The sequence below is a fragment of the Gopherus flavomarginatus genome, chromosome 7, assembly GCF_025201925.1.
Source record: "Gopherus flavomarginatus isolate rGopFla2 chromosome 7, rGopFla2.mat.asm, whole genome shotgun sequence".
In the NCBI taxonomy this organism is placed as follows: domain Eukaryota; kingdom Metazoa; phylum Chordata; order Testudines; family Testudinidae; genus Gopherus; species Gopherus flavomarginatus.
Genome location: NC_066623.1, coordinates 35,267,356 through 35,328,303, shown reverse-complemented (window position 1 = coordinate 35,328,303; position 60,948 = coordinate 35,267,356). Strand labels below are relative to the sequence as shown.

Genomic DNA, 60,948 nt, shown 5'->3' with positions numbered 1-60,948 from the left:
TGTATATAGTTGTATTTTACTCTGATTCTCCATTTAACGATCAGCAATTAACTATTAATTAAAAAAGACTGAATGCAAAGCAAAGAATGCAAAGTAAAGAATGTCAGAACAGCTTACTTATGAAAAGGAAATATGGAAAAATGAATGATTTCAAATTAAAATTTAATTTTGTTTTGACAGCATTTTAGGCTGTGCTAATTAATGTAGATTTGTGCACCCAAAGCCAAGGAGCATTTCATCCTCATATCTTGTTGATGTCCAGAAAGCTGCATACAGTATCAATTTAAATTCTCACTTAACCCAAACATAATAATTCTCACAGAAAACAAGTTGCACCCAATGCCAAGGGATGTAAGTCAAAAGTGTGACTCTTTACATTTCAGCCTCTCTTAATGATCTTCATTCAAACTCCTTTAGATTTTCATGAATCTTAGCATTAATGCAAATGTATTACTTCCAAGAGGAATAATAAATTCACTAGCAGAAACGCCTAGAACCATTTCACTAAGAGGCATTTTAATTCATTGTGCTGCAGTGTGCATGTATTAGGAAGGGGAGTAGCAAATGAGCTACTAAATCACACAAACTGTTAAAACAAGCAGAATTAAAAACATTGACTAAATGTTCTGAGAATTAATCAGATACCATGAACACACTAGTCACAACTACAGTAAACACATTGCTTAACATGCCAAACAAAAACAAATTACTGTTGCCTAGGTTTGTTTATTGGTAAATCACTTTAGTAACCTGAATCCACAAATAAGCAGTATATAATCAGAAAGACTACAGATAAACACAGATTATACATGCAAATTCCTGACCACATGTCACATGTGCAGGTACATTAATAGCACAGTTCTAGGAATTTGACCAAACCAGTTTTAAAATGCAGGTATGAAAAATTACATATGAAGAATATAAAGATACTTTTTTTACATTTCAGGACTCAAATGCTGCTTTTGCTTATATCAGAAATGTATGACAGCTACAGGATTCAAGTAGCAAGCAGTAAGAGCTCAAGAAAATAATACTGGTCAGAGAGAAGAATAGGACTTTACATTTCACTACAAAGTACACTGAATAATAGAACAGGGGAAAAAACCTATCAAGAACTTAGAAAAGAATCACAAAATTTTAAAGCTGACTACTTACTAATTTTCTATTATCTAGATAACAGCAATGACATTAAAAGAAACTGCATCCAACATTTTAAAAATGCAACCTTTACATTTAAAGACTTTCCAAAGTGAAATGCAACGACAGTCTCACACTCCAAATTAAATATATGCTAGGCTCAGACTGAAATCTGGAATGTTCTAGATGAAAGTAATAAAAATACAATACCATTTTTTATTTTTTATTGAAGAATGGAATCAAAATTGAAAGCTAACTTTCTGAAGCCTGAAAACAGTAGATATATATAAAGTTTGCTTTTTGTACATGAGCTTTCATAATGGTGCAATAGTTTCTATAGTAGCCTGAAATATCAATTGAAAGAAAAGAAAACAAAAAAAACCACTTTCCTCTGTTGGCATTCCCATATTTTTCATGAACAAAAATTTTCCATTAGCTTCATTTATGTTATAACATTTAACACATGAACAGAGCTATATGCCTACTGTATTTCACTAAAAACAAACAAAAAAAAAAGAGTATAGTATTTTCCATCTACTACTTGTACTACATTTAAAAAAGGTTAACATTAAAAACAAAACCACTTTCCTTGAATCAAGTTTTTTTGCACTTAAGCCTCTTTCTTTTGCCTGTGATCTTCTGCCATTTTATCCAGAATTTTCTGTAACAACAAAAAAGAATCAATCACAACAAAGCCAACTTGATTAGGGAATGAATTAGATGAACTAAATAAGACCATAATTCTAAGTATAAAACTATGTTAAAAGTGGTCAGATTTGTGAACTTAAATGTATGAAATAGTAATATGTCATACAATTTACTAACTATTTGGCTGTCAAATAAGCCTCGGATTGGACAAAATATGCCTGGTGCTTTTCTACTGTACCAGATACATAAATGATCCACTGAAGAGAAAATTACTAGAGCTTCTTTAAAGGCACTGCATTTTCCAGCAGCCTGCAGCTTTGAACAAATAAAGGAGTAAAATTTACTTTCTACCTATGTCATACATCAAAATCAGAGTCAACGAATATTTACTTAGTCCATGTACGACTATCTACTGTACTTGACAGTCAGTCTAACAAAATCTAGTTGCCCTCGTGCTCTCTCTACCACTTCCCCCCTTTCAGATCCTGGGCCAGTTTGAGGTATTCCCACTCCCACTGATGCATCTCTTCCACTGGTAACTCTCAGACATGTGCCTGCTTCCTTCCTATGAAACAGAGGGAACTTATATCCAGCTTGGCAATGAACTGAAGTGAAATCAACTGTCATATATACGCGATCATAAGCCGGTTCGTTTATAAGCTGATCCCCTCAAGATGGGTAAGTAAAAATGGAAAATTTTTACAACCCATTCAAAAGCTGACCATATAATTCAGGAGTCAGCAAACTTTGGCTCCCGAGCCATCAGGATAAGCCGCTGGTGGGCTGAGATGGTTTGTTTACCTCCAGCGTCCACAGGCAAGGATGGGAGAGCAGCGAAGGGGAGAGCAGCCTGGCTAGAAGAGAGACTCTGGCCCCACCCTCTTCCCTTCTGGCTCTGCTGCCTCTCCTTGCTCCCTCTGTTGGCGGGAGGGACTGTGTCTCACCTCTCCCTCTCTATACCCGTTCATAAGCCGACCCCCTTCTTTGGTGCTTCCCTTTTTTACTGAAAAAATTCAGCTTATGATTATATACAGTAAATACAGAAGCATGGAATAATTAATGTGGAGACTTATTGTTTTAATAATGGTGGTAATTACTGCTTACTGTTGTTAGGAATCCCCCCCACACACACACACAGTGTACAATATCAAAGAGCAGCTCATAGTACACAAGCAGCACTGACGACAGCATACACATGTTGTGCTATTGCACAACATTTCACTCAGTCAGAAACTCTAGGGCTTGGAGTACTATTTAAAAAAATTCTAGCTTTGGTCTTGCAGTTTTTGGTCATAAGTCATCCTCAAAGGGACTGTACGGACAAGATTCAGTCACCGTTTATTCCGCCTTCAAAACTATTCTAAAGCTTATCTGTACTGCAATAAACAAGTCCTATATATTTTCAATTCACAGAGAATCACAGGGTCCCATACTTGAATTTTTTGTTATGCATTCAAATTCCAAGAGGCAACCTTGGTGAGGATTAATTTAAAACTAAAATCACAGTGATATGAAGCAGTGTTCTAAGTGGATGGATTTGTTTTTTCCTTTCAATGAAGCCTGAAGAAATCTATTCCTTACTTCTTCCCAAAAAAGAATCACTTCACTTAAAATGGATAGTTTTACCTTACCTTCAACTTCTGATAATGTGGAAGGCTGCTGCAATGGGTCTTTTTTGCAACATCTTCATTTGTGTAAAACAAGGAACACAGTTTGCAATAAAACCCTGTTTTGGGTACCACATAATTCACACCTAGAGAAGCAGACCACAAAGTAATTAATAGAATGAATTAGAATAATTTTTAAAACCTCAAATATATTGCTCACTAAGTGAATCTTACAATAACAACTCAATTTGCATTGAACAGCTGCTTTCTTTTAAATAATCTTGTTTTTATTTGTTCAAACTAGAACCTGTAATTAAATATGTACACACTGGCCTTTAGCATGTTTTTGGATTAAAACATGGCCCTTCTATTGGTTCCCTTTTCAAAAAGGCATGCAATGGTTTTAGTTACAATACATAGCATTAATTTCGACATTAAAGTATCTCTACCCCAAATTACCCATGTCATTATGACAATTACAAGGAGATTTCATATATCAATCTAAACTAACTCATCACTACTGAAATATATTTTATGCTGTTGTATGTCTCCATCATAATTCCAGGCTGGAGAGAAGCCATTGTCAAAGACTGCATGCAAAGGGTAAAAGGGACCAGAGAATATCATAGAAAGAGTGTGAAGTCCTAAAAATTAAATGGCAATCTTTGACCTTACTTCAATGTCTACAGGAAAACCTACACTTAAAATGCAGCTGCACTGCTGTAGCACTTTAATGATGCTTTATGCCGAAAGGAGAGAGTTCTGTTGGTGTAGTTAATCCATCTCCCCAGAAAGGAGGTAGCTATGTTGGTTGGAGAAGCTCACCTGCTGACATAGTGCTGCTACACTCAGGGGTTAGGTGTGTATAACTACACCCCGAGCGATATAGTTCTACAGAAATAGGTCTATATTGCAGATCAGACCTAAGAGCCAGTACACACTGCAAAAAATAAAGTTAATGAAATTAAAATGTTACCATAATGCAAAAAAAGGGCGTTTGAAAAGAGATGGGAAAATTCTTACCAACAGGAACATTTGGCTGATATGGTCCAATTCTATATTCGTCTGGAACAACGGCTTTCTCCTGGATGCTTTTTGTTTCCTGTTCATCCTGTGCATCTGTATTTTCATTTGTATTTTTCTCTGTATCCTGGGTTGCTGTGTTATCAGAAACCTCAACTGTTTCTGTCTTCATATTCTCCTCAGTTTTGGTTCCATTTTCCAAGGTCTCATTTTCCTGCTCTGGTTCCTCAATCTTGTCTACCTTAATTTCAGCCAAACTATCATCATTTTTCCCAGCAGATTTAACTGCCATTCCCGATTTACGCAGTTTCTGATGATCTGAGTCTTCTTCATCACCAACCTCATCTAGAGTGACAAAACCCTCCATGCTCTGAGGGAAGCCACCCACATATCGCTGTTGAGAGACAAAGAGGTTTTTCATGTCTACAACTGTTATTTTACAGGTGTAACAGTACAATTTTTCTAATTTTTTAAGTTAGAAAAGTAGTAAAAAAACTTTTTTGAAAGAACCCTGTATTTCCTCTCCCTGAAGCTACCTATATACTTCCAAAACACTGTTCAAATCACATGAATGGGTATAACAAATTGCTTATTTTTTGCTTGATTTGAAGAATATTTATTTTATTTTTAAGTTTCAAAATATTTTAGCCTCCATTTAAAAAAATATTTTAATTTTGCCAGGTTTCCACCTCGCCTTTGGTTTTCAGCTTTTTGCACTTGCTTCACTAGATTATGTTGGATTCTTTCACTGCAGTAAATTAACAACCATTCAGATTCTAAATAAGATTAAGAACAGTTGCAATTTTAGAAAAGCAATTTAAAAAAAATTTTTATTTTTTGTTTCTCTGCAACAAAGTAATTTAAAGATATTTACAATCTGGAAGACATTCCCACTGGATCCTAAATTTCAGGGTACCTGAAGGTACAAATTTAAAAACCTGAAAAAGACTGAGGGGAGAAATGAATAAAGTGCTGACTAGAAATATAACGCTTACCTTACTATAACTAATCCAAGATGTACCTACCTAGCTTTTTACTGACACTACAAGCTAGCTAGGTTATACATACTATTTCTTCTGTTTATATCCGACACATTCTATTCTTAATAAACCTTATTTTTAGCATGGTCACTAAGATCTGCCCTTCAAGGGCAGATAACCTTCTAACCTCATGAAGCAGCTGGGGAGAAAATCATTCCTATGCTGGAGCACTCAGTGAGGCAATCTCCTAAAATGTACCACTGAGATACTGACTGCAGTCAACAGGGTCACAGAGAAAGCCGTCACACAAATGAGGTAGGGAAACCAAAAGTTATAGCATGTTCCCAGTAAAGGATACACAGTGTTCTTTACATCAAGGTGGATGGTTTTAAATCTAAACAATTTTAATAATGATTTAAACGGGTAAGCAAGAAATCTTGATGCAAATCAATTTTAGTCTTATTTTGTATTTTAGTTATTTTGTGATTCTCACTGGTTGGTATAATTTGGAACTTTCTGCTAACCAGGAGAATACGCTATATTTATAAACATTTACGTAAGCAATTATATAGCTCAACACATTTATTCAGATTTTTTTTTTTGTTGCTGTTAGAAAATGACCAACGCATTTCCTAGATGATTAATATGTGCAGGTGGATTCCCTATCTGTATATCAGAGGTTGGTCCTGCCAGGAGTCACCAGGATCGGAGACCTCCTGGATTACTACCGGGGAGACTGGGTGGATCCCTTTGCACTTGCTCAGTGCATGGGGCTTTCCACCCTTCGAACTCAGAAGTGCGTATTTCAGGAGGTGACAGCAGCCTTGTCACCAGTCTCTCAGGTTTACCTTGAGCAGGTACTGCAGGAGCATGCTCCCCGCCCACCCTACACCCCAGGCCCTCCGGATCTCTTTACAGGGCCCTTAGCCCTTGAGTTCCCTCCAGTCATCCACTCCCCCAACCCCCTCAAGTCAGCTGTGCGACCTGCAGCCGGTTTGCTTTTGAACCGCGCATGGGCACACCTGTACACACTCACGCTCCATACTCTCCATTTCCTCACCCTCGTGCCCCAATGCTAAGTGGCAGAACCTATTGCTACCTATTGAGGATGAGGAACCCCGGTGCGCCAGCCTCTATTCCACCTTAGTCCTACAGCCTGCCAGGTATATTGGTTGGCAGCTCCTTCAGAGAGCCATCAGCACGTGCATGTGCGTGGTGCAGTTCATCCCCATCCCCAATGCCTGGTCCCTTTTGCGGCATGAGGGAGACCCTGGCACAGGTTTACCTTGAGTGTGCCAGGTTGCAGTCCCTTTTCTGGCTCCTCCTAGACTTACTGTTACGTTTTTGGCTTCACTTCTCCCCCCACCTTCTCATATATGCACACCTTATCTGTGGCACCACAAAGTCACGGGACCTCCTTGTCAGCTTCCTCCTAGTATTGGCCAAAGTGGCAATCTAGAACACCAGGGAGAAGATGTTGGCTGAAGGGGTTCTCTGCGACTGTGGGGCCTATTTCTCATCCTCCCTCCGTTTATGCATCTAGCAAAGTTCCTCTGGGCGACGTCCGCTGGCTCCTGTGGCACCTTCGGGGTTCTCTGCTCGGTGTCCCCTTCAGGTTTCCTTTTTCGGTCCTTTAACCTTCACACCTATCAGTTATTTCTTCTGTTGTTCCCCATATCAGTGGATCCACCCCAAAGGCTGTGGGAGGGCCCTTTAGCCGTGGGTGGGTTTCCAATCCAATAGGACTAGATGATTAATTTTACTTGGGATTTTGTCAAGCTATATTTCAATTAAAACTGCACAAAACATTTATTTTTTTGTTTATTAGTTAAATAAACGTACCTTAAATGTACTGGAAACAAGGAAAACATTTATCAAAGCATGTATTTCATTTAAAACTAACTGATCTACTACATAAAGAGTAGTATCTGTAGTTAGTGAGGTGAACTGATTGCTTCTGATCACTATGGCCTGTAAGTTTTTAGGACTAGATCTTATCCTCAGATCTCTTTCTCCATAGATTAGAAATGGGAATAAAAGCTTTCCTGCTTTTTCAACTCTCCGGTCTTGTTTCTCAACCCTGACTGAACTAATCATTTAACTGAAATGAAGAAAATATTCTCTCTGCACCTGCAGAAGAGTCTACTACTTTTAAAAACTGGTTTTAGTGCTTCAAACTCTATTTCCAGGCACTTAGCCAGTGATTCCTACCAGTTCAGTGGTTTGACTTTGAAAATTTGGCAGCGAACATGGCCTGCTTGGAATTGTAAGTAATATTTTAATAGATTATATTTAAGGCTATGATTTTGGCATGGAATCTTTTTTAGTAAAAATCATGGTATAGATGGTGGCGAGGGAAGCGACAAGTCACAGAAAGGTCAAGGGACGCTGAAAGATGAGGTCTGGACAAGTGGGTGGGTTTGGAGAGTGAGCCTGCGTCACGCACACACTGCAGTGGTTGCTCCTGTCCCACATGGCTGTCACAGCTCCAACATGGCACCTATGGTTGCAGCATCACTCAGATTTGGCCTGTCCACTCTTCTGTAAATGGAGATGGAGAGGCAGATGAGCCAAACCAGACTGGAATGGCTACGCTGTGTACCAGGTCACGGTGCTGCTCGGTTTCACAGACCTTTTTCAAATTCACAATTTCTGTAACCCTACCCAGGACAAAATTGTAGTCCTAATTATATTATGTTTACAACTTAATATAGGTTATTTTAAATGGATTTAGAAGAAAAATGTATCCAAATAAGTTTTTTTTTTTAATTTCTGTCCACCCTACTTTGAATACCTAATCTCAAATCAGCATCACATTCTTTGAGGTACTGTATTTTCTTCACAGAAAAGTAACACATATGGTTTCTTTCCATAACACTAGGTGTGGATGTTTGTTTTAAAGTCCTGCACAAAAGAACTGGAACTATGTGGAGGAGCACAAATTATACAGCTAAGGTTGCACCATGCCATCTGATTACCTTTTTAAGTTTTTTCTTTGCTGCTGGGGTAGCACCAACATTTCCTTCAGTTTTTGTGGTAGTGTCATCTGCTGCATCCTTTTTCTCCTCAGCAGCCACATCGCCTAAATTAGCAACATCAGTGTCATCTCCTGCTGAGCTGCCACTTTCTAGCAATGCTGCTGCTTCTTCCTCATCTACTAGCAGCTCATCTTCAGATTCAAGAAGTAAACTAGGTTCCTCTTGGTCTACCTGTTCACTGCCTTTTGCAGCTGATTTCTCAGCATCATCATCCTGTTTCTCCTCTTTATCTTTATCTTCAGCACTACCGCTTTCAGTTTTCTGAGTTCCATCTGTCTTAGATTTTTTATCACTTGGAGAATCTTTACTATCTGGAGAATACGTTCTCTTTCTGTAGGTGAGAAAAATATTTATCTTCATTATCTTTTGGTTTAACTATTTCAATTCAGGGTTTTTAATACATTATATTTAAAGAAGACATTACCTAGCTTTATCTTTTTTCAGTAGTTCAACTCCTTTGTTGGGAATCTAAAAAAAATAAAAAAGCTTTCATAAGGTATGGCAGGTACCCATTATGTATTAACACACACAGTTGTTACAAGATTCATTCAGAGCATGAATTGCACCTTGGCTACTCAATTCCATTGGCCATGTTTGATGTCTTCACCTTTCTTCAAGACATTCTGGAGAAAACTCCAGTGGCGGCTCTTCCCTAACACCAGAGGTAGTCCTATTAGTCCTATTAGTTAGGAACAGATGGCTTAAAAACTCCAACATTAACTTTCCTTTTAGTAGCAACAGCCCCTTCCCCATCTCCACACCTTTGGTCTATTTTCTTCCTCTTCTTTTAAAGGATATGTCTGCACTGCAACAAAACAAAAACGAACAAACCAAAACCAAAACCATAGTAGTGAGTTTCAGAGCCTGGGTCAGATAATTTGTGCTTGTGCTATGGGGCTAAAAATAGCAGTTCCCACTTAGGCTCTGAAATGGTATGGGGGAGGGTCTCAGAGACCAAGCAGGAATATGTACAGCCTTGTAGCATGAGCCCTGCAAGCTCAAATCAGTAGTGCTCAGATTCACTGTTGAGCATGGGTGGTGGTGGTGTTTTTTGCAATGTAGACATACCAAAACTTAGACAATTTTTCAAAACTGTCTTTCTGTGCAATCAAGACTTTCCTTTTAAAACTACAGGTGGAAAGTCCAGAATCACAACTGCCACTTGAATGTGGTATTAACACTGGAAATCTGTTATTGTATTGGTTACCTGTATGAACTTGGCACAACCCATTACACCACAGGAAGTGCATCGCAAGGCAGATAAAGCCACCATCTCTATCAATCAGATTTTACACAAATTATTCATTTTGAATAATGAATTTAGTAATTAATGTGAGTTTCTTTTTAAAATTACACATATTGAAGAAAGTGATCAGTGCAAACAAATGTGTTCTTGAATAGGTACACTTCCAGGACAACAAATATATATTAGTCATGTAAATGATCAGAAATTTGTCAGTGCTTCCTATATAAGAGTTTTGAAAAAATAAGCAAAATCCAAATTTAACAAAAACATTGTTATTGAACACTTGACCCAAAGGTCAGACTGAACTGATGAAGTCTTAATCACTATAATGGCTTTGTCCTTCAATATCTGGCCATGACCCATTAATTTTATATATGGGTCATTTTTGGGTATTGGTGGGACAACTTCACAATTCAAATTTCTTAGATGAATTTGTTGCTGTATGTTTTACAGAATCCTGTGTATTAAAGTTTCTAGTTACAGATAATCCTTGAAAAGCTGACTTTAACCAAACCTACCCACCAGCCCTTTTTTCTGCAAGTCTATACATCTCCTCCCAGGCCCATTACCAATGCTGAAACTACCCACTGCAGAATTTTGCATTTCTGTTTATTCAAATCTTGCACTCTATGGAGTTTCCTTGGATCAGATGTGCCCAAGACTCATGGAGGAGGCTCTTTCAATAGAGACTGCAAGGTCTACTGAGTTTGTACAACAGAATTAGAAAGGCGTCAGGTAGAAGAAGGAAGCCTGCTAAGAGTATGCAAGGTAGTTATTACAAATCAGCCTAAGATTAAAAGGTTCAGATCAAGATTTATGCTAGTTCTTATATTCCTACATTAAGAGTTATAATTGGATGGAGAAAGTCTTAATTTAACAAACAAAACAAAAAAAAAACTAGACACATTTGAATTATATCTAAGCACTCCATTGCCCGAAAAAGCCACTATTTTGTAAGCCAATTAGAGTCCCTCTCTTTTTGGGAATAATATAAGAATTGCTACTGCAAAGTTCATTTACATTACTTAAGAATCTATACAAACACATTCCTTTTATGAACAAAAACTCATGAGAAATTAAGCCACCTGCAGTTAGTACTAATCCCCTTAGTCTTGCATCCATCATAAAATGTAAGTTTCAATACTTGATCTTAAAATGCAAAAAGCCCCCTCAAAATTCTTCTTTATACTAAAGAGATATTTAGAGCGCAACATAACGAATACATGACTGCCAACTGTGGAAATCTAAGGAAGGAAATCAAGAATGAAGTAGAAGAAGAACAGGTGGAAGAGTAGGTAGGTGTAAAATTAGAAGTTGGTGGACCATTTTGAGGCAAAAATAGTTAAGAGGACATTCTGAATAGGATTCTGACATGAACAGGAGTAACAAGGACCATATTCAACTAATTCAAAGTCATCATCTGCTACATTTTTTTTTTTAAACAAAAACATTTAATAATCGGAATCCCTTATTTTTGTATAGCAATTAGTCACTAGGATGCACAGTCCTAGTTCACACAATGCACAGTCCAGCTGTGGAACTCACTGCTAGGGGATGTTGTGAAGGCCAAAAGTATAACTGGGTTAAAAAACGAATTAGGTAAGTTTGTGGAAAATAGCCATTGTGGCTTATAGCCATTGATGGATGTAAACCCCTGACTGTCAGATGCTGGGACTGAATAACGGGGGATGGATCACTTGATAATTGCTCTGTTCATTCCCTCTGAAGCATCTAGCATTGGCCACTGTTGGAAGACAGGCTATATGGACCATTGGTCTGACCCAATATAGCCATTCTTATACAGCAACAATCTACCAGGGAACCAAGTTTCTTGTTTCCGCCACAGTGATGCAAGCACACCATTTTCATGATGTGCTACATCAGAACACTGAATACTGACAGCAACTACACTTAAAGGGAAAGGATTAATGGGAAACATTCAGTTTACAAATGGCTACATTATATAAGCAAACGTGATAGTTGCCCTCTAATTATTGCTACTTACTTTACCCCCCAAAAAACAGAACATCTCAATTTAGAGTTTTCATTTTAAAACAGTACCTACCCTTAATACCAGCTTCTTGTATTTTTCAGACAAGTCCACCTTCACACATCTTCCCTGGAACCAAAGTGCTTTGTTTGAACAATGCTCAACCATAGCCAAAGCATCTTCTCTGGTTTCCATCTCTATGAAAGCCTAAAAATATTAGAATATGTATAAAAAACATAGGAAGTGTATGTACCAATGCTATTACACAAAGTTAAGACCAGAACATGGCTTAAATCCTACAAACTTTGATTTCCCTACTTGATGTTTCAAAATGAGCATCTCCAGTTCCGACACAGTACCAACCCAGTTTTATATTATACTGGTAACACAAACCAGGTGCACTGATGTACTAAGTCTTTGCAGTAAGCAATATTTTCACTGCAAAGAAGTTCTGAAATTGCATGGCAGGAGCCCAGCTGATCTGAAAGTCATCTTAAAGACAGTGTCACATATCCCTTCTTAGAAATCTAGTTAGATGACAGTTTGTGAACCGGAAACACCCGTAAGTCAATAATTGTATTCTGTGCTAAAGCTAAAGGGCTGAAAAGCCTATTCAGGCTAGTTCCATTCACAATTTCTAGAATGGAGTGTTAGACAGTTGCTCACCCACAAGAGCTCTATGATACACGGATCTGTTCTGTTTAACGCGGATAAGTTTGCTGGGGAAGACAGTGAGGCAGTTCTGGCTCAAGTGTCATCAGTATACAAAGAGTATAACTTTTGCATGGAACCCGGAATGAGTAGGGTCGATGCAATTTTTGCATGCAGCTGAGAGCAGGGTAATCTGGTTATGGATCAAACCAGATTCTGGCCAGCTGGGGAAAGCAACTAGAGAATAAAGTAAGTTTGCTACCTGCCCCCTATTAGTGAGGGGTACTCAACTTTGCCCAAAACATTTGCAACATTTTAAGAGGCTTCTGAATCCCTAGAAGAGCACTGAGTGGCCTGTGAGGTTCTGACTTCTCTTGGCTGTGGACCTTCTGACAGGCACCCATTGTTCTTTCACTTCCTCAATGAATTAATGTAATACATGGCACACTGCTACACAGCACACTGCTACACTGGAAGTCGACTCAAACTTATTTCCCTTCACTTAGCAGTATCAGCAGATGGATCGTTATAACACAAAAGTGTTCCAACACAGAGCTCTAACTCTTCCCATCCACTCCAGTTACAACTCAAGGTGCTATTGGAAATATAAAGTTCTCTTTAAGGGAAATATAATGTCCTCTGTGGTTTGGGTACTCATCTGAGAAAACCACCTCTCACCCCACAATCAATCTGCTCAGGCACTCAACATAACAGCTGTTAAATTTAGAAGTTTGAGGGGCTCCTCAGAAGGTGCTTTCAATGGAAACCTCTGAACTCTGGAATTTGATTTACTTTTTTACTCCAGAGTCAATGTGGTGACCATTGTGCAAGGCTGATTTGCTCACAGAGTCTCTTGCTTGTTGACGGGAGTATGTTTTTATGTTATTGAGTTACACTTTTGTTTGTGGATGGTGTTACATAAAATTTTTTGCAGGTTTTTTTTGGGGGGGAATATTTGTGTGTCTTGAGATAGGATACTTTAATAAATTAAAAAACTAAACATTTATTCATTAGGCTACATACTCAGCCAGAAAAGCAGGGACAGAAAAAAGCATATTTGTAAAAAGCAGTTAACATTGCTCTTGGATCTTTAAATTTGTACAGTGAAAATGAAAAGAATTAATGTATCAATGTATTTTGGCATTTAACTGCTTTAAAAAAAGCCTCTAGAGCTATTTAGCTTGTGAAGACAACAAAATTTACCATCAGAGCTCGTAAGTACCTTGAAGTAATTGCTCGCAATTTGCTGTGCATGCACACACATGTTCAAGCTTGCTTCCACCCATTTAATTAAGAAAATGTTCTAATCTACTGTACATGCTCAGTATGCAATTTTCAAAGATTTGTGAACTCAAACCCCAGCAATGCCATCTCTTTGGAAGGAGTGAGGGAGTAAAAAGGGCTTTTTATTGTTGCTATGTAATTATTTGTTAAGGTTTTTATGGACAGTCTATGATTGGCTCTTGATATTGTTTTTAATCAATGCAAAGATCCCACAGATTTTTACCTATATAGGAGCTAATTAAATATTGGGCACAATACTGCATAGTTTCGTAGATCTAGAATGCTTACAAGTTCCTCTCCTTTTACTAGATGCGCCCCACTAGGATATGGCTTAACAGTTTACAGTGAGATGCATGCTGGCATAATGTGAAACTCCTCCTATATTTTGCCATGTTCTCCAGTAGTTTCCATATCCATACTGAATCAGAAAAAAAAAGATGGCAAAATAGAGGTATCAATCTTCAAGATCAAATGTAAACATTTTATTCTGCCTTGAACATTTCTCCCTACTTCAAAAAAACCACACCCCCTCAACTTAGTTTTTCAGATAGTATCCACTTTGGAGCTCTTACAATCCAGTTAATCAAGTTCCCAACTTAAAATCTTGAAAGAATCTGTTTTTTTTGCAGGTAGATCTATTCAACTTTCCACTTAAATATGCATGAATCAACTCAGTTATGTAAGTGTCTACGGTGAATTACCTGGCTTTTCATTCTCATCAGTATGTAATTCTTTATTTTTCCATATGGCTCAGCTAGTTTGATTACGGCATTGTCAGAATATCCTGAATGAGGTAAGTTACTGAGGTGAATCACGCGACCAGGTTCTGGCTTTGGTGGCTCTGTTTTTTGGTCAGGCTTCCCCTCTGGTTTCTAAAATTAAGAGTTTGTAAAACCTTAAAAATAAATACTACATAAAAATCTGACATTTATATAAAACTTAAATCAATAAATGACATTTATATTAAAGATTAAGTTCCTGATTTTACTATATGCATTACAACTGAAACATAAGTAAGGTGCCAATTTTGGCTAGTGACTGGGAGCTGCAAGGTCTTGCCGCCTCCCGCAGTGGGAAGGGAGCTGAGGTACCCCCGCCATGGGATCCTAGCAGCTAACTGGCCGTGGAGGGCATGGGGACCCCAGCAACTCAAGGGCCGCTACCACCATGGGGGCAGGGGGACCCCGAAGCTCCCAGCCACTCCACAGCTGCCTAGTCCCTTCCCATTTTATCATGGATATTTTTAGTAAAAAAGTCAGATAGGTCACTGGCAATAAAGAAAAATTCATGGAAGCCTGTGACCTGTCCCAGACTTACTAAAAATATCCATGACACAATCTTACCCTGAAATATAACAAAACAAATTAATGCAAAAACTAAACATTAAGATAACGTAACACTGAATATATTATACTGATTAAAAATAAGATCTTAAAATGCAAAATTGTATTTACCTTTATTCTTTTATACTTATGGGATAAGTGCACTCTTACAGGTTTGCCAAATACTAGAGCTGGTGTTGTCATATAATATTCCACTGCAGCTTGGGCATCTTCAGTAGTGGACATTTCAATAAATGCCTGAAATTGTATAAGAATTTATTTGAGCATTTACTTCAGTATTACTCTCTGGCAAAATAAGATGCACTTCTTAAAAAATGCAGTCAGGAAATGCAAGAGTCAAAACTTTTTACAGTAGCATTAACTGGCCCCGTAGAGTTAGGTATAAATTGCATATAGCATATTACTTAGGTGTACACCAAAAAAATTAATATATGTTCAGGACAAATTACTGTTAATAACACTTTAAATAAGAGAACTTACAAGTTTAAACAAAAATTAAATGCAATGTTGCAGAATATTATCTCAGTGTATCTAAATTTCTGTGTTCCAAGGGGCAGGGTGAGGGGAGAAAAAGAAAAGACATTAACTCTCCTTCCCCTTAGCATTCCCCTCCTATGATGACAAGATGATACCCAGTATATTCCAGGGAACATGGAGAATTCCAAGGACTCATTTGGTCTGAGAACAAGCAAAAAAATTCAACCTAAATAACGAACAAGGATCTGTAACGTAAGTGGCTTTGTAAACTAAGAGTGCTCGCCTTCACAAATGCTGTAAGGTTGTGTGGTGTTCACTGACGGCAGTGAAATGTTACCCAATACTAATTATGCCACCAAAAGATTTAAATAAACTTACCTCATTAATTTTGTTTAGAATCAGATGATTTGTAATTATTCCAAATGGCTCAACAAGCTGCAGCAATTGGTACCTCAAGTTTTTCCCTCTCTGAAAATCCATAATGTGAACAACTCTGCTTGTTTCCTGATAAAAGCAGAAACAACTAACTAGTAAAGTTTATCAGTAGCATGACATGAAATAGCATGTCAACTAACAGAGACATCATTGAAGGATTTCAGCCCCCACATCTCATCTAAAATTATCTAAGAAAGTAAGACCCATTTTACCAATGTCCTCTCTCCAGGCATAACTAAATGCATCAAGGCAAGGCAGGGAATTCCAAGGGTACATAAGTCAACTCTGTACACCAAAGAAGAAATTTATTCTTACCCAAGATGATGATTGACAAAGTCTGAGGATAAGTCTATATCAATTTATGAATTTCTTTCTGGTTTATGAATTGCATTTAACATTGTAGCCCTTCAGTGTGGATTGGAACCGCCATTTTGCAGTAGGAACAGACTGCCTGGGAAGCTGAAATACAGCTTTCAAAATTGAATAGAACAATAGTGCTGCTACCAACAAACATTTACTTTTAAAGACTCTCTGCCCCAGCAATCTCACCAGAGGTCAGAGCGAGGAAAATCCCCACCAAAAGAACAAAGAGGTGTCACAGACTGCATTAAAGGTGACACGCTCTCTAAGCGAGGGAGTCATTTCATCCCTAGAAATAGAAGACAACTGCAGGACTGGGAGCAGGAGGGATTTTGCCATCCCGCAGGGACTCTCCAGAATGGTGAGGACTCAGAAGGAGATTGTGTTCTGGTATTTTTGTGTTTTTTTGTTTTGCCTTAGATTTATAAGCTCTACTGTGCCAAAAGAGTAAATGGTGAGTATGCTTAAGAATTTCCCTGCAAAGCCTATATTCCTTGCTTTAACTATCACATGTTCCCCAAGGGGTTAAACTGTAAACCAGACAACACCCTGCCGCCTGCTGGGCTGGACTGGGGAGAACATGCAAAGCAGCTGGAGAGGCTTGTGAGCTTCAAGGCCCAGGGGAGTTGGACTGTGACGTCTCTTATCCCAAGGAACGGGACCAGACAGGGAACTTGCATCCTGGAAATGTACTTTAGAAGCCAGCTCTAGAAACAGTGTCTAGACACAGCCCAGACCCACATGGGATAAAAAGTTTAGGTCCATTTAATAGTGTGGTGCCCATTCACTTGGTGGATCATGACAATGACCATAGTAGGTGGTTAAACATAATGACTGATATACTTGGTAATTTTAATCCAAAAGAATATAAATTAAATAGAGTCTTACCTTTTTATAAAAAAAAAGATTTGTATATTAGACTAAGCTGCTGTTTGCTTCAACATCCCATAACAACTCTGAATAAAAAGAAATCTACCCTGATACATTTTAAAGATATTTTTTTTTGTGGAGAGGGTGCAAAATGAGGATAAGTTTGACATTCCTTGAAGCACAGTCAAGATTATCATCCCCTGTGCAAATAAGATTTTAAATTAAAATGAACTTTTGTGAGCATAACAGTAATGACTGTCACTGAAAATTGAGATGTACAGCACCAGGAACACAAACAATTTAAGTTTCTTACATCAGTTTGCATCTGCTTTAATGGCTATTAAAAAAAAATCAGAAAAGTTAGTGCATTTGTGTAAGCACTACATGATGTACAAACAGTAAGACCAAAAACTGCAAACAATGGAGAACACTCTAATGCACGGGTTCTCCAACTGGGGGTAGTGAGGTTATTACATGGCGGGTTGCGAACTGTCAGCTTCCATCCCAAACCCCACTTTGCCTCCAGCATTTATAATGGCGTTAAATAAATTTTAAAAGTGTTTTTAATTTATAAGGGGGGGGGGTGTCACACTCAGAGGCTTGTTATGTGAAAGAGGGTCCCAGTACAAAAGTTTGAGAACCACTGTTCTAATGTATAGATGGCCATGTTCCCTGCTGCATCTTAACCTGAAACTGACTTATGACTGGACTACACCACACAGAAAAGCAATGCTTGAAGCTTCAAGGAACTTGGAAAAAGAAGACTTTTGAATGTTTTGGTCAGGCTTGTCTTATTTCTTCCCTCTTCTGTTTCTCAGGTGCCTCTTACCAAGATATGTAACTACCAAAAGAGCTGAGAAGTGATGGTCAACACTCAAACTCTGTAGTCTGTGTTGTAAAACAGAACAACATAAGGCATCTCCCTTACAAAGGAGTTATAAACCTGTTTTTTCAAGGTTTTATGGTTAGTCATGATCAGGCATAGTATGGCTAAGGGAAATGCAAGGTGTGTCTCAGTATCAACCTTGAGAGATTACCTCAAAAGCCGCGTTTGTCTCCAGGTTTCTTCAATTCTTGACCTCTTCGCTAAGACTAACAAGATTTCCACTTAGTACCAACAGCAATGAGGTCCATACAACTATCTGGTTATGTGGACTGAGTACCAATCCATTTTACAACAGACAGCAAATCACAACTGTAAAGACTGTCACTATCAACTTGTACTATATTCAAGTGAGCTAGATATGAAAGATTCTATAAAGGCTGTTTGGGTCTCATGTCCAAACTGGACTGGGAGTCAGAGATCTGGGCTCTATTTCTGGCTGCGCTACCGATGTGCTTCATGATCTGATGTAGGTAAGTCACCTTTCCGTGCCTCTATTTCCCCTACCATCCATTTTGTCCATTTAGACTGTAAGCTCTTTGGGGTAGGGATTGCCTCTGTGTGTACACAGCACCCAGCACAACAGGACCATCGTATAAGTAAAAATAATTCTACCACCTTCCAAACACATCTAATTTCCTCCTGTAGAATATATTAAAATGAGCAAGCTTCATATCAGTGTAGCTGCATATTACGGTTTTGTAAAGCCAATTGTTAGAATGATAATTTAATACTAACCATTCTGTCTTTCTGCATATGTCGTGGTCCTGGCATGTTTCCATTTCCAGCTCCTTTATATTAGAAATTAAAAGTATATAAAGAACACTTAAATGAGTTATGGTTACAGTTGACATTTCATCTTTTTAAAAGGTAGTAAGTTAAAGATCACTTGTAATGTCATAACTAAGTTATTTTTCAAACATTTAATTCAAGTTACTGTAAATTCATAAGAAATCAAATTCACACATAATATTTTACCAGTAAACTCTGAGAAGCAAAGTCCATGGGTTGTGACCCAAAATTGGGGTCACCAGAATGTGTCAAAGGCCCAGAGGGCTGGTTCAGCTTCCTGCTCTAGATGTTACTACTTGGTGCACAGAGCCACAGTACTATTCAGGTTTGGCTCAGTTGCCTCTCTAGCATGACTGGGGGCTTGCCAGGCCAGGCCAGGCCAAATTTGAGCAAGTGGCACTGCAACCCCATGCATCTGATCACAATGCCACTTGGGCCAAACATGAGTGGCACGGCAACCATGGAAGTCACAATGCCTAGCGCAGGGAGCTGGTCCCAGCGCACTCCGCAAGACAGAAATGGGAAGAAAACAGTTCGTTTCACATTCTCTGTTAAGTACTCCCCACTCCCATATACCTCCTGCCCAGCAGCCAGGGCACATCTCATTTTCCATACCCTGTGTCCCAGTCCCCAGCCCAGCTCTCTCAAAGTACCCCTCCCAAACAGACTTGCCAACTCACCAGTCCTGGTCCCCAGATCTTCCCCACTGCACCCCCAGTTCCTTCCCCAAGCCTCCCCACTTTATCCCCAGGGCCTCCAAATCCTCCCATCCTTTACCTTCTGCCCTCTCAGGGAGCCATGGGGGGCTCTCTCAGCTTGCTTCCTCCCCTAGCCCCAATTGCTCATGAGGAGTTCCCAGGTTTTCACATCTGGCTGGAGCATCTGCAATCTTAGCTCCAAGCGACCCCTAGTAAGGGAGGAGGCCTACACTGGGTCTGGGGGTATCTTAGGGAGCATCTGAATCACAACAGGTCAGCAAGGTTAACAAATGGGTCCTGATCCCCAAAAGGCTGAGAACTACTTCTTTTAGATATCAATCCAGAACACACTGCTGCAATGCTGAAGTCACTTAAGGTATGCACTGACCCCAATAACCCAAGTAGAATTTAACAGATCTGCTATAGTGAAAAATCTCCCATATTTATTTATACGTAAATGAGCTGAAACATTTTATTAAAGGGCAAAAAAAAAAGTTAATGTAATGTTATGGTTGAGATTTTAGATGCAAACCTCAGAATTATGACCCTACAGCAACACTGATTCTACCATACTGCATATATTAAGGAATAAATTAAACCAAGTCTGTTAAGTAGTTAGTTAAGGCTCAAAATTTAGGCTTATGAAATTGTTATGAAATTTCGAAGTATGAATGAAGAGAAACTAATGAAAGCATTAGTTCTCTTTAAAACATTTTTCTGCAGTGTTTGCAAGACAGATATGTATTAACATGCTGCTAGACTCTAGAGAATGACACCCAGAAAGCAAAATTGTCTCATCTACTTTGATGGTTCATATTATTTGAAGTGGAAAAGTAAATAGCATAAAATGAAAGCTAAGGTGTTTTTTTTGTTTTAACAATATATAGTTTTAGTAACAAAATAGAAGTTTGAACTTTAAAAATAGTTTGAGTTTTTTAATCTGACAGTGCCAACTTCAAACTCAAAATAAAACTTTCGGCTAAATTAATGCTGCTGTGAAATCCTTCAGTTTCCTTAGTTAAGTTTTGACTCTCATGCTGCATAGAGTTACATGTGCCATTTAGTAGAAACCAACATTTCAGTTAACCAGGAATTTGAGAAGAGTGCACTGAAAAAGATTTGTTTACTCATGTTACCTCTTGGCCCAATTGGTGGTCCAAGATGAAACGGAGGTGGCGGCGGCCCCAAAATTCCTGGTGCAGGATTTGTAGATTGCTGCAACATAGACCGATCACCCCTAGAAACGGAGGTACAAAACAAAGCATATTAAACCTTTAAAAAGAAAAAAGCTTTTCATCAAGCCCCTAGAAAAGTTATGTCCTCATCACAAATACATTTGATACCACATCCTTGAGGGAAAGGAAAATTACAACTAATTCTAGAAACCTCTCAAACTCACAGTAAGCTTTTCTACAAAGTTTTAGAAGTTTACCCAATTCCTAGTAGCCAAAGAACTAATCCTAAAGCAAGAGATGGCCACCTTCATCTTTTGGGTCTATCTGCTAATGAGATCCAGGTACAACATATGCTGAGAAGCTTCTGAAAAGGTGGAGGTTGGTGGGATTTCTAACAAGGGTGTTATTCCTGGACCCTGCCTTGGAACGTCACCTGTATCCGCCACCTCTGGTTAGTAGGTGTCTGAAGAACTAAGGGAAAAAATAACCCTCTCTACATTTAAAAAGATTTTTTGCAACCATAAGGGCTAGAAAATATATTTTTTTAAACAAGATCCTAAATTTATTCATGGTTTAAGGTCCTTCTGTGCATCTGGGAAAGCTTCCTCCACACAACCGAAGAGGGGATTATTGAAGTAGTTCTTTTCTACATATAATGCTTAAACAATAAAATCCTGTCTTTGGACATACCAGGGATAGAGAGCAAGTGCTGCATCACATTGGAAAACCAGTACTCTACTTCTTCCAGTGGTATGTGCTGTCCATTTGTAGCTCTGATATAACACCACACATCTGGTGATTTAACAGCTTTACTGGCACTTATATGGGATGAGCTGTATAAGTCACTAATGGCTACACTATTAATATTATTATGGCTAAATATAAAATTACTACAGTAATAATTAAAATGTACTTCTGCATCTTTATGGTATAAAGCTGTATACAGTTTAAAGAGGAATTACTTGTACTAGTAGTTTAACTAAGAATTAAGTGGAAATTTGTAAGTTATGCTATTTTAGCAGCTAATAGCTACAGTATTCATTATTGGAAAATTACAAATACAATACACTATATGCACCACTGCAATGCGAGCATCTTAAATGCAATATATTTTTATGTCTAGGGGAAAAGTTTAGTGAAAACAAAAAGTTTTAACACTACCTGATCAAAAGAGCAACCCTGAAAATCTTCTCGTGCAGAATCTTTCAGGTGTCAGGCTATTGGGGGGGGGGGGGGGGGGGGAAGACGGATAGCTCAGTGGTTTGAGCATTGGTCTGGTAAACCCAGGGTTGAGAGTTCAATCCTTGAGGAGGCCATTTAGGGATCTGAGGCAAAAATCTGACTGGGGATTGGTCCTGCTCTGAGCAGGACGTTGGACTAGATGACCTCCTGAGGTCCCTTCCAACTCTGATATTTATGATTTGCATTAGAAGTCTGACCATGAAGTTTCAGCAAGTCAGCCTATGCCTTAGGCCTTGGCTACACTGGCGCTTTATAGCGCTGCAACTTTCTCGCTCAGGGGTGTGAAAAAAAAACAACACACACCCCTGAGCGCAGCAAGTTACAGCGCTACAAAGCACCAGTGTAAACAGTACCTCAGTGCTGGGAGAGCGGCTCCCAGCGCTGCAAGCTAATCCCCAAGGGGAGCTGAAGTGCCTGCAGCGCCGGGAGAGCCCTCCCCCAGCGCTGGCGCTGCAACCACACTTGCACTTCAAAGCACTGACGCGGGAGCGCTCCCGCAGTAGCGCGGTACGGCTGAAAGTGTAGCCATACCCTTAGAAATAAGCAGTTTGTGCTTCTTTAAAAAAAAGTTTGTCCAGCTTCAACCTAATCATTTTGGGACAGTGAAATTTCCAAGGCAGAAATTGATCATTTTTCCCATGCTCCACATCTGTGACCATGGGCCACTTTGCTGAAGTCATGATCTGACACTGAACTCCAAATCTGAGATTTGGATTCCTAGGTATCAAAGAATTTATTAACTATTTTTATCCCATAGGTTTTATGGCAAGATTACTTCTCAAAATCTGGCAATTTTATAGTTAACATTTCAGTTTTAGTGCAATTTACTTTAAAGGCAGATACCTTCTTAAACAATAGATTTCTTTAGTTCTTTTAGGGAAATGTTTAGTTAGATCAAATATATGATCACCATGTAAAGCTATTTAATAATTAATTCCTTCAAGTTTTCATTCTGCAATTTATTATTCCTTATTCTCTGCACAAACACCTCCAGAGAGAACATGAAGGAGACAGACATCAAAGCAGATAAAAAAAATTAAGATTGTTATAAAGTAACTTAATCATATTTCAATTTTTTACTTTCTTCCCATTTTAGAGTCTTAAATTGCTAAAGTGACCATTTAGATCTAACTTCCTAATCACTAAAAAAATTATGTAAAATCTGAAATTCTACTAAAGTTTCAAACTTAAAATGCTCCTATTTGCTGAAGGAGAGAAGTCTAGAGCAGTGGTTAACATAAGAGTGGCCATACTGGGTCAAAACAAAGATCCATCAAGCCCAGTATCCTGTCTACCAACAGTGGACAATGCCAGGTGCCCCAGAGGGAGTGAACCTAACAGGTAATGATCAAGTGATCTCCTTCCTGCCATCCATCTCCACCCTCTGACAAACTGAGGCTAGGGACACCATTTCTTACCCATCCTGGCTAACAGCCATTAATGGACCTAACCTCCATGAAACTATCCAGTTCTCTTTTAAATGCTGTTATAGTCCCAGCCTTCACAACTTCCTCAGGCAAGGAGTTCCACAAGTTGACTGTGCGCTGTGTGAAGAACTTCCTTTTATTTATTTTAAACCTGCTGCCCATTAATTTCATTGGGTGGCACCTAGTTCTTGTATTATGGGAATAAGTAAATAACGAAGGCAGTTGCTGGAAGTGGCAGACAGTACGTCCCTCCATCGGCCCGCACTGCTTCCAGCGGCTCCCACTGGCCTAGAGCAGCGAACTGCGGCCACCGGGAGCCGCAATCGGCTGAACCTGCAGATGCGGCAGGTTAACAAACAGGCCCAGCACACCTGGGGCTTTCCCTGCACAAGCAGCAGAACAACTTTAGGAACCACTGGTCTAGAGCCTTAGTAACATCCTCACTGTAAACATCACAAACTCAAAATTGGTAAGCAAAAAGCCCATTCTCTATTTGGAATCAGAATCACCTTTCCATACACTGAACTTCCACAAGTCAATGACCTGATCCTGGTCTCACTGAAGTCAATGGCAAAACTGACACCTATGACAGTGGGGCAGGATTAAGTCATGTAGGCTCCCAAGGGGGTGAGATTTAAAACAAAACCTGGCCTGTGTATTAAAAAGTTAACAATAACTTCATTAATGTATCAAAAGTCAAAATAACTTCTCGCTGTTAACACTACAGGAATTTTATGCCATTAATAGAAAAGTTAATAAAAATATAATTTTAGCCCCCGATTCTAAAAGCAATTAAGACTGTATTTAATTATAAGAAAGTAGTTCTGTTGAAGTCAGAATTATGGCTTTAATTTTCAATATTTTAGTAGTGGCATTTAGTTCCCTCTCGCTATTGCCAGGATTTATAATATTGTTCATTATAAATTTTTATCTAAAGTTGCAATAGCAGAAAAAGTCAGATTCATTTTACAAACCCCAATCTGATTTTAACAGCTACACTCTAGACAATTTCTCTATTTCCTAGATATAATTACACAAAGAGAGCCAACTCAGTTAAATCAGTGCTGCTTTTCAGCTGGTATAAGAGCAGTCCACCCATAAAAGGAAATGTGGACAAGTGTCCAGACAGGATAAAACTTAGGGAAAAAGCCCAGAACCCTGCACTCTATTAAGTGATAGGAAATTGAGCCCCTTTGTTCTGACACACTGAAAGATTTTAGTATTTCCAATATTTGACAAAGTTGAAAAAATGCCAAGTTGTAATTAGTCATTTCATTGCATTATGTACTTCCAATATAAAAGTAACTTGTATTTTGCATTGTTCATGTTTTACTTACATTCCATGTCCAGAATCATTATCAGGATTCCACTCTGGATATCTTTAAATGAAAAAAGGTCATTTATAAATAAGATAAAATTAGAATTGCAAAGGACAGTATCTACACAAAACTACTACAAATTCACATGTTTCACAGGAAGCAGGAAAACATGAACACATTGTACAGGAATAACTTGGATAGCATGACTGGCAGCCATTAAACAAATATAATTTCTAACAGCCATAAGCACTTCAATGCTAATTAGCTTAGGTGGTTTTTCCCCCAGACTAGGGAGTGTATTATACACCTCTACCCTAATATAACGTGGTTGTGGGGAGCAAAAAATCCCTACTGCATTATAGGTGAAATGCTGTTATATTGGAGTAACGGTGGCACGGTTGCAGAGGTGATTTAAAGAGCCTGGGGCTTCGGGTGGGGAGCCCCGGACCCTTTAAAACGCTGCCCAAGCCCCGCTGCCGCAGCCCCGGGGCAGCAGCAGCAGGGCTCCAGCGGTGATTTAAAGGGTCCTGGGCTCCCAGCAGCAGCCGGAGCCCTTCTGCTACCACGCTATTTGCGAACCTGTGTTATATCTGGTCACGTTAGAGCGGGGTAGAGGTGTACTTAAATACCAAATATCTAGCAATAATCTGTAGTATTAAAACAGGAGAGATTTGAGTCTACACTATGTAGAACAGACTGAAAGGAGAACCTCTTGGAAGTTTGCCCTAGAAGCATAACTAGGGAGTATTGCAAGATGTTACCAACATTGAACACCTGCTAGTTGACACTGTCTAAACATATGTAAAGCATAAGAGCTTAGCAGAGACTAAATTGCCTTTCTGCAGCATATTTAATTAATTTTTGGCCCTGAGATGCTTAAGAGGAATGGCTAAAACAAGTTTAATGTATTGGTCTTTTCAGAGCACACCGGGCAAATTATTTAAACCTGCTCTGTAAAATATAGTTAACAGCTGTCTAATTCTACACGCCCTCATGCCACAAGAATGCTTAAGGTATTTCAAACTCATACATTTCAAGAAGAAGCTGACAACGTCGACTGTGGGTTGCTCCATTGATATGATGGTTCCACTCCTGCAGTAAAGTAAACAGTTACAATTAACAACATAAGGTCAAATATTTTTTAACAAACCATTCTCTCTGCACAGCTATGTACCTACCCTTCTATGCAGAGGTATTTAACAAATAGTTGTGTATAGATACTGAAGTCTGTTTGTAGTGCTTTAAAAATACAATGAATTTTGACCTACCTTAAAACTGTTATAACCTGACAAAGTGTCCGATGGAAAATGTCCTCTGGAATCTAAGGGCTTGATTCTGGCTTCAGATATGCAAAGCTCATCATGAGAAAATTGCTAGAGTATGCCTGCAGGGAGCCCAAGGTTTTCCTTTCATAGCCTTGAGATTTTTTCCTAACCCCTCTGCTTTACATCTCAGACCTTCGAAGACTAACATACTTAAATATACTGCATTCAGTTATGGGTAGCACAAAAGCCAGAAGATGAAAAATTGTAAGGAATTCAGAAAAGAGCAACAAAAAAAAATCATTAAGGGGTTAGAGGGACTGACACATAAGGAAAGATTAAAAGAACTGAAAGTGCATAGCTCAGCCAGACAACTATGTTAGGGAAAGATAGAAGTGTACAAGTATTTGAATGATATAGACACCAAAGACAGGGGGAACTTGTTCAGGATGATACAAAGAGGTACAACTAGGAGTAATGGAATTAAGCAAAATAATATTTAGATTAAACATCAGAAAAAGTTTAATGAAAATAACTCCTAGAATGTGGAAAAGACTCCAAAAGCCAAGAGGTAGAATCTTCATTTGCTTGGGTCACTAAAACAGGACTTAGTTGTCTGGTAGATCTGTTAAAAGACCATATTTTCCAAAGCTTTACTTGATTAACTACTAGCCAGAGTCAGATGCAAAAGAGGAGTTCTGCAGAAAGGCAGAAGGGTCTCACATCTATCAGGTGCAGAGGTAACAACCTGATAATAAACCCAGTACTTCAGTTTGCGGGGAAAGGGAGGGTGCTGGGATTTGTATAAGGCTCTAGGAATAGCCTCCTATCTAGGGGTTCAATTTTCCATATCAGCCTCTGGCTAGAAAGTATCTGATAGAACTGAAATCCACTCCTCCCCCCTTCTTCCCCACTCTTCCGACCATTAAAGGGAGCTCTCTGCTACTCTAGTCTTCCCTCAATGGCCAGTTTTGGTTCTCTTCCCTCATCAAGATGTCCAGTGCCTTGCTCTTGCTGTTGCTCACAACTTTCATAAGCAACTGCAGAATGACACAGACATGATTTCTGACTTCCACTCTTGATCATCAGGTTCCAAACAAGTAGCAATGAAACTGACCAGAACTTTATTAATTCCACTCTGCAGCTGTCAAGGAAACCCATGATCATCAGCGGAAGTATTGGAGCAATTAGTTATAGTACAATTATATTTTCAAGCTTAAATTCTGCACAAATTGATGGCCTCTCTCTGTGGTCCATAAAAATCTTATTCAGTATGGGCAACTTTTCCATTTTTAAGATGTTATAACCATCCTCCTGGGTAAAGCAGTGAAGTATCAGAGGCTAACTGTACTGCCTTGCCTTCAAGAACTCAGACTTTTAATGGCCTTGCAGCAAAAGAATAGAATGTAAAAGCAGCAAAGAATCCTGTGGCACCTTATAGACTAACAGACATTTTGGAGCATGAGCTTTCGTGGGTGAATACCCACTTCCTCAGATGCATGTAGTGGAAATATCCAGGGGCAGGTATATATATATATGCTAGCAAGCAAGCTAGAGATAACGAGGTCAGTTCAATCAGGGAGGATGAGGCCCTGTTCTAGCAGTTGAGGGCTAGAACAGGGCCTCATCCTCCCTGATTGAACTGACCTCATTATCTCTAGCTTGCTTGCTAGCATATATATATATATATATATATACCTGCCCCTGGATATTTCCACTACATGCATCTGAGGAAGTGGGTATTCACCCACGAAAGCTCATGCTCCAAAATGTCTGTTAGTCTATAAGGTGCCACAGGATTCTTTGCTGCTTTTACAGATCCAGACTAACACGGCTACCCCTCTGATACTTGACACCATGCAAAGAATAGAATGATAATTCAAGTCTCCCATAAAGCATTGTCACTAAGCTATAACTAGGGCCCTGCCAAATTCACAATCAATAAAAATGCGTCTTGGACCATAAAATCTGGTCTTTTGTGTGTTTTTACCCTATACTACATAGATTTTTCAGGAGAAACCAGTGTCTCTCAAATTGGGGGTCCTGACCCAAAAGGGAGTTGCAGGAGGTCACAAAGTTATTTCGGGGTTTGTGTGTGCAGTGTTGCCACCCTTACTTCTGTGTTGCCTTCAGACCTGGGGGGGCTGGAGAGTAGTGACTGTTGGCAGGGTGCCCAGCTCTGAAGGCAGCGTCCCGCCAGCAGCAGCGCAGAAGTAAGGGTGGCAATACCATACCATGCTATCCTTACTTCTGTGCTGCTGCTGGCAGTGGCTCAGCCTTGAGAGCTGGGCTTCCAGCCAGCAGCCACCATTCTCCAGCTGCCCCGCTCAGAAGGCAGCGCCACCGCCAGCAGCAGCACAGAAGGGTAGCAGAACCATGACACCTCCTACAATAACCTTGTGACACTCCCCCCAACTCCTTTTTGTGTCAGAACCCCTACAATTACAACACTGTGAAATGTCAGATTTAAGTAGCTGAAATCATGAAATTTATGATTTTTAAAATCCTATGACCATGAAATTGACCAAACTGGACAATGAATTCGGTATGGCTGATTTTTTTTAGATATACAAAACGTATCAGAGAGCAGGATGAAATCCTGATCACTCACTCTGTCAGAGGTTGGTTGGTTGGTTGGTTGATTTTGGTTTTTAAAAAGGAGGACTTCACTTTGTGCAGGATTCACAAGATATGAGTTCCTACTGTTGGCTCTGCAATTGTGAACTCGTATATCAATGATTCTAATTCACAAACCTGTGAATAAGAGCCAGTTTATTCCACTATATACCAAACATTCATACTTAAAAACAGAAGGAGGCCAAATGTAGAAAAGGAAGACCATTTTAAGCTTTTAAAAGGTGGTGCAAACAGATTTAAGTCATTTAATACAAACAGACACCCCCTCAACAACAGGAAAATGTAAACTTAAGAGTTCACAATGCATTTTTAATTTGCAAAGTTTCCAAGGCTGGCTCAGCTAAATGTATAGTATATTTGAAGTTTGCTTGCAAGTTTATTTTTTAAAAGTGACAAACAATTTAATATCCTCTATGTATTTTGGCTGGGATTTTCACATATAAAAATAGTTGGGCATACAACTCCATAGTGAATTTCAAATTCCCTCAGGTTCTTTTGAAAACCCAGCCTATATATATTTTTACAATTTAATTTTTCAAGTGAAGATTTTTTTTTTTAAACTAAGGTGAAGTTCGCTTGCTTAGTTAGGTTTTTGTTTAATAGTTTTACCACATTCTATTAAAAGGGTTCTAGACTCCTCAAAATATTACTCAGGTTGCTTCAGGATCAAAGTTTCCCAATTCTGAATTTTCAGGGCATATTTACACACAGACATTGATCTAGGTGGGTGTCTGAAATTAAACTCTTAAATATGTTTTGCTCTATTTTCAGAAGTTCTAAGTACCCTCAGCTCCCACTGAAGTCAACAGTAGCTGAAGGTGCTCATGACTTTAGAAAAAAAATCAAGCCAAACTTATTTAGGACCCTAACGTTAGATATTTATTTATTAGTCTTGGCTATTACTTTAAGAAACCCATGTCTCTTGAATGTTTTATTTTCAAGTTAACCTACTCACGCTGTTCCCTCTACCACAATGGCTCTGTTTTATTTTACGGGAAGAGCGGGGAGGTAACATTTGCCTAAATCCTGTTCTGTGATGTAGGGAGTCAAAATTGATAAAGTGCTTAATCAGACAATTTGGGCAGTATTTCTTTCCACAAGTAGATGTTAGAACAAGCTGTCAGTCATCAATGAAGTTTTATACACAAAGTTAAAGGAACAACTAGTAATGTATGTAGAAAAGGAGCGCAACTTCTTATCTTTGTGAAGTTAAGTTTTTTCCCCTTTGGCAGACTTCAATAAAACACACAGTCCCTTCTCTATCCTCCTGATACTATTTTATTTTAGAGGAAAGAGAAAATATTGTAGTAATAAGCTACAATTGTCCCAGCTCACATAAGCATATTCCAATCTGCTTCCCCTAGAATTTGATTCAGATCTTGGTGTTTTACCTGTGACTCGAAATCAGAAATATCATAACGTAAAGAATATCTAACAAAACTGGAGAAAATACGGTACCCATATCATTGCAGGAAAATACTTTCTTCCTGCAGTGATGTTATTTATGGATAAGAAAGCAGACCCCAGGATTTGGATCCTGGCAAAATAGAGGAATCGATTTCCAAAATATTTTATATGCTGTATTGGAAGTTTAAGCCTGCACATGTATTATGTTACTAACTTGATCTTAAACAGTTTAAAGTGAGCTGAAGAATGTTTGTAAATTTTAAGTGTTTTCAATACACTGTCAAAGGGGGAAAATATTTTTTCATATTCTTAAAAAAAGCTTCCTTTCACAATTGGCTTCTTTTATGCCACGTTTCTGGACAAAACAAAAGCAAGCAGAATAGAGTAAGCAAAAGCACTGAAAAGAACCTTTATAACAGGAGATACCATTATAAAGTATCTCAAGATGTTAACATTTAACTTCTGTAACCATATAAGATGTTTTCATATAACTATGGGTTTGTTGTTTATTGTTTGTATCAGTTACAAAAATAAATTCCAAATAAAGAAAAAAAACCTGATTGGAGTTACCTGAAGTAATAATTCATAAACCTGTATTTGCTTTTTCAAGTTAGTAAATACAATATAACAGCTAAATTCTCAAGTTATATGGACACTTTGGGTTTCTTAATTTTAGTTGTATTACACAAAATATTGTTTTAAAATGTTTTCAGGAATAGGTAATACTTCCAGGTGTTACTGTAAAGAAAAAGTTAGTAACAATACCACCACATTAAATCAATTTTAAGGCAAATGTATGTATTCTTAACTTGAATAATCTTCCCCAAAGCCTTCAAATTAAAAAATATAATGTAACTGATTTTGACCGGAGGGGCACTGAAAGCCAATTTCAAAATTCAGCTGCCTAGTGTATTGAAAATCAGCAAGAATGAATAAAACCAAAAAGCTGAAGTTAAGAGAGCTCTGAAATAATATCTGAGCAAATAAGCCAGTTTGGGTAAATTGTCACCTTGTCAGAGACTTGAACTATAATTATGAATAATTTAAGAGGGAAGTCTGATCAAAAATAAATATACCAGAAGATCCACTCTAGTAGCAAGTCAAGTAAAAGAACGCTACCAGGAACACAGAGCAGGATACTGCAGCAGCAGACTGATTTTTTTCTGAGCTTCTAAAGGGACAGATGCAACACGTGACAATAAAAAGTGAGTCTGAAGTGTGCCTAAGAAAGTTGTGAAAAAAGGAGAAAAAATGACGACAAATTTCAGCCATAGTATGAGATAGAGTGTTAAAGTGAAATTAAAAAGGCAAGAATGAGCTAATCTAAAATGTGAATTATACTCCTGCAAATAAGTTCCAGGGCTCTACATTAACTCTTTCCCTTTGGCCAGGGACAAGGAAAAAAGCAGTGTTGTGCAAGAATGCATCTTAACTATATATATATATATCAGCAATCAAGACAGATGTGGAGGAGAGCTGAATCTAGCTTCCTGAATAGCACAATAGATACACTGCAAAAAATAAACAAAAAAATAAAAACCAACCAAAAACAAAAACACCAAAAAAACTGCTTAAATGCCAGATGTTTGTGGTTAAGAGAACATGTAGGATGTAAAATATAAATAAGATATCCCAGCAGATGATAGCTATTTGGTCTGAAGTTAAGCAATCTGGGCAAATAGAATATTAATGTAAAGCCCTGGTTTAAAGTGTTCATTAACAATTACTTTGTAAATAAACAAAGTGCCTTTTTCACTCAAATTTTCAGATTTTAAAAGTAATTAGGCTATAGAAATAGTCAAAGAAAAAGGTAAAAACAGAATAGATACTACAATGTAAAGGAAAATAGAAGCATCTGATGCATAACTCACCTTATTAGAATGAACTGGCATATCACATATAGAGCACAGATGGGGATAACCCTTCGGTAAGAATCCATGGAAGTCTTCAATATTGCTATTTGGAGGAGCACCTCTCTTTTTCTCAAAAAGAGATCTCTCAGGACCAGGACCACGACCCATTCTGTCATACTCACTTTCATATTTATGATAGTTATGCGAAGTCTCACCATAAAAAGAGTCATCCCTACACCTTTCTCCATCTCTTAATCTGTCATCTTCATAATCCATTCTGTCATAATAACCAGATTCTTGAGAACGACTTCCATGGTCATAGTCAACCACTGGGTTGAGACTAGGACCACGATCATCAAAACTATCTCTTCTAAAGTGCCTTTTTTCTTCCCAATCATCCCTAGGTACTCTGTATGGTGGCTCCCGTGTAGATGATCTGCCATCTCTACCATAACTCAATGAAGGACCTTCTTCAGCTCTCCTCCTTTTAAGTTGTAGAAGGATTTGAGGCAAGTTTTCAGGAGTAATCTTGTCCTCGGGATAGCGACTCAGTTCATCTAAGTCTCTAGCAGACAGACCAAAGCTGGCCAAAATATTAGTGGCCTGGTCTGCATCTCCACGGTGTTGAGAAGACAAAGGGAGTGGACCTCTACTTCCAATGTTAAAAATAGATTGTAAATTATGGGAAGAGGTACTAGCAGAAGACAGTGCACTATGAGATCCTTGTTGGTTCAATGAAGAACTCATTCCAAGATTCATTAAGCTAGCAAGGCGTGCAGTACCCTGGTTCATCCTTCCAAGAGATGCTGGCATACTTAAAGACTGGGTAGCAGCAGCAAGAAGGCCTATTCCTGCAGATAGGTCACGCCCATGACCTTGTGAATCCCTACTTAGAGATGACTGCTGGAATGACTTGGACATTGTAGAACTATAGCTTGTCTACTTTATGGATCAAAATTTTAAAGATGGCTGAAAAGAAAGCTCACACTAGAAAGGTAAACTTCACTTCAAAATGGTAACGCCAAGAAAAAAGGATCAATAATGACTGTAGATCTTCTTCAAGCTGAGAAACACCAGACAATTCTGTAGAAAAACAAGCAGTTTTAGTCATAAATCCCTTTAAACAGATGCAGTTTTAAACTTATGCATCATGTTGATCTAAAAAACATTTAAGATCTCAATCTTACAAGGCTTTTATTACATAGCTTAAACAGATTTGAGATGTACTCAGAACCTACATATATTACTTGATAAAAATACAGTAGTTTTTCCTCCTATACAAACTAGTCTTCTCCTACAAAAAATGAGTCATACTGAAGATAAGTGAATTTCAGAAGCTTTAGATGTTAGAAAGCATCTCAAGTTTACTAGCACACAAGCCGTGATCTTTAATGCTTTTGTATACACCCTACTTCACTATGCTAAGTTCCAGAAGACCACAAAAAACAAAAAGCCATGGAAACCAAGATGAATTTGGTATATACACATTTAGAAACGAAAACTATACCACTATAGAAAAGGACGAAAGGGAAGTTATAAGTGTCTACTATAAGATCTAGTAAATAAGACCAAACATAATATTCAACCTTTATGCAATCAAATCAAATTACTGAAGTGAAGACAGATGTGAACAAGAAAAATAAGTTTTAATTTGGTAGAAAGTAAATAAGACCTCTTGCTAAAATTGCAGTTATATGGTTAATACCACATATGAAATGAATCTATTCACTATACCACAGCCATAACACATCAGCCTGTGCTATCAGATCTCAAGCTAAGTAAGGCCAGGTTTGGTCAGTACTTGGATTGGAGACGTCCAAGGAAAACCCTATTGCTGCAGGAAGAGGCATTGGTAAATCACAAGATGGTGCTATTCTTCCCGCCCCTAATCCCCATCAGTTCTGAACCAACACACTGTTAGGAAACACTGATGATACTGCTGTCTTTTGGATGCGCCTTAAAATTGAGATCATGACCACGATGGTTGTTAAATGTCCCTCAGCATTTTTCATAAGAGATGAATATAATCTGTAATTTACAGAGTCATAGATTCTAGGACTGGAAAGGACCTCGAGAGGATACTACAACAGAGTAATATATTCTGCCTAATTACATTTCTTCTGTAGTTTCAATTGGATATGGTATTCTTCACTTCCTACATTGTTTTGTAGGGTTTCTGTATACTTCTTGACAGCTGTTTTATTCCAGTGTAGAGATGCTGTATTTCAAAGGGATTTCATTTTTGTGGAGAAGTGAGGTAGTGTATTTCCCCTCATATTTATACCTCTACAGACTGGTGGCATGTGCTGTCTAAGCAGTCCAACTCCCCATATGAATGCCCTTCTCTGGTAGCATAGGACAACCACATTTGGGTCCTGGAAAGAATACACCCTTTGAATTCCTGCAGGGCCACTCAGCCCCCCCTGCATAGCCACTCACCCATAAAAACATAATGGCCTTGCAACAGAGAAAAGAATATAAATCATACAGCCCCAAATCATGCACCCTTCTGTCAGAGAAGGGCCATTTTTGGGGTGAGAAGGGAATAGAAGCGGGGGTCTTCCTCTGAAGAGATGAACAGTGGAGAATCTCTAAAGCACACCCCAGGGACTTAGCCTTGCAGAGCTTCACATTCTCAATACTAGGAGAATTCAAAAGTACAAGCCGGGGTTTACAAGTGTGTGATCCTCACAACTGCATACTGAATTTAAATCCATTTTTCAGTGGTGACTAAAGTAGAAATATTGGTGAAAAAATATTTTAAGTCTAAAGCAATTTGGTATCCTCTGGGGCGAAAGATGTTATTTATGTCTCATATATTAATTCTTTACCAAATATTTATGACTTATATCAGAGATGTAGAGAATCCTATAATAGATGTGAATAATACATAAAGCCAATACAAAGGACCACCGTCAATGCATCCAAAGTTATGAGTATAATTTTGCTTTACCTATGGTTAAAAAAATCTGCAGCCTTTTGCACTCAATTGACATAAATTTCACGTGGGATCTATAAGATTAAGCAGCATGGGAAAAACTTATTTGGAAAGAGCAAATGATCTGGAGAGGTAGAAGGATATTCCAGACAACAATAGCTGCACAATAAATTATTCAGTGGCAAGAATGTAGGGAGGGACAGAGAAGGCCGGTGGCTAGGTGAAATGGCAAGATCCAAGACCCAAACTGAACATGTTCCAGGGGTCTCTTTATAAAAAAGGGACAATTTTGGACTGTATTGTAAAATGAAGAGCCAATTAAATGTTAAAAGTATCAGAGAAATGTTCAGACTTGCTCATATTCAAGATAGAATTGGTAGTAGCATTCTCTAATAGTTCATACTACCTTCAAAGTACTTCACAAACTACTTTACAAAGTAAAAATTACTTCATTTTATATACATCTGCATTAATTTAAACCCTTAAAGTACAGTTCACATATACATTTGTAGCATGGGACAGAATTTGTTTTTTTAATAGTGCCTTTCTTAAGGTCTATCAAGAAACTTTGCAAAACAGTGAGTTAGAAACTGGTAACAAAGGTTGAGCATACAGCCATATGCCCAGCAATAGCTTGACGCACATAGCTTTGGACATCAGAACCTGCTTAAACTAGAAGTTGAACAGGACACCAAAGTTACCTACAGTACTATTGAAAAAGCAATGTTTCCCTCAAAAGCAGATCCACTGCTAATCCTCCTGCCACACTTCTTGACTATTAGTTTACTGTCATAGCTTTGGTCAGAAAATCACTGAACAAAAGCAAGAGCGTTTGAGTAGCAGAACCTGAGTTTCACCCTGTAGCCTGGTTCTACAAACAAATTGTTTCTGCAGAGTGTTACTGCAAGGATGCTCCAGATCTGCAAAGAGAAAGCCAGAAAAACAGAAATGAAGACTACAAAACCGGAAGAGACATAGCAAGGAGAGAAACTCAGGAGAGGATGAAGGAAGACAATTACATGGGAAACCACTGCTGACAGAACTGTGGGGTTTTTAGTAGTTTGTGTACATACTATAAATGTTTATCCTTGTTAACTGTCAAGAAGTTGAATATAAAGGGAAATTATGTGTCTGGGTGGATGTCTCTAAATATTTCCTTATATCATTGCCACCTGATGATTGCCACCAGTCTTTTGTTTGTAAATTAAGATCAAAAGTGGGAAGGGGACAGAATGACAGAAATAAGAGCCACTAATTTCATAGCCAAAGGATGTTTAATTTCCACATGGTCAAGTTTAACATCTCATTCAAAAGACAGCATTTCTAACATTGCAGGCCCTTGAAGGACTACAGTACAGTGTCAATACCTGGTATTGACAAGTCCTGATGAACCTGTACCCCAAGATCTTGACTTCAAAGTGAGTGTGCCCTCAACTGAGCCACACTAACAAGATGACCATGATTGATCAAAGCAGTGGAAGGAATTGAGGATTGATTTAGCTCAGTTCGAAGCGTAGTGCTATGAAAGTGTTGTTCCCAGTATAGTTAAAATTGGGACAGATGTGTTTTGGACTCTAAATTTATAAATTATAAAGATTTATAGTCAGAAAATGGATAATATCAAACTTTGAGAGTTTATAGTAAAAGCTATTTCAATGTTATATCATTTTTAAAGTCCAAGAGCTACTAACTACAGATAAACATGAACAATGTCAAACAATCTTAATTAAAGGTTGACAAAATGCAAAAAAGAAAAATTGGAACCATACTGAATGTGTAGCTGCCATATACACAGGCAGATTAATGCTGATTTTCAAACAGTACTGGGTTTTTGTTCTTTTTTAATATAGAAACAGTATTCATACTCTGTTTCTAAACATTTAGAAGTCTGACAGCTATATTGTGCCATCCATTTTCAGTGGAAATTCCCCATGAAAATCATTAAGAGTTCTACTTTAGCAAATGGATAGTACTATATAAGTCTAAGTTCTAAGGATACATCAATCTTCGGCCATATAAACCTTAACATCAGCATCTTTAAAGGTATACTTAGGCTGAAAATATTTAAAAAAAAATTCATTTCCTTACCTGTGTAAATACCTTGGGTTATTAAAATAAAGTTCTAAAAATCTAAATGACATTTCATAGTTCATGCTGTTTTACTGTTTCTCAGTTTAGACAACGAAAACCAAACAAACAATTTCACTTTCGTTTCTAGTCAGTTTCACTTTCTGGGTTTCCTGCACCAGTATAGTACTGTAAACACTTATAGGGAAAGGGTTAAATAAAAATACCAATACTGAAATAAAAATATGAGAATACATTAAACAACATTTTAGTGGTTTTAAAGGCAATTTTTTCACCTAAATTACCTGACAAATGCTTCCTTTAAAAAGAGATACTAACAAGAGTTAAAGCCAAAACTGTAACCTAGCTTAATGTTTTCATGTTTGACATGCTAATTCAAAGTCTAATGTGTTAAACTGTGTGTAAATTTTCTCCTTAAAAATTAGACCTACTAAATACACACACAACTTCCATTAAGGAATATTATAACTCTAAGTCTTTAAGGCCTGATACACATGTTATGGCACAAATGTTTACGTAATCTACATATGTCACCAAAAAACGTTTAATAAAGGTTTCAATTTACAAAAGAGTATAAGGCCTCTGAAGTTCATTTGCACATGCTTGAAAATACTTCTTAATAAAAGTTTAATAAAAACCCTAGTCTCTAGTTGAGACTCTGTACCAAAATTCAGATAGCAATAAATCACAACCATGAGGATATAAAGATTTTAATGAAAGTGTTGACTAATTTCACTAACAGTACTAATATGCAACACCAAAATAAACTGATAATGAATACTGTACACATTTTGAAAATTAGACAAAAGCTTCCATGTCTATCTTATGTTCCACATCCATGTTGCCTCACCTTGTGAAGTGAGTGGACAAGAATAAATCTACACAGGTTTATTTCAGCTGTTTACTAAATCATTTTTTCCAGCCACAATTTACTTGTTCCATTTCCAATATGAACAAAAGTCATAACTGTCCATCTCCAATTCAATTTTTGTACTTATGTTCTTTGTTCAAACTCTGTTTTACTAGTCACAGCAATAATCCATGAACTATAGACATATGCACACTCTTTTTCCTACATCTGTTTCCAGCAACAGAATACCACTGTTAAAAGTTTGTTCTGTGTAAGGAAACTGGCTCTTCCTATGGAAGACTGAAAGAATAGGCTGTGGACTTAAAAGAACTCCTCCAACTTAATTTAAAAACAAACAAAACTTTTAGTAACAGTTAACACCTACAGTTTCTGTAACAAGGATTAAAGGAAACATAGGAAAATGTGATAAAGTCACAAAAACAGGCAGGAGAACCAGGAACAGATGAAGTACAAAAAAATAACTGGTTTACATGTTAAAAACCTTTGCAAGTCCTCTTCTCAAATGTTAATTTTAGCACATACACACACCCCAAATATAATTAACAGAACTTACAGTAATATAAAGCCAGATCCTACAATCCTTAAAAAAAGTCATCTATAATGGAGGTGTAATCTCTCTTAATAGGAGGCAGGTTTCACTTTTGCAGGGAGCCAAAAATCTGTGCGGTGTTTAGGATTTTAATCAGATGCAACAGACTGATGTTTGTTCAGTCTGAAAGTTACCTGTTCTAACTTATGAATGATTAATACAGTTCTTAATACTTTTACAACAATCTCTGTATTTTTCTTTCGTTTAAGCAGAAGCACATTATAATTAATTTCAACTAAACTAAGCTGACGTTTTTTAATTGTTGTCCAATCTTTAATTCTAAAGGGTATGGCTTGAAAAATAAACCCAGTACCTAGAAGCCTGAGGATTAAGTTTGGCATATTTAAACTGCATTAGTTTAAAATCAATCCAATCACTGATTTTAATCTTGGTTTTCCATTTATAATTTTTGATCTCCTATGGAAAGGAGGAGTTTCATTCATTTGTAACCATTAAGACATGTTGTTGCACTTGTTTAGTTTGCAAATTAAAGCCTTTACACTAAATTTGGTATGGTTTGCTAAACAGGAGGGATACACTATCGATACACACATATGGTTAAGCTATATTATTTCTTAAATTTGTTTATATTCTTAATTTTTACATTTTGAATATGTCACAACGATGAAAGATGCATTTCTTATTTATAGATTACTATGAGATTGCATTAAGCTGCATGTGGATGAAAAGCAGAAATTAAAAGTGCACAAAACAGCATTTTAAAATCGTTTATTAGCTTAATAAATCTACTTCAACTGTGCTGGACACAAGAAAATTTATCAGAACATGTTTTGCATTTAAAACTGATTTAATAAAACAAAGGGAGAGTATTCTCTGTTAGTGAATTGAACTGATTGTTTCTGGTCACCAAACCCTTCCACTGTAGAACTAGCAGGATTCAGCCTCTCTCACTTGTTTTTACTGAGATTGGAAGAAGAAAATAAGCTTTCCTACTTTTTCAATTCAACTTATTTTTCAACTCTGAATGAGTAATTGAATGGAACTACTTGAATAAATGAAAAAAAATACTCCATATCTGTCGAAGTGGCTACTTCTGTCAAAACATAGTATAACACTTCAACAAATTCTGGTTCAAGTTGCTTAGCCGGTGACTTCAACCAGTTCAGTTGTTTGACCTTCTTTAACACTTCAGTGTCAGAGCCATACTGCTTAATTTTATTTAATTTAAATTATTTTAACAGATCATAGTAAGTTTAGGTCTTAACACAGGTTGACAATTTCAAACGTTTTTTAAATTAATTTTAATAAAAATAGTTTAAATAGAAAATTGATTTTAATGTATTTATTTTAATAATCCATTTTTATCCATTCTGTGTCCACAGACACAACAGGTTGCACGATCAGAGCTATAGTGAGAGACCTGGAAATGCTACATAGCAGATAACTGCATCAGAAAACAGTGCCTCAACTGTTGTAAAAGAAGTTCTATTGTTTACTTTTTTATCACAACAAAAAATAAGTTATGTCAAATCAATGTTAAAAAATGAAACTTTAACTTCAAGCTAAAGTTTAAGACAGCATGGATGTAGAGACAAAACAGCTCTGTCAAAAAATAAGATGCCTGCTTCCTATCTCAGTCATATGTAACATTTAGGTTTTGTTTTAATTCCAGGCATACATTTTTGTTGTACTGAAGTATGCAAACAAGGGGACAACCAGAAAACCATTATTTACTCCTTTTTTGTAAGCAAAGGCTTTACTCAAAACAAATAGCAATCCTAGAAAAAGAGATTTTTAAAAAATGAAGAGGCTGAGCTAAAGAAAAAGAAACAGGCACAAGAATTTTTAAAAGTTGAAAATAGGGAAATACAGATAAGAGATATTTTAAAATGTAACTGAGTCAGATTCATTGTGTGAACAAGCTAGCCTATGCAACTGCATTACCTTATCAGTGCTATCCTTGGGCCTCTACCCTTTTTCAATCCTGTTTGTTAAATCCAATCTGTATAGAACCATAGAAATCAGGACCCCTCCAGCTCTAAAGAGGTAATCTAGCTCATTGAGGCAGCATGCCAAAAGATGTTTGGACAAACTGTTCTTAAAAGCTTGCCATGATAGAGATTCCACAACCTCCGTGGGAAGCGTATTCCGCTAAACTGTCTAGTTAGAAAGCTTTTCCTAAAACACCTAACCCAAATCTCCCTTGCTGCACATTAAGCCAATTACTACTACTCCTATCCTCAGTGGACATGGAGAACAATTGATCACCATCCTTTTTACACAGTCTTTCATATGTTTGAAGACTTACCAGGTTCACTCCTCTATCCCCTGACTGTCTTTTCTCAAGACTAAACACACCGAGTTTTTTTAAATTTTCCTCATAATTGAGGTTTGCTAAAACTTTCATCATTTTTGCTGCTCTCCTCTGGACTCTCTTCAATTTGTTCACATTGTTCCTGAAGCATGGCACCCTGAACTAGAAACAGTATTCCAGCTAAGGCAGTGGTTCCCAAAATGTTACAGGGGGTTCTCAGGGAAAAATTCCCTAATGGGGGAAGAGAGCTGTCCCTAGGAACCCCAGGCAGCAGGGGGCCAGCAGCCCGGAGTCCCTGGACTGCCAAGAGCTAAGCAGATCAAAGCAAGCATACCTATCACACTGAGGAAATTTAAACTTCCAGACTACTTATAAGAAATGGAAAGGGAGGTTGATATTTTTTGCTGTTTTTTAAATTAAATAGGCAGCTAGTATTGTTTTTAAAATTATGAAAAACAAGTTTAAGCTTTGTTGTAATGTGCATTGTTTGCCTGGACTGCTCGAGACCTGAACATTTGTGTAGGAGGAACTCTGAGTTGGCTTCTTAAATACCTTCATGCAGTTTCACATCCAATAGTCCTTGATGAAACACAGAATATCAGGGTTGGAAGGGACCTCAGGAGGTCATCTAGTACAACCCTCTGCTCAAGGCAGAACCAATCCCCAACTATATCATCCCAGCTAGGGCTTTGTCAAGCCAGGCCTTAAAAATCCTTAAGGAAGGAGATTCCACCACTTCCCTAGGAAACCCATTCCAGTGCTTCACCACCCTCCTAGTGAAAAAGGTTTTCCTAATATCCAACCTAAACCTCCCCCACTGCAACTTGAGATCGTTACTCCTTGTTCTGTCATCTGCTACCACTCAGAACAGTCTAGATCTATCCTCTTTGGAACCCCCTTTTAGGTAGTTGAAAGCACCTATCAAATCTCCCCTCATTCTTCTCTTCTGCAGACTAAGTAATCCCAGTTCCCTCAGCCTCTCCTCATAAATCATCTGCTCTAGCCCAATAATGTTTGTTGTCCTGCGCTGGACTTTTTCCAGTTTTTCCACAACCTTCTTGTAGTGTGGGGCCCAAAACTGGACACAGTACTCCAGATGAGGCCTCACCAATGCTGAATATAGGGGAATGCAATGAGATACATTCAAGCAAATTTCTGCACTCAAGGGGAGCTTAACATGAGATTCTTTTCAGGAGTGAGAGTCAGCTTGTGCATGTGCCATTGCAGGATGGGGAACTTAGGTTTTAAGCTCACTGTAACACAGACCATTACTAGTATGTGCTTACACAGCACTTTGCCACAATGAGGTCCTAACCTTGATTAGGGTCTCTATGCACTACAGTTACACAAAGAATTTATAACAAGAATTTTGAAAGCGAGATGGAAGATTTAAACGAGTAAATAACAGTTGTTATTTAAAAACAATACCTAGACCACACAGGGGTTTTCAAACTAGGGGCTGTGAAATTACGTGGGGGGGGGGTCACGAACTGTCAGCCTCCACACCAAACCCCACTTTGACTCCAGCATTTATAATGTTAAATGTAAAAAAAAACCATGGTTTTAATTTATACGAGGTGGTCACACTCAGAGGCTTGCTGTGTGAAAGGAGTCACCAATACAAAGGTTTGAAAACCACTGAATCAGAAACAGTCACTCATAGAAGTAGCGGTATAATACAGACATCCCAACCTAACATCTCTTGCACACCAGGATATAGAAACGATGCAAAAACTCCATACCTACAGATAGTTCTGTAATTAGACCAAAAAAATTTTTTTCCTGAGGAGATCAAAATGCTGTTTGTGAACTTGCTGGCACATATTTTACTTGCAGAGACGACAACTTGATGGGTCATTCAACAGTTTTACTGCTGAAACCAAAATCCCATTTAAATTAAGATGACAGCATAATAATACATGTGCGAAAACTGAGAAAGCACAGAAATAGTATGAAGCAGTTATACTTATTTCTAAGAATTATTTACTTGTTGCTATGTGCTGATCAAAGGACTAATCAAGAAGCCAACTATCAGAGGCAAGCAGCAGAGGAATAGATACATAAAGACTACATGGAGATCAACTCCTTATGAGTTTGGTTGCAGCAGTCTCTTCCCATAACTGTGGCAGATCTAACCAAATCTCTATTAGATGGGACCTTACCCAGTCCCCATCTTTCTCCTTTACATTATCTCAATAGCACTTTTTATTTGTATGTAAACAACAAGGGAGGAAATGTATCAGTTCCTGATTTTCTCCAGTTAATGAATTTTTAGAAGTGAGTTCAGCATGATTCCCTAATTCATTCTGGGGTATTTGAAAGTTCTTCCTGTTTTTTATGATGCAGATATTCCCGATAAAACTCGGGAACAGAAAAAGTTGTAGGCAGGATCTGTTTAGTAAGTACTTTACTCTATCAGTTACTCTTGCAACATTTGGTATTAGAATGCCTGTAGCATCCCAGTTATTTCCACATCACAACTAACTGTAATCTCTTCAAGTATGAAATACTCTGCAGATGAACTCTTCCAAAATAAAGACCCTGTTATAAACAGAGTCCCTATTTAAAAAAGAGACCATACTGTAGTTTGAGAATTTGTTGTTCATACCTTCTCCTTCTGAAATATCCTATTATTACCTTTATATATAAAGTGTGGATATTAGTCATGATTGAACGGATGTGTTCAAAAGGTTCAACTCCCATTAACCTATGTTGCAATTATTGAGTCAACATTTAGATACATGTTATCAGAGGGGTAGCCATGTCAGTCTGTATCCACAAAAAACAACAAGGAGTCCGGTAGCACCTTAAAGACTAACAGAAAACCCCACTTCTTGAGATGCATGTACGTCATGGGTAAAAATCCCACTTGTTCAGATGCATGTATCCATGCATCTGAAGTGGGTTTTTTACATACAAAAGGTTTTCCCCAAATAAATCTGCTAGTCTTTAAGGTGCCACCGGACTCCTCATTGTTTAGATATATGGAGTATTATTCTAAAACCACAGTAGACTTTAACAAACTATAAAAAAAAGTAAACAGAAAAAGATTAAGGCAAGTATGTGTATTGCAATTTTCACATAGTATCAAATGTTGAAACAGAGACAGATTAATATTTTTCTTCTGATGCTTTTGTAAATAAAGGTAAGGTGCTCAGACACCAATGATGGGTAACCCTATTAAAAAAACCTCAGTAATTAAGGGGTTTTCTTTTAATTAAACAAAGAATACTAAGTCTCCTAGATGTGAGCTGCTTATATCATTCTTGATGGAAAAACAAAACCCCTTATGTTCTCCCTGAACTTCATGAAATGAAACTTCTTTAAACTAACTTTTTTTTTAATTTAAATATAGCTAAAGACCATTAAACAATAAGCTTTTACTACTTTCTGTATTTAGGGCACTATCAGATAGTTCTAGCCCAAACTGTATGCTTTGTAAAGCAAATAAACATTTAAATAGGACATTCGACTTTTTTAGTCATACTTCTGTCTGAGGATTTTTAACCTAAAGTTAAAAGTAATAACTCCAAAGCTTTATAATCTCTCTTTTTTTCTATTTTATGCATTTAACAGCATTTTGTATGTTGTCACTCAGGCCCTGTGCATGAAGTTAAAACATGCATGTCTGCTAAATCAGGGCCCTGGTTGCCTATTTGGCTGGCTCTCTCTAGTGGCAACTTTTGATCTAAAAAAGAAAATGCAACTGTAGAACCACAAAAAGTGGGGGGGCAGGGGGGGGCACTGACGGATATGTGCAACACTTAAGTTAGTTTCAGCTCACTTTTTGAAGTCCACTACATTTCAAGTTAATGGTATTCTATTAAAAGGAAATTTATAATTTTTAAAGTGTAATTGAAAAGTTTTCTATTTCTTAGCCCAGGAGGCAAAGATTTAAACATGCCTGTACAGTACTTGCAGCACACATATGGTTCAAATTCCATGAAAGTGAAACAAAGTAGAAAGATATATTTTTAAAGTTGATATTTTCTCTCTGCCTTTGGCCAGGATACACATCACCATCTCTGGAAGTCCTCAGGAGCAACAGCCTTCAGAGATGTTATTAACAGAAGGCATGTGTATTAATGTGCTGTTTAGCCTCAGAATGTGTGTTTATGAAGCAAGCTGCTCACCCCACGGAGTCTATATGTGAAGAATAAAAACTTCACCTGGGGCATGTGCACATCCACCTGAGGCCACAGTTTATATGCTTAAACACCAGCGTTCCTGAGTCACCAACCGGTCCCGGGATCTGAACACAGGCAAAGTACCCACAGCAACTAGAGGCAGGTTCACGACATGGTACGGGGCTGGGTGAAAGGCTGGAGAAGAGTGAGTGCACTGAACTGCAGCGGAAGGGGCCCAGCAGGATGCTGCGTGACCACAGTGAGGAATAATTTGGGGGGGGGGGGGGAAGCAGGCAGCCCCTACAGCGGACAGAAGCCAGGCCCGCACTCACTCCTATGGGGTCATCAGAGTCAGGGAGTTCGCACAATACAGCAGGGTCTGTGCCTGGGGACGGGCGAAGGGGAAGTTCAAGGTGCAATACGATCGGGGCCAGCAGAGGCTTGCCGACTACGGTATGCGGTGGGGAGGCCCCGCGAGATGATCCATGCTCAGGGACGCGCAGCGCGGTACAGCGCAGGAGGCACTGTGACCGGCCAAGGGAAGCAGCAGTAGCACGGCATGGGCGACAGGGAAGATAGGGCCCACACGGCTCACTCAGGGAGAAGGGCAGGGCGCAGTACTCCGAGCCGGCGGGAGGGGGCGCGCGCCACAAGGCGCGACAATGGAGGAAACCAGGCCCGCACGAGCCAGGGCCGCAGCGCGGCGCAGGGGGGCCTGCTGGGCGGCCCGGACCGGGGGCGCAGTACAGTTCCCCCAGCCAAAGTCGCTGCTTGGCTCTCGTACGCGCACTGCTGTCCCGCGGGGCCGGCTGAAGGCCCGCTTTTGTCACCATCAGACCCCACACCACCGGGGACACGCACCCGCCCATAAGCTTCGGCCACTGAGCTTGTCACCGCCTCCCGTAGGGCCCGGCCTACCCGTTCCGGTTACCACTGGTCCAGGCCCCCGTCGCTGCCCTCACGCTCAGGGAGAGGAGAAACAGCCAACACCAGCTCCTAACATGGCGGCGAAAGCGGATCCCTGCCCCGCGCCTACCTCAGGCCCGCGATAGCGTCTCCGTCCGCCGTCGCACCACCACCAACGGCTCCAGCGAGGGGGAGGTGGCTGCAGCCCGTGCGCGAGCCTCCACCTCTCGCGATACCCCCACAAACAAACACATCTCACTGCGCTCTCGCGAGATAACTGCGCGCGCGCACACACACTCTGTTGCTTCTCCGAGATTTGACGAATTCCCACTGTGTCGCTGTCTCTTAAGATGTCGCGAGGCTACCTACCTGGGTCTGCAACCTGTTGCTGTCTTTTCGAGATCTCGCGGGAGCCCTTATTCTCCCGCGCATACTGCCGCCACGCCACAGCTCTTGTTCTCTTGGAGAACTCTCGCGATACGTGGTCGTTCCCTCTGCCCGCACGCGCTTTCTCTCTCGAAATCAGCGCGGGGGCTAAATTCAATTAGGCGGGGGTGAGCTACAGTCTTGTGCCCAACTCCTCCGCCCGAGCCTCGGCCTGCTCCCCTGACGTGTCCCCGATTACCACCAGCACGTGCCTGTGCTCTGCCTTCCGCCCCCCTCCCCCACTGGGTCCCCTCACAGGGCCCTGTTCCAAGCCCACCTCACTCTCACCCTGGCCTGCTGACCTCATGGGCCTGTCTCCAGCACAGGCCTGCACCACCACCCCCATGGGTTCCTTAGGCCTATGCCCAGCCTGACCCCTGCATCTCAACCTACTCCCCTCATGGGCCCCTGCCCCACTCAAGACAGGAACAGGGCCTTTGTCAGGAAGTTAGCGGCAGTGATCTATCATACCAGGTGGTTTACTGACAGACTGTGGACAAAGGGGCAGTGAAGAGTTCAGTAACATCCTGACGTGCCTCAATTTGCCCTGCCCCGCATATTGCAGCATGCCCCTGTGGTACCCCAGTTGACACCCCTGGGATTTTGAAAACTGAGGGTGTGTGAAATTGCACAGAAGCCTGAGATGACAGAGGTCTGCTGGCTTTTTTGCCAGATGCTTGCTTCCTGACCTTAGGTTAGATTATATGCAGACCACAAGGTCAGATACCCATCAGGCTCTTGTAAGGTCACAATTAGCGACACAGGAACATGTTCTCTCCTGCTGACTTCCACTCCTGTATGCCTACCTCAGGGTATGGCTACACTCGAAACTTCAAAGCGCTGGCACGGGAGCGCTGCCGCAGCAGCGCTTTGAAGTGTGAGTGTAGTCACGGCGCCAGCGCTGTGAGAGCTCTCCCAGCGCTGCACGGACTTCACTTCCTCATGGGGTTTAGCTTGCAGCGCTGGGAACCACGCTCCCAGCGCTGCGGCACTGTTTACACTGGTGCTTTACAGCGCTGTATCTTGCAGCACTCGGGGGTGTTTTTTTTCACACTCCTGAGTGAGAAAGTTGCAGCGCTGTAAAGCGCCAGTGTAGCCATGGCCTCAGATAGGTTTTCTAATCCATGAATCAAGCACTTAGAACTGACACTTGACTAGAAAGTGGAAGCCATTCAGCACTCAACAATGCTAGGAAACAGCACAGGACAGGAAATGAAAAAGAATACTGGCTCCAACTGAATTTGCCCAGGTACTTTAGTGACCCAAGCTAGAATTTGGTCAGTATAGTGATACTAATGCACTTCGAGTTTCTGTCCTGATCAGTTAAGACCTGGAGTTTGTATAGCTCCTTAGCTCAGGCTTCTTTCAACTGTTGTCAGTGCAATCATACACTTTCACCCTGAACCTAAACTGACTGCTTTATCCAATGGAAAAAAAGATGTTACTGTCCCCAAAATGTTTGAGGCAACAGGCACTCCTTGCATACTAGGTTTGTTACAAACCTTTGGTGTAGATTAGAAGATCCTGGCAAAAATATAAGAACACAGACTTTTGTATGTAATCCTTCCACTTTTGTCTAAAGTTGTGATGTCACCTTGCAGTCGCATGAAGACAGAATGGTATAGTACTGTCACTTTCAGGTTGTGGAAATGATTTCATAATCAATACTTTTTGCTACAATTAAATTTTCTGGCTGGAGAATCAATGTCTGCAAAGTTTACGAGACTGATTTGCTTTGGTTGCTTTGCAAAGGGGAGGGATAAATTTACTCTTCAATATGGAATAGTCCAATTACACCTCTACCCCAATATAACGCAACCCGATATAAGGCGAGTTCGCATACAAGCCGGTAAACCTCTAACACGCTGCTCTGAGCAGCGTGTTAAGGGTGCCGGACTAGGCCAGGGGGTTCGATAAGGGGCAGAGAGTGTCAGAGGCGATCAGGGGCTCCCCTCCAGGGTCTGGGGAGCATGAGCTGTGGTAGGGCTGTGGCACTTTTGGGGGCCCCGCAGTCCAGAGTGGCCCAGGGGATTAGCAGGGGACTGGGAGCAGCCCACTCTGCTTCTCTCGCCCCGGCCCCAGCCATGTCACTTGCAGGAGAGGGCGTGGGGGAAGGGACCCCCCGCACTCACCAGCAGTGGCAGAAGCAGAGCAGCCCAGCCCCAGCCAGCTCCACTCTGCCAGTTCCCAGCCGTGGCACTCCACTTCCCGCCGGGCTGGTGAGTGCAGAACCTTTCCCCAGCTGGGGCCACACCACTCCGCTTCCCGCCGCAGGTGACTGCGGGGGGGCATCCTTTTCCCAACCTTCCCGCACTCACCAGCAGCAGGAAGTGGAGCACCATGGCTGGGAGGTGGCGGAGTGGGGGGGCTGGAGCCAGGCTTCCCCCCGCTGCTGGTGAGTGCCTGTCAGGGGGCGGTACGGGGGTGAATATGGGTCAAAGCAGTCAGGGACAGGGGGATTGGGGTCTTGGTGGTGATTAGGGACAGGGGTCTCTGGAGGGGGCGGTCAGGGAACAAGGAACAGGAGGGGCCAAAGCAAGTTTGATATAATGTGATCTCACCTATAACGTGGTCAGATTTTTGGTCTCCCGAGGACCGTGTTATATCTGGGTAGAGGTATATATCTGAATTATGAGCTTTTTTGGGGGAAACTGGCTCCTGTTTGAAGTCACCAGCAGGAAAAAGCTATTTTTTTTAATCCATTTGAGGCCGCAGCAAACAAGATAATTTCATTGCCTGGAACAATTTGAAAAGGGGGAGAATTAACACAAAATCTATGCTGATGTTGTTAAAGGGTTGAGAGAGTAATTATAGGAAATGCAGAATTTATAAAGTTCCAGTATTAAATCCTTAGAACACAGACACACAAATCTAACCTTGGAATATATTTAATCCAGTTAACTAACTCCATTATGCGCTACAATACTGTAGAGTAGCAAGGATAAGACAAAGCTTTTTAGATGAGATGTAAGACAACCTGACCACTTTTGCCCATTAAAAGTCAAATTTAGATTGTAATATCTCTGTGATGGAAAATGTCTTTTAGTTTGTAAAGCATCAACAGAAAACTTATCGAATGATATCCCATGATACTTCTTCCACGCACAAAAGCAAAGGATATCAACCCCACTGTCCTGGCTTTATTCCAGTTTGGATATTTTCTTCACATTAGACTGCCTGTTGTCTCCCAATTTATGGTGTGGTTCTTACATCTAGGCACTGATGTAAGTCTGACTGAGCTTTATCAATCCCATCTGCACTGCACAGCAATCTATACAGCACTAATATCCTAATGTCTTGTCCCAGCCAGCACCAAGATCAGCATCAAACCTCAGTGGTTTCTCTAAGGGCTCTCTCTCTTCAATTGTTCCAAAGCCATGATCAGCAGGAACACAAAGGAGATTTTACCCTACCATCTGATCCATTTCCATGTATATTGAAGACTAAATCTGGTGGATCTGCCCAGAGGATGGTACATAATCCTCCCTCTCCTCAGCCTTGTGAAAAGGGAGGCAGGAGCTAAGAATGTTGAGAGCTTCTGGGCCTGGAAGAGAATCTTCACTCACCCATCTGAGACCTGGGCCAATTATGGGAAGCAAGTAGACTAGGGAGAGCTTCACCCACCTTGACCCCTGAAGGAACAGACAGGCTGAAATCATCACTCTCACTATGAACAAGAGCTTCCAGTGTTCTGCCCCTCACTTCAGGTAATTGCCCTCCCCAGCTTTTTCGTGCTGCATGTCTGAGGTGGAGCAACCACAAGGTTGGTCATGTGAGCTGTGTTCAGCTCTGAAGGATAGGAATAGTTTAAAATTGTATCACAGCAGTTTCTCAAACACCTACTGAGGTGTATAAATTGTCTATATACCACATGCTTTCTTGTGCAAGTGTGTCTTTTAGGGAACAGTATAACTATTCTGTATTTTTCATATGATCTGTCAAACTCTATTAATCTATTTCAGAAGTTAGCAACTGAGTAAATGGTTACAAGTTTTCCAATATTAACTACTTTGGGCAGTGAAAATTTCTGTGTATATAATTTATAGAGTATTGATTCAAAGGTCAATTTCCAACTGGATAAGAAAAAGTTGACAAGTGCGTTTCCAGGTGTAAAGTATTTGACTGGGGATTTTTAATCAAGTGGAACACCATTTAGTGCTATAATCCTGAAAAGCATTAAATATTTTAATTCATTTCTAAATTCCTGTCACTACCAGCACATTTTCACAATGGTTTCTTCTGCAGTGAATGCTTTTCATCTAAGTGCCCCTCGTAAACTGTTTACTTTGTATACAGAAGGTAACATAGTGCTGCATATGTATCTAAAGTGGGGGAGAAATGATGTAGTGTAGGAAGAGTAGGTGAATCAAGACTAATGCTTCATACATATAAGGTCTGAAAGAGTGCATGTGCCACCCCTGCTACTTCCCAAATCAGTACTTTACCACTTAATGTTCATATATGACAGGTATTTTTGCATGGAAAGTTCTAGTTTTGTTCTTTTGAAAAAAAGAGAACAGAGATCAATAGAAGCTTCAGCCTTTACATCAAAACTCTAGTGGCTTCTCAAGCATGGCAGAGCAACCATCAATCCCATAAACAAGCTCTCACACAATGTACAAACTTGTGCTCATGTTAAAGCCAATATAAGGGAAAATTGCCTACCTGAGTCACTCAGGGGATTAAAAAAAAAAAAACAATTACTGTTACAAATATTGTTCTAGCTCAGAAGTTCCCAAACTTTCCTTATTGCCTACTCCCGTCCAGATCTATCAGCTGACTGTGTACCCCCCTACCCTTCTCATCACTAATATGTTGTGTATTCTTAACACTACCTGTCTTTAGCCATCTGTCCACATTTCACTGCTACATACAGATATAGTGAGACGTATACAACCAAAAAAAAACCTAAGTGCTGAGCTCAGATAGAATGGACAACTGATGGGTAACTGAACACGCATTGTAGGGTGACTGGAGGTGAAGGTTCTGTGCATCTGTGTTCTCAGTGGTACAGACTGAAGTTAATTAACTACCAGATTTTATATAGCAAATTCCCACCAAGTTTATAGCTTCATCTGAGTAGTTTATTATGAAAATGCAATAAATAAAATAATAAATAAAATCCACCATTACACAATTTCTCTTTGTGTACTCCCCTAAAGATGCCTCTCATACCCCCAGGGGTACGTGTACCAGTTTGGGACTCCCTGTTCTTGCTCAAAACAAAATGCTTTTCTGTTTGTTTCAGTTTATTTTATGCACTTGACCATACTTTCCATATAGTCTGTTTCCCTAACTTGGGAAGGAGGAACTCCATACAAGGGGGGGAAACATTTAGAAAGGACACCCTTTGAGGCAGGAACTGTCTTCCCTGTGTGTGGTGTCTATAGTACCTTCCGGTGCACTCATAAAATGCTTTATTAGCATTAATTAATTTAAACTCACAAGCCACATGAGGTCATAGATGATTTAATGATCCCTTTTTATTATATTATATATTTTTACCTGCCTCAGAGATTAAGATGAAGAAACTGATGTACTGGGAGGTTAAGTGACTTGCCCAAGGACACAACGTTACAAATGTCAGAGAAGAAAGCGCATTCCAAGGACTACTTCCTTCCAGGACACACATTAAAAAGCCCATCTCCTACAAGGAGCAGGAGCTCCATGGCAGGGGGAAGAGAGAGTGGATTCTAGAATCTCTCCCCTGCACACACCAGAAACAGAGGCAATGGGAAGGCAGTAGAGAATGGGTTACCAGGCACCCAGCATGCGCCTTCACCCCTATGAAACAGAAGGACCTGGCACTTCCTCATCCCAGGGGCAGATTTTAAGGAGTCCCTGTCACCCAGGAGGAGTTGGAATTGACTTTCACACACCCATGGGGCACAGCCACCTCACAATATCCCCTTCCCTCCCACAAGGAACTGCTGATCACTAACCCCAGGCAGGCAGAAGTGATCAATGGGCTATGGTGCAGCCAAAATATGGAATTCCAAGGTTAAAGGACTAATTTCAACAAGATGAGGAGGCAGGGTTAAACAAACAAACTGGAACAAAATAAGCCTAGAATTTATTTTTAAGTACAATTTTAACAAAAAGGGTGAGAGGAAACCAACAATCCATGTCATCCTTCTCCCCACCTTTCATGTTTTATCTTACTAGACTCCCACCCTGCAAACACTTCTGCACAGGAATAGTCCCATTCAAGGCATGGGACTACTCACATGCTCACTCCCACCTCTCTAAATATCTTGGCAGTCACTCTTTAAAGCAACAGCAACAGTTCCTCTCTTCTCTTCAGGCAACTACTGCTGCCCCCACTAGCCTCACTTCTGCAATGATCAGTCCAACTGAGAAGGCTTTTATCTGTAACTAAAAGAAAAAAAAACAAATGAAATCAGCCAGTGGAGCCCTAAAGATCCATATTTCACAGGAAAAAAAGAACTGGGGTGGGGATCGTCTGCATTTTTATACGAAAAAATCCCATGATTGGCCAATTAACCACCCTGCGCCTCATTTTCAGAAGGGTGGATCGGGGAGTCAAAAAAAGCATTTGCAGCCACATTTTATATTACAGTGCAGCACGGAAATGATTCTGTTTGCATCCAGTCTAGGACTAACTCTATAGAGAGTTATTCCACTCTCAAGGATGCAAGGTGCTATCAAAACTTGGCACTGACGGGCACTAGAACAATACCAGCAGTACCAGGTAACTCTGATGGCACATTTCTCTCCCAGCAGTGTAACACTAGCACAGGCACAGAACTGCACTGAGCAGCTGACAACTGCTGGATTAAATAAACAGATCTTCTATGCTTTGGAACGTGTGTAAGAGAAATACCTCCAAATGGGCATTCCTTTGAGTTGTGTATATCTCAAGTCCCCTCACTTGGGTCTTGCCTCACCGAAAAACATTTCCTCTAGCGATCTGCTACAAGCCAGGCTGAGCTAGAAGAGCACTGGTTAGCACTCCCAGGCTGGACGTGCTACCCCAGCAGGCACCTCATTCAAATACCAACAAAGGCTGAGTATTCTGAATATTACCGATCAAATATTCAATTTGCCCATCACTGTTTGTGGCTCATAGAGGGATTTACACCAGGAAATTTCAAAGGTTTCTCCCCTCCCCACATCCCAACTGCATTAAATATTGTTTCACATCTACAGAGCTCAGCCCAAAGGAGACATTTCCTAAGTTAGTGAGATGAGAACAACAGCTTTCTTCTGAAGACAGAACTGAATGTGCTTCGTTGGCTGCTCCCACATTTAAGGCTCATTAGATCTCTTCAAAGCCTAAGGAAGAGTTACCTGTCAAGTCTTCATTTTGCAGAAAGCTCTTTGCTCCGCTGAGACTCTTGGTTTACATTGTTTCCCTTATGGATGCATAAGCTGCAGACCAGTTATGGTACCCTAAACAGAGCAGAGATGCACAGCACATCTTGAGTGTTAGACATCTTTTAAATTAATACATATTGAACAGCTGGCATTTGAATTGTGAAAGAAATAATGAGGTTTCCTGAAGTGAACATTACAAAGAATTCCACTTAAACAGGGTTTGTTGACCAAATATTCTTTGATCTCTTTGCCTCACTGTAATTATTAAATGGAATTTCCCCACATATGCTGCATAGAATAATTTACAGAAATGCACAAAGTAATCAATTGATCTGAAAAACAAAGTTACACATCTAAAAGTACTCCTAGAAATCAAAATTCAGTTCACAAGCCCAGTTCGCAGAGGGAAGTTCATTGGTTCCCTGTAATTGCTGTGAGGGCTCTGAAATAAAACAGGTACAGAGATTACAGGCACTCCTCCACACTAAAAAAGCTAAACTGGGCCTACAGTTTATTAAATCATAATCCTATTCATTTTAAAGTCAACCTCTATCATGTCTACAAGTTCTAGTACATGGCACTGGCTGGGAAAGCATGTTGAGACTGCTGTTTCTTCTGCTAAACTGTTTTATTACCTCTTCCTCCCTGCCACCCACTAAGTAGGGTCCACATGACTATCAGTTGCATCCTGACACCTAGATTGTAAGCCATCTGGGGCAGGGACTGTTTTCTTTATTACTTATCTGAACAGTGCCTAACACAATGGGACTTTGATACTTTATGGAAATTCTTTGGCCCTGCCATTATACAAATAAATAAGTTACAGTTCTAAGTTACGCATCCTGCAGGTCATTTGTACAACCAAACAAGCACACAGTCATGGTATTTGCAAGCACAAGTTAGCCAACCTAAATATTTAAAAAGAAAAGTTCCAGAAGATTAAGTGGGCTTGAGGGGAGTAGGTTATGTGTGGACAAATGCTAATTTAAGTGTATTAGCATCCAGATGACTTAATATCACTGCATTAATATCAGTTAAAGAATGCTAAATACCACAAAAACTTATCAGTCAAAATTAATACAACTTCCCTGACACAGGTTTTACAAGGCAAATACTCTCCAGTGTAACATTATCACAGATATAAAGTGACCCTCAATAGCTGATCACCACTGAGTGCAGACAAGTGCTTTAGAGCCTCATGGCACCGCCTAAGCAGCATGCTACTGGCCACAAGAAGTGCTAGAAAAGTTAAGAGCTCATTAAAAAAAAAATTATATATATATATAGACTCAGGGTAGGGACTTTTCAGCATATTTTTACTCATTGTCAAGCATCATATAACCAACAAAATTTTTCATAAGACTACTTTCTATTAACAACATTTTTGTTAACACCAACCTCTCAGAGGAAGAAGCAAGTTTCTGATTTTGCATGCTTGCTTTTCTTGCCCTTTTCAGATTTTCATTATCTTCCCTGAAAGAAAAGACACATCAGCATAAATACCCAAAACATTTTAGTATCAACAGCACTGACTCAAGCCCATGCAGATATTTTTTAAATAAGATAAACAGACCCTGTTACCTTCTCATCCCTATATGCATTCACAGAAATTTGATTTTAGGCGCAGATCTAACCCAGGTTAGATATTTGCAATAAATCACCTCAAAAACCAACCCTCATGTCAGGAGCTGCAGGCTGTGAAAGGGTCTTGGGATTGCTTGCCTGCCGGTTGGTAATACTCCACAAATGAAATCAACTGAGCAGCAAGCTGAATTTGGCAGTGCAACTTAGCAGCTAGGACACTGGCTTGGTACTCAGGAGACCTGCCCTTGAGCACCTAGTGGGCAGGTCACTTCCCTCCCTGTGCCTCATTGTTTCTCTGCCTGTACAATGGGATCCCTCTTTTGTAAAGTGTCTTGAGCACTACTGACAGAATGTGCTCCAGGAGAGCTCAGGATTATGGGGTTATTTTTGTTTGTTTGTTCTCTGAACACACTTTAATGAGTTACAGGAGTTTTGCAGCTTAATCCTTCTTGGCAATAGCCTTCCTCATGGCTGCCAAAATATTGCTGCAGTCTTCACGTTTTCGCTTGGCCCGAATGTGAGTACCAACCCTTTTCTTTATGAACTTCAGAGCACGCCTGTCCTTGGAAACTTTCAGCCATTCCATAGCACGTTTCTCATAGGGGCCAAAGCCACAGACCTCTCTGATCATGTCTCGCACAAACCAACCTAGCGTGTTTGGTCAGGCGCCCTCTGCGGCAGCACCGCCGGGGCTTCGACACGTTCTTCGTCACCTTGTGGCCCTTACTGAGGCCACGGGGCAGCGGTTCGCCGTGTCCGCCCCAGCTGAACGGCGCCACACGGGGCAGCGGTTCGCCGTGTCCGCCCCCGCTGAACGGCGCCACACGGGGCAGCGGTTCGCCGTGTCCGCCCCCGCTGAACGGCGCCACACGGGGCAGCGGTTCGCCGTGTCCGCCCCCGCCGAACGGCGCCACACGGGGCAGCGGTTCGCCGTGTCCGCCCCCGCCGAACGGCGCCACACGGGGCAGCGGTTCGCCGTGTCCGCCCCCGCCGAACGGCGCCACACGGGGCAGCGGTTCGCCGTGTCCGCCCCCGCCGAACGGCGCCACACGGGGCAGCGGTTCGCCGTGTCCGCCCCCGCTGAACGGCGCCACACGGGGCAGCGGTTCGCCGTGTCCGCCCCCGCTGAACAGCGCCACACCGGCAGGAGAAGGATTGTTATTGCTGGGTCCAGCCCAGCAGCCGCTGACTGTCGGGTCTCAGCCGCACGTGGGTGGCCCCCAAGTGAGCACGGCCAATACAGCAGGGAGCCCAGCCTCGCCCCGCCGCAGCCAGCGCACGTGGCCGCTCACCCGGCCCGGCGCAGGAGGGCTCCGCACCCCGCTGCTCAGCCCAGCCTCACCTGTCCGGGGTCACATACCCAGCTTCTCCCCACACGTGGCGGCAGCCCCGGGCGCTGCCATGCCGGAGAGCTGGGAGACCCGTGCGCAGCAGCCCTGCCCAGTGGCGGGCGAGGAAGGAAAGGAAGAAAGCGCGGCCGCGGGACCGGGGAAACATGGTGCGCACTCGCAAACCCCGCCCAGCGCCGGCTGCTTCCCGCCTCCCCCCCGCACAGAGGCGCGGGCACAGCCGAGAGGGAGGGAGCGAGGGTGGGTCCGCTGCGCCTGCGCATGATTCAGGCGACGTGGGTGCGCGGGACTAGCGCCGCTGGGCGCTGTGGTTTTGGATGATGGGGGGTACTAGGGTGCTCGCGGTACTGGGGAGGGGAGGCGCTGTGGCTTGGTGTGATGGCGCTCGGGAGTGATGGGGTTTGTGGCTTTGGTGGGATGCGGCTTGGTGGAGGATGGCTGTGGAGTGATCGTGTGGGAGCTTTGGCTCAAGAATGGGGTAGCACGTAGCTTCCTCCTGTCTTGGGCCAGCTGACTGTCATACAGCATCTCTCCCAGCCCTGGTGGGACAAGAGACTAATCATCCTCCACTAGCTGTGGAGATCTGGGTCTATAGGTAACTTAGCCCCACACTGGATCATCCCTCCCACAAGCCCCCTCCCCAGTGGGCATCCTCTTAAGTGACCAAGGGACCTCATGATGTAGCCTGCCCAGTGTATGTGTGTGAGGGTTGGGATCAGGAGGATGAAAGAGCCAAAATCCACACAGAGGCGCCTGACCTCTACCTGCTCTGTCAGAATTGCTGGCCTGTGCATGGGGGTAGCAAATCCCATGCTTTCAGGAACAATTAAGGAGAAATCTTTGGGCATGGCTATACTTGTGAGTTAGAGCACATTGAAGCAGCCCAGTGTGCTCTAACTCACAACTCGTCCACACTGGCAAGGTACGTAGAGCGCTCCTGATACTCCACCTCGGCAAGTGGAAGAATGTTTGATGCGCCTCTGCTGGACTGCCATGGTGCCGGTATGGACGCCTTGGTCCTATAGTGCGCTCTGATCGGCCTCCAGCAGTGTCCCACAATGCCTGTTCAAGCCACTCTGGTCATCATTATGAACTCTACTGCTCTACTGCCCTGCCCTCAGGAGACCATCTGTCAGACACACCCTTTAAATTCTCTGGGAATTTTGAAAAATCCCCTTCCTGTTTGCTCAGCCAGGCATGCAGTGCTCTCAGCAAATCTTTCCAGGTGACCAGGCCCCCACGCGCCAGGCGATCCCCAGTATGGAGCAATGGCAAGGTGCTGGACCTCATCAGTGTTTGCAGGGAGGAAGCTGTCCAGTCCCAGCTGCGCTCCAGCTGTGGGATATCAAGGGATATGATGGAAAGGGGCCATGACCAGGACACACTGGAGTGCAGGGTTAAAGTGAAGGAGCCACGGAATGCCTACCGCAAAGCCCGCGAGGCAAACCGCCTCTCCAGTGCTGCCCCTGCGACCTGCCATTTCTACAAAGAGCTGGATGCAATACTTGGGGGTGACCCCACATCCACTCCGAGTACCATCATGGACACTTCAGAGCCCAGTTCAACAAGGCAGGAGGAGGAGGAAAGTGGGAGCGAGGGTGCTGAGGAGGAGGAAGACACCTGGAATCGCTAGATGCATGCAGCCAGGGTCTGTTTTCAAGCCAGGAGGAAGGTAACCAGTCATGGCAGCTGGTGCTTGGGGAAGGACAAACACCAGAGGAGGTGCCCAGTAAGAGGGTTTTATTTTATGAAGAAAGTTATTCGGTGTGGGGTCTTGGGGTGAGGAGGGTTAGGGCTGCATGCATGCCTAGATGTGGAATAGGGCGTTGAAATGCTCTCTCACATTGCAGTAATCGGCCTCAGTGATCTCTTTAAAGGTCTCATCCAGAACTTGGGCAATCCGCTTGTGCAGGTTTCTTGGAAGAGCCACTGTGGTCCTTGTCCCAGTTAGGCTAAAATGTCTGCGACACTGTGCTGTGGGGCGTGGGGGGACCATTGCTGCACACAGGCAAGCTGCATATGGGCCAGGGGGAATCCACATTGTGGTAGAAGATCCTCCCTTGCTTCCCATGTCACCCTCAACAGCGAGATATCTTCCAGGACAAACTCTTCTGGAAAACGTGGGCGCAGTGTTCACTATAGGGGCCCCCTGCAGCTGTTGGCTCTCCCCAAGGCACAGAAACCCAGAGGACAGTGTAGCCGTAAAACAATCAGTCCCCCTTGACTCTGTGCTTATTCACCATTTTGGGGCTCCCGTGGATTATATGCACTCGCTTTGGGATTGGCAAATTATGCTATTGTGTAGACTGTGCTTGCCCTTAAGTACGGGGGAAGCATTGCTTTGTCTGGTGTGAATAATGCTGCCTCTGTTAAGTGTTGCATTTTGCCTTTACAGATGCAATCTTGAGATCTCAGCCGTCCGTGTTATCACTGGCCGAAAGACTGCAAAGAATTAGGAAGAGACCACGTAGCAGCAAAGAAGACATGCTGCATGAAGTAATGCAGCAGTCACTTAACGAGAATCTAAAAGCTCAGAAGTGGAGGGAGAGTGAAAGGAGGATCCGCCAGCAGAACACGGATCACTGGCACAAAAGCGCAGAGCTTCGGCAGCAAAGCACGGATCAGCTGATAAGTATCATGGAGCACCAAGCAGACTCTATCCAGGCACTCGTAGCCATGCAGGCGGAGCAATACTGCACATTTCTCCCCTACCCCCTTTAGCCCTTGTGCCAAAACTCTTTCCCTTGTGCCCCCATGTCACCTCCAACCCACTTTCCCCAACATCCGGGTGCTTATTGCCACCAGCTGCCTCCAACACCTGTAGCTTCACCACCCGGCCCTGCAAACTGTGACCCTTACCTGCTGCACTCAGCCCCCATCACCATGCAGTATAGCCATCCTAAAGTGCAGCACTCATTGCACAGCACTCCAGACAGGAAGGCTGAGTATGATAACAGGACATACACAAATCTGTGATTGTACCGTTCCTCACCCCCTTCCCGTTTCTGTTTCCCAAGCAGTTGTGTTTCTTTTCAGTAAATTAATTTTCTTTTCAATAAATGGATTTTTTGGCTTTGAAAACATTCTTTATTACTGCATGAAGTAAAAGATACCGTAGCCCAGGAAAGCAACAGGCACTGCAAGTCAACGTAGCAAACACAGATTCCTATTAACATTGAAACTACTGCACTTCACTCCAGTGCAGGGCACCAGACATTACTGGTGGTTTTCAGCCTCAAATTGCTCCCTCAAGGCATCCCTAATCCTTGCAGCCCGTGCTGGGCCCCTCTAATAGCCCTGCTTTCTGGCTGTTCAAATTCAGCCTCCAGGTGTTGAACCTTGAGTTCCATGCCTGAGTGAATCTTTCACCCTTCCCTTCACAAATGTTATGGAGGGTTCAACACGCAGATATAACTGGGGGGATGCTGTTATTGGCCAGGTCCAGCTTCCCAAATGGAGAATGCCAGGCCCTTTAAACAACTAAAAGCACACTCCACAGTCATTCTGCACCGGCTCAGCCTGTAGTTGAACCACTCCTTGCTGCTCTCAAGGCTCCCTGTGAAGGGTTTCATGAGCCATGGCATTAAAGGGTATGCGGGGTCTCCAAGGATCCCTGTGGGCATTTCGACTACCCCTATGGTGCTCCTCTGGTCTGGGAAAAAAGTCCTGGCTTGCAGCTTCCTAAACAGGCCAGTGTTCCGAAATATGCGTGCGTCATGCACCTTTCCAGGCCAGCCTACGTTAATGTCAGTGGAACACCCATGGTGACCTACAAGTACCTGGAGAACCACAGAGAAATACCCCTTCTAATTAACATACTTGGAGGCTGGATGGGCTAGTGTCAGATTTGGAATATGCATCCCATCTATTGCCCCTCCATAGTTAGGAAAACCCATTTGTGCAAAGCCAGCCACAATGTCATGCACTTTACCCAGAGTCTTGGTTCTTCTGAGCAGGATGCAATTGCTGGCCCTGAAAACTTGCAACAACACGATTCCAACGGTCAACTTTCCCACTCCAAACTGGTTAACGATCAATCGATAGCTGTCTGGATTGCATTTCTAGATTGCAACAGACACCCGCTTCTCCACCATCAGGTCAGCTCTCAATCTTGTGTCCTTGCACCGCAGGATGGGGGCGAGCTCATCACACAGTCCCATGAAAGTGGCTTTTCTTATCTGAAAGTTCTGCAGCCACTTCTCATCTTCCCAGACTTGCATGATGATGTTATCCCACCACTCTGTGCTTGTTTCCCTTACGCTTGTACAAAAAACATTGAAAGATGGTGGCAAATGTGGATGGAAGCGCAGGGTTTGCTGTGATGCGAACCGATGCATCATGGGGTGTTGGGACAGGACCCAGAATGCCCCAAACCTCCTACCCACTTCCCATAAGCCACAGCGCCAGAATGGGAAGAGGTGCTTTGTGGGATAGCTGCCCATAACGCACTGCTCCCAATGCCGCTGCAAGTGCCGCAAATGTGGTCATACCAGTATGCTTGCAGCTGTCAGAGTGGACAGACTGCAGTGCTTTCCCTACTGTGCTCTCCGAAGGCTGGTTTAACTCAAAGCGCTCTACATCTGCAAGTGTAGCCATGCTCTTTGTGAAAGCCTCAAACAGATGTCTATCTATCTTTTTAGCCTCCTTTCATGGGCTTTCCCACTGGAGCAGGC

At 41.0% G+C, this 60,948-nt stretch overlaps 1 protein-coding gene, 1 long non-coding RNA gene and 1 other non-coding gene across 10 annotated transcripts; all 3 read right to left on the bottom strand.

Annotated features, from left to right (window-relative positions):
• Positions 1–706: 706 nt before the first annotated feature.
• On the bottom strand, positions 707–46,049 carry MATR3 (matrin 3). Of its 5 annotated transcripts, none has more exons than XM_050962586.1 (15): positions 45,948–46,040; positions 31,803–32,867; positions 25,656–25,717; positions 24,644–24,685; positions 20,599–20,699; positions 18,711–18,763; positions 15,803–15,928; positions 15,059–15,184; positions 14,306–14,476; positions 11,745–11,876; positions 8,858–8,901; positions 8,374–8,764; positions 4,416–4,809; positions 3,417–3,538; positions 707–1,798 (listed from the first exon to the last, which is right to left on the bottom strand). In XM_050962586.1, exons 2-15 carry the CDS (start codon positions 32,703–32,705, stop codon positions 1,748–1,750), a joined length of 2,718 nt encoding a protein of 905 aa, XP_050818543.1. In that variant the 5' UTR covers positions 32,706–32,867; positions 45,948–46,040; the 3' UTR covers positions 707–1,747. The 5 variants fall into 5 exon arrangements, with proteins under 5 accessions (XP_050818543.1, XP_050818542.1, XP_050818545.1 ...); XM_050962585.1 differs by lacking the exon at positions 45,948–46,040 and adding an exon at positions 45,709–45,825; XM_050962588.1 differs by lacking the exon at positions 31,803–32,867 and having other exon boundaries at positions 45,948–46,049.
• A 6,006-nt stretch (positions 46,050–52,055) lies between these two features.
• Positions 52,056–56,421, bottom strand: LOC127055675 (uncharacterized). Of its 4 annotated transcripts, none has more exons than XR_007775527.1 (4): positions 56,269–56,421; positions 54,741–54,815; positions 53,316–53,417; positions 52,056–52,379 (listed from the first exon to the last, which is right to left on the bottom strand). It is a non-coding gene; the product is annotated as an uncharacterized LOC127055675 (long non-coding RNA). The 4 variants fall into 4 exon arrangements; XR_007775529.1 differs by having other exon boundaries at positions 56,287–56,421; XR_007775530.1 differs by lacking the exon at positions 56,269–56,421 and adding an exon at positions 55,575–55,596.
• LOC127056109 (small nucleolar RNA SNORA74) lies at positions 52,602–52,800 on the bottom strand. The gene has a single exon (XR_007775749.1). It is a non-coding gene; the product is annotated as a small nucleolar RNA SNORA74 (small nucleolar RNA).
• Positions 56,422–60,948: the final 4,527 nt, after the last annotated feature.

Excerpts from the sequence above, each read along its gene's own strand:
- MATR3 (XM_050962586.1), bottom strand. The coding sequence starts at position 32,705 with ATGTCCAAGTCATTCCAGCAGTCATCTCTAAGTAGGGATTCACAAGGT. Across the intron at positions 11,877-14,305 it reads TGATGAGAATGAAAAGCCAG|GCTTTCATAGAGATGGAAAC; the intron begins GTAATTCACCGT and ends TAATATTTTTAG. Across the intron at positions 3,539-4,415 it reads TCAGCCAAATGTTCCTGTTG|GTGTGAATTATGTGGTACCC; the intron begins GTAAGAATTTTC and ends CTGCTTCTCTAG.